The 69,813-nt window shown below is 49.0% G+C and overlaps 3 protein-coding genes and 1 non-coding gene across 8 annotated transcripts; 2 read left to right on the plus strand and 2 right to left on the minus strand.

Annotated features, from left to right (window-relative positions):
• The first annotated feature begins 8,281 nt into the window (after positions 1-8,281).
• Positions 8,282-8,353, plus strand: Trnaq-uug (transfer RNA glutamine (anticodon UUG)). The gene has a single exon. It is a non-coding gene; the product is annotated as a tRNA-Gln (tRNA).
• An 11,472-nt stretch (positions 8,354-19,825) lies between these two features.
• Gngt2 (G protein subunit gamma transducin 2) lies at positions 19,826-21,627 on the minus strand. The gene is made up of 3 exons (XM_076871014.2): positions 21,451-21,627; positions 20,407-20,512; positions 19,826-19,951 (listed from the first exon to the last, which is right to left on the minus strand). The coding sequence occupies exons 2-3, from the start codon at positions 20,488-20,490 to the stop codon at positions 19,826-19,828; spliced, it is 210 nt and encodes a 69-aa protein (XP_076727129.1). The 5' UTR covers positions 20,491-20,512; positions 21,451-21,627.
• A 2,005-nt stretch (positions 21,628-23,632) lies between these two features.
• On the plus strand, positions 23,633-33,520 carry Abi3 (ABI family member 3). Its single transcript, XM_076871341.2, has 8 exons — positions 23,633-23,825; positions 28,503-28,670; positions 29,693-29,869; positions 31,354-31,439; positions 31,650-31,745; positions 31,945-32,081; positions 32,578-32,709; positions 33,043-33,520. Exons 1-8 carry the CDS (start codon positions 23,709-23,711, stop codon positions 33,204-33,206), a joined length of 1,077 nt encoding a protein of 358 aa, XP_076727456.2. The 5' UTR covers positions 23,633-23,708; the 3' UTR covers positions 33,207-33,520.
• Positions 33,521-33,890: 370 nt separating this feature from the next.
• Phospho1 (phosphoethanolamine/phosphocholine phosphatase 1) lies at positions 33,891-41,475 on the minus strand. Of its 5 annotated transcripts, none has more exons than XM_076871337.2 (4): positions 41,245-41,474; positions 39,717-39,806; positions 37,320-37,431; positions 33,891-35,548 (listed from the first exon to the last, which is right to left on the minus strand). In XM_076871337.2, the coding sequence occupies exons 3-4, from the start codon at positions 37,362-37,364 to the stop codon at positions 34,790-34,792; spliced, it is 804 nt and encodes a 267-aa protein (XP_076727452.1). In that variant the 5' UTR covers positions 37,365-37,431; positions 39,717-39,806; positions 41,245-41,474; the 3' UTR covers positions 33,891-34,789. The 5 variants fall into 5 exon arrangements, with proteins under 5 accessions (XP_076727452.1, XP_076727451.1, XP_076727455.1 ...); XM_076871336.2 differs by having other exon boundaries at positions 41,136-41,474; XM_076871340.2 differs by lacking the exon at positions 37,320-37,431 and having other exon boundaries at positions 41,136-41,475.
• Positions 41,476-69,813: the final 28,338 nt, after the last annotated feature.

Raw genomic sequence — 69,813 nt, forward strand, 5'->3', positions numbered from 1 at the left:
ATCAATTAAACCCCCAGATATGCACAATAATAATTAAATTCTATTGCCTACTTTTGATCACCTAAACCACAGATTTAAAATATTTTCCATTTCAGCTGGGCATGGTGGGGACACCTGTAATCATAGCCACTCAGGAGACTAAGGCAGGAAGATCCCAAGTTGAAGACTGGCCACAGCAATTTATAAAGGCTCTGTCTCAAAATAAAAAATAAAAAAGGGCTGAGGAGATAGCTTAGTGATAAGAGTGCCCCTGGGTTCGATTCCCAGTACAGAACTTTTTTTCCATTTTACCACAAAGGTAAGAGGATAGAACATAAATTTTAATAGCTTCTTAGCTTCATTTTTTATAGCTTTAAATATTTAAACATAAGGGTGTGGGTTTTCATTTAACCCAAGCCTAGTTCCATAATAAATGTCTGCTTCCTGATTACTCACATTCTTGACTTAGGTGATAACCTTGTGCCCTTTATGGCAATTATAGCTTCTCTAACATCTCCCATTAGGGCCCTTCGACGTGCTGTAGTTAACGTATCAGCGTGTTCAGACACATTTTCTTCTCTATCCCAAGATCTGGTCGAGAGGAATAGTCAAAATGGAGTTGCCTATCCTGTGAGCCAATAATCCCCCCTCCAGGAAGCTACCATGAACTGTATGACTCACTCCTCAGCTCCAATGTATATGACAAGAGAGGCACAATTCTGATCCTGTGTCTGAGCAGATGGTCTTTTCTTGGAATTGGAGTTGAGTCTGAGAAACACCACATCTGGCTTGGTGGGTGGTTGCACTGCAGACATTACACCTAGGAGCTGCAGAGCACTGGGCACTGTGTGGACTGAGGGGCAGAGGTGCCATTCTGCAGCTAGAGAAGAATTCAACAGCTGTACTGAGAGCAGCAGGGATGAAGTCTGCCTACCCACTTTTTTTTTGACTTTCAAATGGAAGGATCTTTCTGCCCTAGGGTTTTGGAAGACACCATGCCATTTCATTTCTTTTTGCTTACCCTAACTTGAGTTGGCTCCTTTTGCAAATAACCAGTATCTGAAATAACACAGCTTTTCTGATGTGTGCCTGTTTTCAAAACAAAGGAACAAAAAAGATTTTCTTCTCGAGTGGTTTGGAAGCAAAAATCAGGTCATAATCACAGCCACATAAGCCTTGAATTTCAGATATAACCAACAGCTTGGACCAAACTGATGACAGAAGTGTCCTTCTACTAAACTCCAAATTCCAAGACAAATTAGGTACAAATATCCAAATGATTGTGTGGGCCTCCAAGAGAGCTCAGGCCTGCCCTCTCTGTTCCTGACCACTTTTTTTTTTTTTTTCTTTTTTTCCAGTTACTTTCATCTTCAAAGAGAGGAATCTTACCGGCTACGGGGTTATGATCTTTTTCTTTTTTTCTCCTTTATCTTTATTCCTTCTTCCCCTTTCCTTCTCTCTTCCCTCCCCTTTTTTGAAAGAGAGTTGGGGGAATCTTGCTCTGTTACCCAGGCTGATCTCTAGCTCCTGGGCTCAAGTGATCCTCCTGCCTCAGCCTCCCCAGTGCTGGAATTATAGATGCCTGTCACTATGCCCAGCTTGGAATTTTTATGGCACTAAGAATTAAACCAGGGGCACTCTACCACTAAGCTACATTCCCACCCCCCCCCCTTTTTTTTTTTTTTTAATTTGAGACCAGGTCCCACTAAGTGCCCAGGCTGGCATTCTCTTGTCTCCTGAGTTGCTGGGATTATAGGCATGTATGTGCCTCCACACCATATGGTTTTTGATTTTTTTTTTAGTATTTTATTGTTTTTATTTGTTCTTTTTAGTCATACAGGACAGTAGAATCTATTTTGATATATTTATACAAACATGATTGTTTTATTTATTTTTTTAATTTTTATTCTAATTTGTTATATATGACAGCAGAATGCATTACAATTAACATGGTTGTTTTTTTTTTATTTTGAGGAGGGGAGTTACAGGGGATTGAACTCAGGAGCATTGAACCACTGAGCCACATCCCCAGCCCTATTTTGTATTTTATTTAGAGACAGGGTCTCACTGAGTTGCTTAGCGCCTTGCTTTTCTGAAGCTGGCTTTGAACTTGCAATCCTCCTACCTCAGCTTCTGGGGTTATAGGCATGCATCACTGCGCCCTGCTGTTTTTTGATTTTTGATAGATACAAAATACAAAATGCTACCACAATAAGTTATCTTTGAGAATGTTTTCACCTTCAAGCACCAGAAACTTGGCCCAAACTGTCTTAAACTATCTCAAATAATTTGAAGCCCAGAGGTGAGGCAGACGGCAATGTGCTATGATCCACAGGGAAGGAAGGGATTTCAAGCGTTGGCAGTGGAGTGGTGGCTTGCCAGCCCACCTGGCAGCTCCAGGTTCTCCCTGGGAAGCGCTCCCTTGATCTTCACCTTCCAGGTCCACATCTGGTGGGCACTGGGCAGGTTGACCTTTCTGAGTCCTATAACCACCTATCTCCTTCCTGTTAGTGATGCTGAAGGGCCTGGAAGTGACAGAAGGAGTAAAAACTCACTGTAATTAGTCAGGTTATTGAGGAAGCTGAAGATTCCCTGTCATTTTCAGTCAATTCCGGACATTTGTGCACTTCCGAGACTGGAATATCTATCTGTTCTCATAACCACAGGCATGACCTATGCTCAGTTGAATGGCCTCTGTCTTGTACTCTTTGCCCCGTTTTTCCTCTTTGTGGACAGAAAATGTTTCAGACATTGCAATCAGCAGGCTGGTCTCTTGCTTAAATTATTCTCCTGTGAAGTCCCCTGTCTCTGCTGGTGCTAACTTTCTCTTGAAGCAGAGTCAGTTTTTGCAGTCTGCAAGACTCAGTTATAAGCCTGCCAGGAAACTGGTATTTCAGGGCACTCTGATCAGAATTAAAACCTTAAAAGAGGACACCTTCAGCATAAAGTTTGTCTCTCTTACAGGACCATTCTAAACACTGCATGAAATCACTAAAACATACAGTTATTCTGTTTTTTCCCTACTGGGCATGGGGACTTCTGCCAATCAGAGGCAGCACAAAAAGCCCTCCTTCATCCTAATTTTTGCAATCATGTCAAGAAGATTTCAGATGTCTCTCAGAGTGAAAGGCATGAGTTTCTGAGAAGGCATAAGACAGGGGCAAAGGGGACACTCTCAAGAAAGAGAGTGAGTCCTCTTGAAGTAAAAAGAGACAGTTTGCCTCTCTTACCCTCCAGTTTTTATTGGGGGTCCCAAGAAAGTTTCCAGAGTCTCACCCAGGTTCATCTCTTGACTTTTTTTTTTCTTTTTTTTTTTGGTGGGGGTTTCCAGGGATTGAACTCAGGGGCACTCAACCACTGAGCCACATCCCCAGCCCTATTTTATATTTTATTTAGAGACAGGGTCTCACTGACTTGCTTAGTGCCTTGATGGTGCTGAGGCTGCCTTTGAACGCACGATCCTACTGCCTCAGTTTCCCAAGCTGCTGGGATTACAGGCGTGTGCCACAGCACTTGACCCCATCTCTTGACTTTTGACAGACAGTAGGATGACATCAGACTTTAAAATCCCTACTACCATGACAATTCTAGGTCACTTTGGCCCATGGACTAGGGATACAACTCAATGGTATAGTGCTTGCCTAGCATGCATGAGTCCTGGGTTTAATCCCCAGGGCCCCAAAAAATAAAATAAATGAGTAATAGAACCTGTTCTTACAGATTTTTTAATGGTGAGGAAGGATTATTCCTATTTCCCTGAGTTCTGGGATCTGGTCTGTGGAAGGGTTGCAAAAGTCCCAAAGTCCCTCACTTTAGGGTAACTTGGGTTTTTCTTATCAAGAGTTTGAACTTGCATTTCCTGCTGATTACAGGTAGTTTGCTGAGGAATGTAACATATCCTGCAGGCAGGGCTGCGGTAAATTGCATTTTAAAAGTAAAAGTACATGTGAGTCAGCATAGTATACCCAGTTTATAGAATTATTCCCTTAACCTCATGCTCCTGCCAGTCACATCTCTCTGTTCCCTCTCATTACCATTTCCCACAATTCAACAGTCTTTTTAAAATATTTATTCTTTAGTTGTAGTTGGACACAATACCTTTAGTTTATTGATTTACATGTGCTGCTGAGGATCAAACCCAGGGCCCAGACAAGCGCTCTATCGCTGAGCCACAACACTTGCCCCAAATTCAACAGTCTTGATAGACTTACTGTCCGCGTTCCAGATATTAGCAACAGTTTCAGGATCATTAACATTCCAAGCGGTCCCTAACCCTCCACCCTACCTCTTCCACTTAGCCCTATTTCTGTCTAATGGCCTTCATAGAGGATTCACGTTGACACACAGCTCTTTTATTATCATTTTTTTTTTAATGTGTGTGGGGGGATACCAGGGGTTGAACTCAGGGGTACTCAACCACTGAGCCACATCCCCAGCCCTATTTTGTATTTTATTTAGAGACAGGGTCTCACTGAGTTGCTTAGTTCTCAACGTTAGACACTAATTCTAACTCTCCGGTCTTTAAATTTTGCCAAGAGATAATCAAGGTTTTCATAATGAAACTGAGTAATCTGACGAGATCGGGCGCCTTCAGGGTGGTATGGCCGTAGACTGAAACTGAGTAATCTGTATAATTGCATATGTCCCCTTGCTGTGCCTTTGTGCTTGCAAAGATCCCAGCTCTCTAGCCAAAGAGGTAGATATGCCTTTCTGCATTTTCTACTTTTACCATTATAAATGTTTCACCTATATAATCTAAAAAGATAACATAATTTTTTAAAATAATTTTTATTTTTATTTTTTTGCACCAATGGAGCACAACTTTTCATTTCTCTGGTTGTACATGGTATAGAGTTACACCATCGTGCATTCATATCCAAACATAGGGGTAATAATGTCTATCTCATTCTACCATCTCCCCCCTTTACACACTCCCCCCCTCCCCAACATGATTATTTTTAAAAGAGAAAGTGAAAACATTTAAGAAAATGAAATGTGGATTCATGCTTTGATAAAAAAAAAAAAGAGTAAGCCAGGCTGTCCAGGAAGACTCAGAGCGTCCCTTGTCACCAAGCACAAGGAGGCACTGTTGGCTTGTCTAGTTCAAACAGGGCTCTAAGAGGGAAATAGGGTGATTTGTAGCATATATCACCTAACCTGGGTGGTGAGGACATAGAGCAGGATAGGTTGAGAGTAAGTCAATAGGAATACTTTAACTATTCCAAAGTGGAATTTTATCGAGCAAGAAACTTAGTAGAATTTTGCTTTTTCCTTGGGTAGTGCTGGGAATTGAACCCAGTACCTTGTGCATACAAGGCAAGCACTCTACAACTGCACTTCATCTCCAGCCCTTAACAGAATATTTTAAAAAGTGCTAATCCCAGGAACATTCTGCCATCTCTAGGATGTCATACACTACGGATTTATGTTCAAGTAAACTAGCTATGCTAGGGAAAGAAGATTAGAGTTTGTTTTTATATTTTCCATGTTATTTAAAATTAATTAATGTGATGTAAAAGGTCTCGGAACCCCCAAACTGGAAGGCTTCTCCTTGCCCCCGGATTCTGGAGTCCCTAAGGAGTGATTCAGTGACCAAGACTGGAAAGGCACCAGCCACATTCAAAGACCAATAAACCCTAGAGCTAGCCCCTAAGAATTCACAGCCCTGCAATGTGGAGAGGGAGGAAGGTTGGCAGGGACAGCCTTGGTAGTTTACACAATTACCTGTAACTCCAGCGAGTAAAGACAAAAATCTAAGGGAGGCGATCTTTTTATGCTACCTGGGGAATGCACTATGGGGAATCTCAGTGATTATCTCACTTGAGCTGGGAAGATTTTTTTTCAAGCTGAGAAAGAAGGTGGGGGGGGGGAAGGCAAAGGAAGAACTAGGGCAAGTGAGTAGGTAAAAAAGTGAGCGTGGGGGTCATCTTTAAATATGATAAAGGAATAAATATGTCTTATATATTGTCAAAGGATATATAATCCTGGCTCTTTAGGATTTCTTTTTTTTTAATTAGTTCTTTTTAGTTATACATGACATAGAATCTATTTTGATATATTTTACAAACACAAAATATATCTTATTCTAATTAGGATCCAGTTCTGTGGATGTACACGATGTTGAGATTCACTGTGGTATATTCATACATGTACATGGGAAACTTATGTCAGATTCATTGAACTGTCTTTTATATCCCTATCCTCCACTCTTCCCTTCATTCTCCTTTATCTAATCCACTCAACTTCTATTCTTCCCCCACCCCAGGATTTCTACAGTAAGCTTCTGAGAAATTAATGGTAATGCACTCTCACTTGTACTCACAGAGGCTTTGTAAGAAAGAAGTAAACCATCAGGAAAGCTGAGCTTCAGAGAAGGTAGACATTTTTTAAAATATTTATTTTTTAGTTGGAGTTGGACACAATACCTTTATTTTATTTATTCTTATGTTGTGCTGAGGATTGAACCCAGGGCTTTGCACATGCTAGGTGAGTGCTCCACCGCTGAGCCACAACCCCAGCCCTCAACCCCAGTCTTAATAGAAGAACACTCTTTGCTATAGATTTTTTTTGGGGGGGTGGTGGTGGATGTTCCTCTAAAGGAAAAATCCTTAATGTTTATTTTGATAATATATAAATTATAAGAATGTTTTCAATCATAAAACATAAAGACCCTCATAAATTTACTCCCCAGAGATAACTATCGTCAACAGAGCTTTTCAGATTTGGGCTAACTGGGTTCTTGACTAAAGGTCATAATAAAGAATTATGCAGAAAAGGGATTTATTAGAAAGATATCAGATCACTCATAACCATCAGAGGAAGACTGAAAAAACAAATTCAGGAAAATGGGCAAGAATTCAGGGGACCCAGGCAGCCAGGAACCCCCCAGCTAAGGTCAGGATACTGGGCAGTCTCCTAAGAATGCCAACTGTGTTACCAGTGGACTTGGCATAGCTGCTCACACTGCCCTGTGGATGTTGGGTGCCACAGCCATCATCACCAGCAGAACAAGTTCTAAAATATCCCTGCTTCTAGGCATCAGGATTACAAATCCGGGTGGCTCACACTAAGGACATGCACTTCTGCTCTGAGTGCCAGAAGCCCAGAGAGTGAGTATATCTACCTTGGGGCATAGCCCTGGCTGTCACCTAGACCCACACAAAGTCAGATTCTTCCAGAAAGTGAGTCAGATGTCATACAGCAAAATAAATGGCAGGTTTTCGTTAAACATGTGAATAGCCTTTCTATTTCTACATAAGTGGGAGTTTATTATATATGCTAATTGGTAAATATATTTTTTTGTTTTGTCTGGTTTGTTTAGGCACGGATGTCTTTCATGTCAATATAATAAAATATTCCCTAAAATTCACACAGTGTTTATTGCATATATATTTTCATTATTTACCAATTGACACTACACTATAATGAACACCATAGTTGAGGAGATCCTTGAACTTATATCTTGGCACTAGTCTTACTATGCCAATAGGATCAAGTCCAAAGGTGAAATTGTTGAGTCAAATGGCGCACGAAATTCTATCCGCTGCCAGACTGATCTGCAGAAACGTGTTTACATCTCAGTCAACTTATAGGAGAGGCCAGAGGGGGAGTATCTTCTTCAACTGATCTTGTAGCCTAAGCGATTAAAGCCAGGTCGCCCATCAGGTGAGCATTTTGGGGGCCGGGGGGGCCGGGCAAGAGTCCCTCTGAGCCACTCTGAAAGCGCAAGCAAAAGTGGAGAAGGCGCATAAATGCAAATCTGGTTAACTTTAAACTGGCGTCGCGCTAGTAGCCCAGGAGCCAGACGCAGGGGCGCACTACTCAAGTCTCCGCTTGCCCATCGCAGGTGCTTCTGGGGTTTGAACCGCTGTCCCACTAACGTGCCAGTCCGCTTCCCTCCTCGCTGGGCCAAAACGTCCCGCGCACGGAGCCCGCAATGTAAATAAATAAATAAATGAATAAATAAACAAGAACGAAGACCAAACTGCGTGTGCCGCTCCTTCGGCCAGGGACTTTCTCCTGACCCAGTCCGACCCAGCGTCGCCGCCAACTCACGGCCTCCGGACTCTTGGCGCAGGGCCTGATCCCTGAAGGAATGCAGGAAGAGCAGCAGGAAAAGATGACACTCGCGGATCAGGAACGCCTGGAACTAGAGGGACGTGGAAGGTTTCCCTGCTGCGCTTCGGTTCGCCAGTCTGGCCCTGGGCCCAGCACCTAGCCGCCTAGGCGGTGGCACTTTGGAAAAGCCGCCTAGCAGGCCACGTGGCTTGAGAAGACTCCCGGCTGCCTAAAGCAGCCAGCAGGTCCCATGGTGTAATGGTTAGCACTCTGGACTTTGAATCCAGCGATCCGAGTTCAAATCTCGGTGGGACCTCAGTAAACCTTTTGGTCTTTAACAGTTTCTGTTTTGGGGACCTTAGGTGGCAGCGACTACCTCGGGCTTTGCCCTGCACTCCCAGACTTGGTGAACCTCCGTTTAGGGTCACACCCCGCCCCCTCAACACACTTTCATTTCAGGGCCATCATTGGTGTTACAGTGCGCAGGCGCGAGAATCGGGCATGAAAAATAAACGTGTTGATCGGAGACTGAACGTGACTGCCCTGGAGGGGAATAGCCGAAAGAACCCGAAAGATCCCGAAGCTGCAGCTCCGGGCGGGGCCTTGCAGCAATCAGCGCGCCTAAAGGCCCACTCTTCCGCGAGAGCCGCGGGACTCCTCCTCCTATTGGCTACTGTGCAAGTTCTATACGCGAGTGCTCTGTGAGGCGCCAATCAAGTGGCCGGATAGAGCCAGAGGCGGGGAAACGGCGCTCGCGGGACTCCAATTGGTCACAAGCAATAACCAGGCTCTGGTTCCACAAAGCTGTGTGTACGGTGGTGTGGGGAGACAGTGTTCACCTAGTTTGACCCTGCTCAGCCTGCGAGGTTGTCTGTGTCGTTCAGTTGTAACGCAGGTCCGTAGAGAATGAGCTTACCCCGCCTTACCCCGTCAGGATGTCTCTGGTGGCCGGTTTCACATCCATGGGCTGTTTCTCCCTAGCGGAGGACGGGAATCTCTAAAGGATCCCCAGCAGGGTCCGGCACACCTGTAGGCGAATCTGTCCAGGAGCGGAATTGAGGATGCGGACAGGGCGCATGTAATTTGCGGGAAAGAGCGTACCTCTAGGTCAGTGTGGAAGAGATGGAATAGAGTGTTGTCTTCTTTGGATTAGTAACTGGGTTTTGAAAAGTGTTCGTCCCTGTGGGATAAGTGACAAGGGAGCTGGTTGACGCATTTATGATCTCCCTCCAGGGTGATTGGCACTGTGGTTATATGTTCCCACCCCTTGGGAGGATACCATGGAAACAGAGGATCCTTGGTCTCCCCATCTCTCCCCTGAGCACCCCTCCTCCCCGCCCGACCCACACACTCCTTAAACGTTTGAATGGATCTGCGTGTATGAGCCATCCCAGCTTAAAAAATTTCTAAGCATGATTGGTGGGTGGATTTGTTGTGCCAGAGAGTATATCAACTGTATACCATAGGAATTAAGATAGTGTGATATTCGTGTAACATAGACAGACATACCAATGGAACAGAATAGAAGAGAATCAAGATACAGCCCCGCCTAGTTGGACAATTGATTTATTTAAAAGGTGGCACAACAGAGAAATGGGGGAAAGGACCTGGTTTTAAATAGATGGTTCTAGGACAGTTGTGCCCATATGAAATCAGATTCCTCCCTAACTTGTGCTAAACACAGCAATAAATCCCAGAAAAGTATAGATTTCAATTCCAAGAAAAAGCAAAAAGCTTTTGAAAGACAAGGTATGTGAATATCTTTATGATCTCAGGGTAAGAAAAGGCTTTATAAAAGATACAGAAGGTTCTGAAGGCTCGCTAAACTTCATCATATTAGAGTGATACTGTATGTTCTTATCAAAAGAAAGTGAAAAAAGCTGGAGATGGACGTTAGTGGTAGAGCATGCAAGCTACCGGAAACCTGGACTCAATCCCCAGTGCATGTATATACACACACAAAAAAAATTGAAAAGATAAAACACAGAATAGGGAAAGATATTTTTAATGCATAACTTATAAAGAAGTCCTTAAAATGAATAAGAAAAAAGATCTACAGAAAAATAGTAAAACTAAGAGAAAAGTAATAAAAGGTTTGAATGGGCTTCACTGTTAGAAACCCCAAATAACCAAAATACATATTAAAAGATGCAGGGCTAGGAATATAGCTCAGTTGGTAGAGTGCTTGCCTCACATGCACAAGGCCTTGGGTCCAATCCCCAACACCACAAAAAAAAAAAAAAAGAAAGAAAAAAGAAAAAGAAAAAAATGGAAAAGATCATTCATCAACACAAAAATGCAAATTAAAAGTTCAATCAGATACCACTATACACTCACCAGGTTACAACCTGAAGGTTATCAAGAACATGGAATAATTTGAATCCTCACAAGAGTATATTGGTGAGAAACACTTCAACATTTACTACTAAAGTTGGAGATGCCCATACCCTATGACCTAGAATTTCATTCCAGTCCAAATACAGAAATATGTGTACATGTCTACCTAGAGGCATGTTTAAGAATGTTATTGGCAAGATAAAAACCAAAAATTAGAAAAGAACTTAAATGTCCTTAAGTAGCAGAATGCCTATGCATAAATTGATATTATATAACAACAAAAACAAATGAACAACTACATGCAATAAAATAGATGAATCTTGGTTTGGAGTGGAAGTTTGAGGGGCAAATAGGAAGAATTTTCTAACAATTCAAGTTGTCCATCAACACATCAGTCTTGAGAAATACTGGGTTTCTAGTGATTGGAAATCTTCCGGGGAGGCTCAAAGAAACACTTTGTCAGTGTGCCTGTAGGAAAATTTCTGTTCTCAGGTGGAAATCGGGCTCTATAAAAGGTATGTTGCCTTCTTGCCAAGTTCCTTTCTGTTGTTACTTCTCACCCCCAGCTCAGGGCTTTCCTCAACATGAGCTTTTTCATCATTTCTTTCTCCCAGGACTTTCACCATTTTGTTTGTTTGTTTGTTCATTTGCACCAAAACCCTCAATAAGATCATCTATTTCATCTCACAAGCCTGTACACACGTATACACACAGAAACAAAAGTTTAAGAAAATAATATATGCCCTTACACATGTAATATTATATATATCATAGATCTCACAATTTACCAAATTGATTTTATAGCTCACAGTTTGCAAAACATTTGGGAGCTCACTATCATCCCCACTGTTCTCTTCCTCCTAGCTCCAGATTATCTGAAGCTCTCATCTCCTTTTTCTATCCCCAATAGCTGAGAGGAGAACACACCCCTCTCTCTCTCCTTCCCTCCCTCCTTCCTTCCTTCTCCCTCTCCCACTACCTTTCCCTCTCTCCCCTTTCTTTTCCTCTGTCCCTCAGACAGTCCCTTCCAAAGGAGCCCCTTCCAAAGGTTTTATTTTGGTTAGGAGCACCAGGGGTTGACATTTTCTAGAAAGTAGTACCTTCAGTACGTCGTCCCTGATCAGAGTCACCAGCAGAGGGCAGCACCTGACATCCAACCAACAGCCCAGCCAGGTCTGTGCCTAGTCTGGACTCTCCCTTCTGCTGGGTTCCCAGCGCTGTCCAGTTTTCATCTTCTTTGTTTACTCATTTGGACATGAGATAATGTGTGTACAACACTCACACTTCCTGGTGCACAGTGCCAGGGGGCAGGGTGAGTTACAGAATGCTGTTTCACGCCAGTTAGCCAAGCACCCACCAGGTTTGAGGAAATACAAAATAAAGCAAGACTTGATCCCTGCCCTCAAGGAACTTGAAATCTTTTTATTTATTTATTTTTATTTCTTTTTTTTTATGTGGTGCTGAGGATTGAACCCAGTGTCTCACACCTGGGAAACGAGTATTCTACCACTGAACCACAAGCCTAGCCCAAGGAACTTGAAATCTTGATCCAAAACAAAGACTAACATACAGTGTACAACGGTAGGTTCAGGAGTATATGTGGGCACAAATGTAGATGAAATCCAGCCAGGTGAGCTTTCAAAAAGGAAACCTCCACAAAAATCTCAGAATAGCATATAAGTGTGCCATTTGTATAGCGAGTATTTCTCTGGATTGGCTTATGTTTGCACAAAACATCTCTGGAAGGTTATGACAGAATCTGGAAACATTAGCTTCTCTAATGAAACCAGAGGGAAAGAGAAGAGAAAGGGACTGACTGCGGCACCCCCTCCAGACATTTTTTTTTTTAACTGGAAATTGAACCCAGGGTTCCATATCCCAAACCCTTTTTTATATTTTATTTAGAGACAGGGTATCACTAAGTTGCTTAGGGCCTCACTAAATTGCTGAGGCTGGCTTTGAACTTGCGATCCTCCTGTCTCAGTCTCTTGAGCCGCTGGGGTTACAGGTGTGCACCACTGTGTCTGGCTACTGCCTCCTTTTTGCACCTCTTGAATTTGGAACCATCTACCATTTGAGTTCCTCTATTCAGTCACAAAGTCTCAGGTACTCAGGGAGCCAGAGGAAGCTCACAGGATGCTTAACTTAGCTGTGACTTACTATGTGAATTAGCCAGATAAAGAAAAGTCACAGGATTAAGGGTGTTTAAGGCATGAATCTGTCAAGAAATTGAAAGGCACTCCATGTTAATGAGTGGAGGCCAGGGGTTAGGGTGAGCAGGGGCCCCACGGGGTAGGGCCTGGATGTTCTTGGTCCCTAGGAGCCTTGACTTGATCTTATAGAGTGGAGAGTCAAGAAAGGTTTCAAGCAAGGGAACCACAGAGAACACGCTAGCCACAAGGTGAAGAGCAGGCTGCAGCTGGTGGGCCAGAGGGGCGTTCTCAGGAGGCTCTGGAACTATGAGTGGGGTTGGGAGCTGGTCATGGATCTTTAAGGGCAAGGCAGAGGGAGCAAAATGATAAACAGATAAATGTGTGAGGGCTTTAGAAGGTAGAATCAACAGGAATTAGTGTGGTTTGGAATTAGCATGATTAGGTGGGGGCAGGGGCCAGGAAGAGCCAAATCCTCGTGAGGCTCTTCATTGCTCTCTGCTCTCCTGGCCTCCTGGTTCCTAATTCCCGGGCCCTGACACTGTGGAGGATGAGTCATGCACCCTTCCATTTCCCTGGTCTGTGGAGAGTCAGAAATCAGAGGGGCCCATGGGGTATCCGCCTCCCCACTCCTCCCTCTCCCAGGAACACTGTCTGGAATGCTGGAGGAGCCCAGGAGCAGGGTCATTTTCATGCTGACCAGAAGTCCCCCTTATACCCAGCCCCTGGATAAGCATCCTGCCACCTCCATCCACCCGGGGCACCTATCTCCCCTACGTAGGACCAGACATATCATATAATATATTACATTATATACTTATATACTTTATATAATATGTAAGGTCCTTATTCAAAAATTATTGAGAATTTCAAGACAGTGACAGTAGAGCATTTTCCACCCGCCTCTAGCACAGGCCCCTCTAAGCATGGGGCCCTGTGTAACCCCACAGCTGGAATACACATGAAGTTGGTCTTGTCCCAGGCATCAAGCTGAGGTAGAGAATCGGGGACGAGGAGCAGGGGGCAACAACGGACCTTCTTCAGGCCTGATGTCATGGTGGGTTAATCATCCTCTGCCCACAGCACCAAGGTGCCACACAGACACAGTCCTGTCCCACGAACAAGAAATGTTACTTCCTAACATTTTACATCTCTCCCCTTCCAGCTTCCTAGGTGAGATTGCCTCATCATGCACGAGCCGAGGCCACTCTAACCACTCCACTGTCCCTCTCCCCTCCTTGACACCGAGGGATGTGTCCTGGGAGTCCCCAGGGGGGTGTGGAAGGAAGGTAATAGGGATTTTGAAACTTGGCTCTGTATTATTTGACCAGGAACTCCAGAGTTCAAGAGCATTCCTTCCTTTTTCCTCCTTCCTCCTGGCTTGACATCATTTTACTGACTAGGATCATCTAAATGTCGATTATTGGGTCTCTGCTTTGCTCACTCACACCTCCGGCCCTCCCGGCCTTCCCTTCTTGATCCTCTTCATCTCCTTTCCCCCTCCACCCAGCCTCAGCCGCTGGGGTTCCTTCAAATTCTATTCTTGGCCCCTGTCACACACAGCCCTCTTGAGCAATCTTGGATACTCTCGCAATGCCAGCTACCACCCCTCAGTGATTCTCAACGGGGGCCCTAGGGGAGGGAGGAGAAGCCAAGGGAGGAGAAGCCAAGGGAGGCACAGAGAATCACCTGGTGGGGATCGGGGATCGGGATCCACTGGGTTTAATACCATTCACCCAGTCATCCAGGAAGAAATGATTAAGTTGGTAAAGGCGTCCTCTCTGTCTTCTATTCAGTCTCAAGGAGGTGGCCCTGGGTTCCATCCCCAATGCCACCAAAAAAAAAAAAAAGTTGAAAATGTTACTTCCTGATGATCTCTTCAGTTGTCACCTCTCCATTTTTTTTTAACTTTTTAAATCTGTTCTAATTAGTTATCACCTCTCCATTCTAACTCTACCTGCCCAATTCAGTTCCTGATCTGAGTGGCTGGATCATAATTCTTCCCATTTCTCTGGGAACTGCTGTTCTCTAAGTTGCCCTAGCGGTCAGCAGAGAAAAGAATTGCATCTTGTCTGACTCCTGGGAAGCAGCTAAGATTCTGGTTAGATGATCAAGGTCTTGGAGCATAATTGAAGGACAGAAGACAGGAGACCTGTAGAGAGCTATTGAGGCTGAACTCACTTTAAGGCGAGTCCAGAGACTGAAAGTATTTGTACTGGGGATGTTTCCCAGAAGAACCCAGCAGAGGAGGTTCTTCCTAACTCAGAGACCTGCTGACCACTGGGCTGGCTAGTTCTCATGAAACTAAACAGCTAGAGAAGAAGGAAAGGAGATTATTCGTGGGAAGAAGAGTATGGAATTTTCTTCATTATGGCCACCCTGGCTCTACCAGTACCTATTGAGCCAGCAATGGTGACAGCCATGAGCCCCTCTTACAGTACCAGACCTCAGGTCAACCAGCCAATTCCCTGGAAGGAACAGAGAATTGTCCTCATTGGAGTAGGCACTTATTCAAAAACCGGGTTTAACTGGGTACAGTGGTCCACCCCTGTAATCCCAGCAGCTTGGGTGGCTGAGGCAGGAGGATCATGAGTTCAAAGCCAGCCTCAGCAATTCAGCAAGGCCCTAAGCAACTTAGTGAGACCCTGTCTCAAAATAAAAAATAAGAAGTCCTGGGATGATGGGCTGGGGTTGTGGCTCAGTGGCAGAACACTTGCCTAGCACTTGTGAGGCACTGGGTTTGGTCCTCAGCACCACATAAAAATAAATAAATAAGAAAAAAAGGTATTATGTCCATCTACAGCTAAAAATATTTTTTTTAAATGGAGGGGGGGGGGCTGAGATATGACTTAGTAGTTAAGTGCCCCTGAGTTCAATCCCTGGTACCAAAAAAAAAAAAAAAAAAGAAAAGAAAAAGAAAAGAAATTGGGTTTGCATTTTCTGTGTTATGTTCCTGCCAACACCAACATGTACAGATTTATGGAGTGCCTTCTAAAGGCCATGGCATCTTGGGCCATGTTGTGTTTAGCCAAAAATCTCTTCCCAGCAAAAGAAGCAAAGCACTAGATGTAGTGTGAATCCTGGGGAGAAAAAAAAAAAAAAAAAGTATGACATTAGTGAAGAAGCTGGGGAAGTATAAATAAAGTCTAGATCTTAGTTAATAGCATTGGATCAGTGTTAATTTCTTAGTTTTAATGAAAGTGCCATGGTTATGTAAGAGGCTAACATTAGGGAAAACAGATGAAGGACATAGGGGAACTCTCCATGGTATCTCCGCAGCTCCTCTGTAAATCTAAAATTATTTCAAAATAAAATCACTGAAGAAAAAAAAAAAAAGGAAGGAAAGGAAGAAAGAAAGCAGGTAATATTGAAAGCATCCACTAATCTCATCATGGGTCCAGCATCTGGAAGCAGGTGGCCTACAAAGTGATAGGATGACTATCACTGGTAAAGACCCAATGTGGCCGGGCACAGTGGTGCATGCCTGTAATCCCAGCAGCTTGGGGGCTGAGGCAGGAGTATTGGGAGTTCAAAGCCAGCCTCAGCAAAAACCAAAGTGCTAAGCAACTCAGTGAGACCCTGTCTCTAAAAAAATACAAAATAGGGCTGGGGAAGTGGCTCAGTGGTCCAGTGCCCCTCAATCCTTGGTACCTGTTCCCCCCACAAAAAAGACCCAATGTGGTGCCACCAGCCTAGCTGGGAAACCCTGCTGTGCACAGATGATGACGTGCTGTCTGAAAATCTGCTGGATGTGTTCTGAATTGAACCAGTGATAAGACACAGTGCTTGCTTGCTTTCCTTTTTTTTTTTTTCCTGGTGCTGGGGACACACTAGGCAAGCACTACCAATAAGCTACACTTCCGGCCCTAAACGGTGCTCTCCTTTCACACCTAAAAAATTTAAGGATCTATGGGATCAAGGTTGGGATGGATGTCTTGGATGACAACAATGGCCCCCTCTTGCTGGGCTTGATGGCACACGCCTTTAGTCCCAGCAAGTTCAAAGTCAGCAACTCAGCAAGGCCTTAGGTAACTAAGCAAGACCCTGTTTCAAAATAAAAAGGGCTGGGGTGTTGCTCAGTGGTTAAGTGCCCCTGGATCCTGCCCCCCCACCGCCCCTTCTAAAAAAAATGGCCCACTCTTAGAATGATCACTTCCATCCTCACTCTGCCGTGTGAGGTGTGGGCATGGCAGGAAGGAATGCTGCTGTCGGACACAGCAGTGTGGTTCCTTCAAATGGAGGCTGAGATCTCTACTTGGCATTTTGAGGCTCTTGATGTCAAATAAACAAACAAATAAAAAAAAAGACAGGAAAGGAGTCAGAGTGTTGGGCTGGTGTCCTGTCTTGAGATTCCGGCTGTTACCATACCTCAGGGTGACCAGGAAAGGGATGTAGGAGCCAGAGATCATCTGGGCCACTTTGAGTGAAAGCAAGCTGAATAAACCACTTCTCTGTGCGGAGTCCCAGGAGGGCTCCAACCTCTCAGGAAGAAAGTTACAGTCACCTCTGGGACTAAGCACCCATTCGAGGAGGTTCTACCTGAAGGAAGGAGAAGGGCCAGGCCAGGTAGGCAGAAAGACGCATAGCCACGTGGCCTATGACAACATGAGGCCGGCCCCATCTCTTTCTCCTTTCTTCTTTTTTTCAACCAAGAGATTTTATTGGGGGGATGCCAATGGGGAAGAAAAGGAGAGGAAGAGAGCAGCCTCTTTCTCCTTTCTTAATGGAACCATGTGGAGTATTTCCCTTTCCCATTTTCTGAGATAAGAATTATTGCAATAAATGATGTTCTCAGTCCTCTTCTTTTCCTTCTCTTCAACTGGGTATATTGAGGCTGACTGAACTCACTCTGGGTTGCACAGTGGCGAGATGGAGCCAGGATGCTATCATGAAGTGGAGATACAGGGTTCTGACCACGACCTCACCTGAACTTACCCTTACTCTGCCTTCAGGCTGTGGGGAAGGGAGGTGACACTGCAGCTGTACCTACGATGATCATGGTGTACATTTGATTTGTTTTCAGACATTTGCTTTCAATCCTATCTAGTAAATTCTCCAAGCCAGGGGCTTGGATATCATCCTTAAAAACTCACCACTCGATAAGACATCGAGATCTGAAAACTTTATTTCCAACTCTTCAACCTACCACCCAACAACCTGCCACATGGCCACTGTCCTAATTCAGGCTTTCTCACCTCTCCCAGGATGGAATGGTCACCTCCTTAATTGCCTCTCTGCTCCTCCCTCTTTCCCCTTTCTATCGTGTCAAGAGCAAATCTCCTTCTGATACCACTAAGTCACTCCCAGCAGATAAGGCTGGGATCAGCAAGTGAGACCCTCCCCTGGTCACCTCCAGCCCCACATCTCTAGCAGCGTATCCTGAGAATCTGGGCCTCTCTCCTGATATTCCAACTCCAACCTGCTTGTTGTTTCCATTCAAACCACAATTATATTTTTTTGTCCTAACGATGCCTATGCTTATACTGCCCCTTCAGCCAGGAGTGCCATCTGGCCACTCATTTACAACCCCCCACCCCCATCACTTCCTTCTGGAGGCCTCTCCTGCCCTTCCTGCCAGAATCTAACGCACCCATTCAGCTGGATTAGGTAGCCCTCCTGCGGGCTGTGTCCTATTCCATACACAGGACATGCACACGGTTCCCTGGGTGTCTGCTTATCTGTAGACCCTTCAGATAGTCAGTTTCACCCACCATGTGTCCCCAGTCCTTGGCATGATCCAGCCTCTTCTGATAGGTGAAGCCTGTCCCTTGGTTGTTAGAGTCTGTAAACAAGTCTGGATGGCGCCTGGCAAAATGCCAGAGGGAGTGGTTCGTAAAGTAACAAAAGCGAGCCATTAAGTGTGGAGATTTCTGATTGGTTGACTGCTGTATCTAGTTTATGCTAATTAAGATAAGCTGTGCAAAATGTATAAATACCTCTGTTGTCCTACAATAAACGGCTTCCATTCCTGCTGCATCAACGTACACAAGTTATTCGTCACACCCCCCCCCCCCCCCCCCCCCCCCGGATATTTTGCTGCAGCCGGACTGCGGCACTTGGTTGCTTAAATACTTTGCTGTGCTTCTTCTTGTCCTTCAGATGAAGAAGAAAGTTCTTGGCCAGATGTGGTGATTCCAGCTGCTCACAGGTGGCTGAGGCAGGAGGATCACAGGTTCAAAGTCAGCCTCAGCAACTTAGCAAGGCTGTAAGCAACCTAGTGAGACCCTGTCTCAAAATAAAAAATAAAAAGGTCTGGGATGTGGCTCAGGAGTTTAAACACCCTTGAGTTCAACTCCTGGCCAAAAAGAAAAAAAAAAAGTTCTTAACTGAGTACTCAGGAAGGTCCTTCAAGACTTGACCCTGATCTCCCTCTCCAGTCTCGTTCTGCAGTCCCTCCAGGGGCATCCATGCTGACCTTGTTCATTGCCCTGAGTGTCCATCTACTGTTGTTCCTGCACTGCCCTTGACTTTCCCATTGTAGCATTTATTGATTTAATTGTAAATTGATTCATGTCTTCTCCACCAAATTCCATGAAGATAGGAACCATGTTCATCCTGCTCATACTTTTAACCCTAGAGCTCAGCACATAAGACCCTCAGCAATTTTAAATAAATCACGAAATCACAACTTTACAAACTCTCTGTTGGCTGGGCACAGTGGTAGACGCCTGTAATCTGGGCAACTTGGGAGTCTGAAACAGGAGGCGCTCAAGTTCCAGGCCAGCCTCAACAATTATGGAGACTCAGCAACTTAGCAAGACCCTGTCTCAAAATGAAAAATAAAAAGGGCTGGGGATGTGGCTCAGTGGTAAAGCATCCCTGGGTTCAATCCCTGGTGCCAAAAAGAAAAAAAAAATGTTCGTGTCATCAGGCCATTTGGGGGCATCTAAATGACTAGAAAGAGGATCACAGGACAGGCAGGACATGAGATGTGGTAAAGGACCCCCCAACCCCAGCTCCCAACCCAAACCATGTGGAAAAGCTTTTTCCCTAAAAGAGGGGGAAGGGAAAGCATGGAGGGGTTTGGGGAGTAGCTAATGCTTCCCAGGACTGTCCTCTGGGGCCCCAAGGTACTTCCTCAGGCAAAGCTCAGGGTGTTTCGAAAGTGGGGTCTTCAGTGACCCAGCAGGAGGACAGGGAGGAAGGTGGGGCCAGGGAATAGATTCACAACGCGTTCATTCAAGTATCTTTACTGATTCCGTGACAAGAGAAGGTGAACAATCACTAGTTTTCTGGGTTCCCAGAACACTTGGGTCCTGGCTGAGGAGGGACAGACACGCAGGGGGAGGTGCCCAGAGCCATCAGCTGATCGCGCAGGAGCCTTTCTCCCTGAAGGGATTCTTGTCCTCAGGGACGCCTTTGAGAAGAGGGTCGTTCCCTGCCTGGGCCTCCACATAATCCTTGATATCCTTTCCTGTCTTGGAAATCTGTGAGGACACAAAATATGATCATACTCCGTGTTTATTTCTCAAGATCCATGACTTGGTCAGTCCCAGGGAAACAGGCTTCTGGACAAGGTAGGGATGGAGGCCAAAAAGGAGAAAGGTGAAAGGGAGAGGTAGGTAGGAGGCCTTGACCTGGCCCTCAAACCCTGACCCGACCTTCTGGGATGCTTGGCCAGGCCCAGTTAGAGACAGACCTGGACACACACAGGGCTCCATGGTCATTTCTCCTGTGCCCAGGGGACTGTGGCACCTTTCCCACGGATCAAATCCAGCCTCCTTTCACATCCTACCCCAACCCAGAGGCACTTCCTGGTTCCTTTGCTACCCAGGAAAGACCCCACTATCCCCTTATCGTCACTTCCTCCTTCATATCACAGATCCATCCAGAACAGGAAGTAACAGAGAAAAGGAGAGGAGGGAGGGGAGAGGAGGCTCACCGGAACTCTTGTGTTCTTCACTTCTTTCTTTAGCTGTTCCACTTCCATCTTCAGTAGCTCCTTTTCACTGAGATCTTGCGCCATTTTGCCCTAAAGAGACCTGGCCCTGGAAAGGGTTCAGCAATCAGGATTATGGATCCCATCAGCTCTTCCAACTCCCTCCGTACCTCAACTTTTACCCTCTCCCCAGCAGCATCCCTCAGGTCAGGTCATTGTTAGATATGTCTTCACTCCATCCCTCCACCCACTGTCCCATCCTGAGCGTAGGGTCAGGAGGAGAGGAAGCCCTCAGTCTGATAGGGGAGGCACAGTCTTTGCTTTTGCATAAGGACCTGTCTAAGAAGGAAACAGAGAAGGAAGAAAAAAATGAGTTTCTTTCAGCAAGGAAGACTTGGGAAGCATATCTCCTGTTCCACAAAATGATTCAGGTAGACATTTTTTGTTGTCTCCAGTCCTGGCAGGGGACAGTACAGCCTAGTGTTAGGAGCAGGGGCCCAGCTCTGCTGCTTCCTCACTGCCTGCCTAAAGCAAGACATTCAATCTCCCTGAATCTTAGTTTCCCCATCTGTGAAATAGGTATTATAATAATAGTACCTACCTCACAGGATTGTTGTGAGAAGTGGGAAAATAATGCATATGGCAGGGCACAGTGGCACACGCCTTGAATCCCAGTGACTTGGGAAACTGAGGCAGGAGGATCACAAGTTTGTGTCTAGCCCTGGCAATTTAGGGTGACCCTGTCTCACAAAAAAAAAAAAAAAAGGGGGGGCTGGGATCAGGGTATACCATCCCTGGAGATTCAGTCTCAAGGAAGAAAAAGAAAAGGAGGAGAAAGAGGAGGAGAAGGAGAAGGAACTATTGCATATGCAATATTTAATACACTGGCTAGCACACAATGAACATAACACATTTCTCCTAATTATTATCACTGATAACAATGTCATTATTATCATCACTGCAGGGTAATCCAAAAGACCTGCCTGGTGCCTAACCTTGATCATACTAAGTCTAGATCCCCGCCCAGTAAGACCTCAGCCCCCTCACCTGCCGAGAAGAGCACTCCAAGTCACTTCTCCAAGACCCAGGCAAGATGGTGTTTGAGCCTCCTAGCTCTTCATCAGCTGAAAATCTTTGGATAAAGCAGATGGTCTGGAAACCCAAATCTCTGATGCCTAAGCTGATCATAGGCTCAGGTTCTAAGCCCATCCACCGCCTGAGCCTCCAAGACTGCTGCACCAGCGCAGAGAGGCTGACATTCTGCCCATAGAGTAGGGAAAAGAAGCCACCTTCAGTGTGTGCCTCTGAGCTTTGTCCTTGGCACTCTGCATCAGCCCCACCCCTCTAGTGACCCTCAGTCTTCTCCTTCCCCAGCTCCCTGCCCCCGGCCCTAGCTCTTCTTGCCTGATGTCCCCCACCTCTGAGCTGCTTCCAGGCTCTTCTTGCCCAGGGGCCAAGTCCCAGACCAGCTCCTGACTCCCCTCATCTGGAAGCCTTTGTGTCCCCCTTTGACTCCCCACAATTTCACCTTGCAGGGGCTCCTGGCTCACTCTTCATTCACTCATTCCATAAAAAATTTCTCGTTTACAATACTGTGCCGCTGGGCTGGGGATGTGGCTCAAGCAGTAGCGCACTCGCCTGCCATGCATGCGGCCTGGGTTCGATCCTCAGCACCACATACAAACAAAGATGTTGTGTCCACCGAAAACTAAAATAAATAAATAAATATTAAAATTCTCTAAAAAAAAAATTTTTAAAAACACAAAAAAAACCAATACTGTGCCGCTTAGGCCTGGGGGCGATGGCCACCCAGCTGCCCATGTCCTTGCTTCCTGGCCTGAGCCCTAGGTGTGGGTCTCCCTTATCTACTGTAGTCCTTGATAAGGGGCCCACATCCTGTCTTTCTCCTGGTATCCTCCCAGCATATGCCGCTGGTTGACACCTGTCAAATGCAAGAGACTCTCTCAAGGAGAAGGTGTTAAGGAACCAATGCATTCTCCTCTTGTTCTCTGCCTTGGGGCTGACAGACTGGGGGTGAGAGGGGCAGGTCCATGCCCACTCCAGGACCCAAGACCCAGGTGCAGCTGTGAACCCTAAGAATTTTTTTGGAGGGGTACTAGGAATTGAACCAAGGGACACTCTACCACTGAACTACATCCCTGGCAGGATCTCATTACGTTGCTTAGGACCTTGCTAAGTTGCTGAGGCTGGCTTTGAACTTGCAATCCCCCTGCCTTAGCCCCTGAATCACTGGAATTTCAGGTGTGTGCCACCACGCCCCACCAAACACTGAGAATTAGACAGAATCCCAGAATTCACCAACTTCTCCCCTCTTGTTTACTTTTTTGAGGTGTTGGGGATCAAACCCAGGGCTAGGCGAACACACTACCACTGAGCTACATCCCCAGCCCTCAGCTCCCCTGTTAAGACACGAACTGGATGGAGCCCGTGGCTCTAGAGGGAGGCTCCATGCTCTCCATCACTACTGCCCCCAACCCACAAGTTAACCTAGAACTTTAACTTCGTGTTGTCTCAAATCAAAATCCTTCCTGTTGTCTGATTTCTGAGTCCCTCACGCCAGATGTCACACTCAGTCAGTTTCATCTTGTTCAACCTCCATCAGACACAGAGCCTCTATAGCAAACCTTTATCTCACCTGACCCTTCGCAGGCTTGGTAACACTTCTCCAGGAACTTCTGCCTGTGTCTTCCTAGTGTCTAACCCTGATTTCTCTTGCTGCTGCATGGGTTGTTATTCATTGTCACTGTCCACAGTCTCCACCCCCCGAGTATGACTGATCTCCATATCGTATTCACCCTCCACTCCCCTGTCCTTTGGTGACTCATCCCAGGGCTTCCCAAGGAAGCCCCCACCCTCCGCCCTTTCCTCCCCTCTTCCATGAGTGGAAAATCCACACCCCCAGAGCAGACCAGCCCCCTTCCTCCTCAGTCTCCCACCCCATCCCCCCACCGACCAGTTTCCTCTCCAGGACCAGGGAGCAATCACAGCCTCCTGGACCTTGGCTTCCTCTTCTGGGTGGGATTGGGGGCTGGGCCCCCAAACAGGGCCCCCCTGGCTTCCCCCTTCCTCTGGACTGGGGACAGAGAGGCACAGGCTCAGGGAGCAGGGACTGACTTCCTCTTGTCCCGGAATGAGCTTGCCTGCCCTTTGCGAGCAGGTTTGGGTCTCTCACACAGAGGAAACCAAAAGCAGAAAGAGGGAGGGCAGACAGAGCGACCAATCAAGGGCAGGGCGAGGCTCAAAACCAGCGGGCTCCCTGGGGAGCCCCACCGAGGCTGGGGGCGATGGCGGAGCTGCAGCAGCTACAAGAGTTTGAGATCCCCACGGGCCGGGAGGCTCTGAGAGGCAATCACAGCGCCTTGCTGCGGGTGGCTGACTACTGCGAGGACAACTATGTGCAGGTAGGTGGTGGAGTGGGCGCAGGCCAGGACGACGGGCCCTCAGGGCCCTTGCAGCCCAGCTTCAGGGGCCGTGGCAGCCATCTGACAGGTGCTTGTTCTGGGCCTTGACTTCCACTCCAGGCTTCAGCCTTAGCCCAGGCCCCAAAGCTCAGCTACTCAAGTGACAACTGGGCCCCTTCTCCTGAGAGAGCCTCAGAGGTCTGGGACATCCTATTCTTGGGCCAGACCCCAGACTCATGTCTCTCAGAACCCCTGCTCCAGAGGCCCAAAGACCCTTTCCTTCTGGTACATTCCATTTCAGTCTGGCTCTAGATGAGATGTCAGAAGACCTTCCCGGATGCTGTAGTGAACTTAAGACAGACTAGAGAAGGGAATTTGTTCCTTGATATTTGAGAGTGGAGAAAAGTCAGAGCAGGCTCACCTAAAGAGAAGGGGGCTGATGAAGATGAAGGGGGTTACGACATGGCTGCTGGGAGCAGGTCCCAGGCAAGGCGAGGAGAGTGCCACTGTAGAAATGTCTTTTTTAAATTGCGCGGTTGTCTCAGGACAGACAAAGTAGGTTCCTGGGTCTTGAAGAGGGGCAGGGGAACCGAATGACTGAACACTTCTGTGTTTTCATTTACCCTCACAACTGCCTCTGGAGAAAAGTATTAAAATTCCTATTTTACGAATCTGAAAACAGCAGCTTGGGGAGGTGAGGTGACTTGTCCAAGGTCACCCAGCTCTGAAACTGCTGAGCAGAGCATCAGCCCTGGCCTCCCTGACTTTCCATGCCAATATCTTTCCTCTCCGTCCTTCTGCCTCCCTGTCATGTCCTCTGATTAATTTTATGGCTTTTTTTTTTTTTGTGGTGGTGGTTGTTGTTGTACAGGGAATTGAACTCAGGGGCACTCGACCACTGAGCCCCATCCCCAGCCCTATTTTGTATTTTATTTAGAGACAGGGTCTCACTGAGTTGCTTAGGGCCTTGCTAAATTGCTGGGGCTGGCTTTGAACTCATAATCCTCCTGCCTCCGCCTCCCCAGCCACTGGGATTACAGGTGGCTTTTCTCTGTTACCTTAAGACTGAATGGCTGTGCCTGTTACCTCTTGGGCAAAACTTTTCTAGAGAATTGCCCCAGGGCCTCCTGGCATAATAAGAGAGTTGGGGGTGAGGACGGAGCAAACCTGAGCTGAAAATACTCTAAGCCAAGTCTGTGTAGGTGCTGACTGATCAGCCTGTAGATGAGATGGAACATGGATCGATAAATAGCTCTGTTCTCCTGGCACTAAAAACTATGCTCATATGGACAAGGATAAAAACACTCCTTTCCATTTTCTTCAATAACTTCTACACATGTGAAGTTCTTCCAGATGGGTTCTTTCTTGTTTGCACATACAGGGCACACTCAGGATTTGAGGTCCCAAAGACCTGAGTCCAATTTCTACCTCTGCCACCTGCCAATCACAGGACCTGGGGCAAATTCCCCCTCAGGGTCTTATACCTTGACTTTTTAACTGTATTAGAGCGTTTAGCTCAGTGCCCACTCCTTAAGAAGGGCAGGAAGAATAGCAGTTATTCTCATCACTGCTATTATTGTCCTTTAGAAGGATGAAAGGTACACATGATTAAAGAAACTCCATTCTATTGAGATGACACAGCCCTTGCAAAAACACTTCAGGCCAGGCACAGTGGCACATGCCTATAATCCCAGTGATTTAGGAGGCTGAGGCAGGAGGATTATAAATTCAAAGCTAGCCTCATCAACTAAGCGAGGCCCTAAGCAATTTAGTGAGACCCTGTCTCAAAATAAAAAATAAAATAAAATAAAAATAAAAAGGGCTGGAGATGTGGCTCCGTGGTTAAGTGCCTCTGGGTTCAGTCCCTGGTACAAAAACAAAACAAAAACCACTCCAGATACTGGGAGCCCTGGCCCCTCAGAATCCCTGGACTCTTGCTTTCTTCATGCAGAGCACTAACTACTAGAGATGCAGCCAGTTACCTTTTCTGGACTCGTTCCTGGCCCCTTCTTCTCCACCTCAACCTTTCTCTCCCTACCCCAACCATGGTGACAGGAAATTCATGGGAAATGGGAGAAAGCCGACTGGGGTCAACTGCAGAGTTCTCAGTCAGGGTTGATTGACTTTACAAACAGAGTAATTTGCATGGTGAACGAGCTGGCGGCCCTGATGATGGGTTCCAGACCCTTGTTCCTCCAGCCCTAACTTTGGACTAAGACCAGAGCTGGGGGTCAGAAAGTGTCTAGGCTTAAGGCATGCAGAGCTGGGCTCACACACTTTTCCTGTTTGGGCTGACAGTTTCACATGCTAGTCTGGGGAGAGAACTGTCCAGAAGAAGAGTTAAGAAATTTGGGTGGAGACCCAGGAGTAGTTAGTTTCATTCTGGGCTTTGTTTCCTCACTTACTGAGGGAAGATCTTGAGCTTGAACAAGACCTGCTGTCCTTTCTGGTTTAACATCCTGAGTTGATTTCTTTGCCTATTCAAAGTCCTTTGGTGACATATGCTGATGAGATGTAAATTTAGATACATATGTGGATTAGATGTAAATTGGCATGCAAAGGAGCATCATTTTCCTGCTGTTGGAGCAGAAAGGCAGGGAGGAGAGAACCAGAATGAGGGCTTCCCAGAAGGTTCTGGGAGTCAGCCAGGTTTCTCTCGGGACTCTGAAAATGTCTAGGTCTGTTCCCCACTAACAGGTCCTGAGCAGCATCTGAGAGCTGAAGCAAGGAGACCCCAAGGGTGGCCTTTCCTGTCAGTGCAGGGCCCTGCCCCCCGGGGAAGGTACAGGGTAGAGTCAACAAGCTCAGGACCCCATGGGAGATGCCGAAGTTGACAGGGGAAGCAAAAGACCAGAGAAGTTTTGCCCCAGCCTGATCTGGGACTGACAAAAGATGTCTTTTGTGTTTAGCCACCTTCTGCTCATCCCTCCTCTACTGACTGGCAGTGTGACCCTCAACAGTGGCCCACACCTTGTCTGACAGGTGGCCTGCAAGCGTTTGGGCTCCTACAAATGCATATTCATTAAGTATCTGTTGCCAGGCATGATGGCAAACGCCTATAATCCCAGCAGCTTGGGAGGCTGAGGCAGGAGGATCATGAGTTCAAAGCCAGCCTCAGTGGATTAGTGAGGCCTTAAGCAACTTAGCAAGACCCTGTCTCTATATAAAATATAAAAAAGGCTGTGGATGTGGCTCAGTGGTTAATTGCCCCTGAATTCAATCCCTGGTACAAAAATAAATAAATAATAAAAACACCACACATATTAAATATCTCCTGTGTGTTGGGCACTCTTCCAGACCCAGACAAACTCCCTACACTCATAGCACTTACATTTGGGGGAGAGGAATAGATAATATAGAGGTAAATAAGCAAATTATATTTATTTATTTATTTATTTGGGAGGTACCCAGATTGAACTCAGGAGCATTCAACCACTGAGCCACATCCCCAGTTCTATTTTGTATTTTATTTAGAGACAGGGTCTCACTGAGTTGCTAAGCACCTTGCTTTTGCTGAGGCTGGCTTTGAACTCTCAATCCCCCTGCCTCAGCCTCCTAAACTGCTGGGATTACAGGTGTGCACCACCACACCCCATAACAAATAATATCTGATGCTGTGAAGAACAGGGAAAATGTGACAGTCAATAGAGAGAAAGTGTCTCTGAGGTGAAACCAATTAACGAGGATTCTACGGAGTACAGAAAATGCAACGGCCCTGAGGTAGAACTGATCTAGCTTGTCCAGCAACAGAACCCCGGTGGCCGGTTCCTGGAGCTAGATGCAAGGGAGTAAGTGAGAAGGGGAGTGATAGAGGAGAGGATGAAGAAAAAGGCAGGAGCCAGACCTGGAGGTGCTGTCTACAGGTCTTGGTCAGAAGTTTGGATTTTATTCTCAGCATATTAGGAAGCTATTAGAGGAATGAATGAATGAATGAATGAATGAATGAGGTCACTCCATTCTGGGTTACAGTTTTCTTACCTGAGTTCCCAAGCACCAAACCATAGACTGGGGCTCAACAAGGAGCATAGAGCCATCTTAGGAGGATTCAGGTACAGATTCCTTGGTCTTGCTCTTAGAGAATTTCAGTTTAAAGGTCAGGGGTGAAGGATGAGGTTGGTTGGCTTTTTTTTTTTTTTTTTTTTGTACAAGGGATTGAACCCAGGGGAGTTAACCACTGAGCCACATCCCTTGTTTGTTCATTTATTTATTTAAGACAGGGTCTCACTAAGTTGCTTAGGGCTTTACTAAAGTGCTGAGGCTGACCTCAAACCTGCAATCTTCCTGTGATTGCCTTTTAAATTTAAGGATATCTCCTCCAGCCAGTGTGCATTTCTTTTCTTTTCTACTCTTCACCTCCCAAACTCCAAGGGACATTTATCGCTGAAGTCCTCAGGGAGGCAGCAGGGTCATCTCAGCTCCATGCTCAGCTTGATTACTGGAGGAAGGCTATCTTTCTCTGCTCTCACACCCATTCCGCAAGGCTGCAGACTTTCTTTCCTGACATGCCCCAAGTCCCTCTTCCTATATCATTCTTCTAGAAGCCACCTCAACATCTAAGGGTTGCCACTTTCTCCCAATTCTGCTCCTGTCTTCTCTATATCACCTCCCACTCCATCCCACCCAACCAAAGACCCGATGGAATGTGCTGGACTCAGGCCAGGACTGTCTGTTTTTCAGGCCACAGACAAGCGGAAAGCACTAGAGGAGACCATGGCCTTCACCACCCAGGCACTGGCCAGCGTGGCCTACCAGGTGGGCAACCTGGCTGGGCACACTCTGCGTATGCTGGACCTGCAAGGGGTTGCCCTGCGGCAGGTGGAAGCCCGCGTGAGCACGCTGGGCCAGGTAAGTGTGCGGAAGACATTCCGGATCAGCCCCCAGCTCTTCAGCCCCACTCAGGCATTTTCTGCGGCAAAAGTTCCTTCCTGCCTTCCTTCATGTCCCAATGCCCAATTTGACTGCAGAAGGTTGGCACTTTCTAAGCTTTGGGAGGCTCCTTATCTCTAGCTAGGTCACAGTGGTGGGCTTTGCTGAATTCCCTGAAGGCAAAGCATTTTCTTTCTCTGGATGCTACCCTTGACATCAGAAAGCAATGCCTGCCAATCACAGTACAGGCGAGACACAAATGGACACTGTTTGTGTCTAAATACAGGCAGTAACTTAATAAATATCCTAGACTCAAGTGCTTGCTTGGCAAAGGTCATCTTTAACCCTGGAGGCACTGCCACCACTGTCAAGCCCCGAGCCTTTCCAGCATGTACACCCTCCTCCTTCCTCCCCGGGACCTTGAGCAAGGGCACTGTCCCAAACAGCTTGTGCACAAATCCAGTCGTACCTTGGACCTGGCCTTGAATCCCTCTCATGGTCAGTGCATGGGGTATGTCTTTTCCTCCCAGCCTGGCAGACCACAGTTCCCACCCTCTCAGAGATGTAGGCTTCTCTATGGAACATTCTAAGGGGAAGTTAATTCACTTATTTGTCCCCAAAGAGGAGAGCCTATCCATCCACGATTCTCTGCCAATTCCACATTATCTCCCTGTGCTCCCCGGCCAGCCCTGTCCTTCAGTCCCTTCCCAGCATCCCCAGGGATGTTGTGTTTCTCTCTTCCTCCCTTCCTGCTCAGCTAATAATAACCCTCATTCTCTTCCACCAGGAAGTTGCTCCAAAGTGACTCCATCCTCCCGTGCTACTCTTTTCCCAATTACTGTGTGGCCTTGGGCACAAAACTCACTCTTCCTCCGGGCCTCAGTGCCTCTTGGGATTCCCTACTCCCACCCCAATGTCTCTAGCCTCTTCCTCCCTTAAAGTGAAGGATGCTGGTCACGGACTGCCCCCCTCCCACTGTCACCTCAAACCCTGTCACGCAGATGGTGAACATGCATATGGAGAAGGTGGCCCGAAGGGAGATTGGCACCTTAGCCACTGTCCAGAGGCTGCCCCCTGGCCAGAAAGTCATCGCTCCTGAGAGCCTACCCCCCCTCACGCCCTACTGCAGGAGACCTCTCAACTTTGGCTGCCTGGATGACATTGGCCATGGAATCAAGGTAGAAAAGGAGCCCCCCTTCCCACAACCTGCCCTGTCCTGACTCAAGGCTCCTTTCTCTCTAGGACCCCAGTTCTTGTCCATGTTCTTGGTTTACCCTGCAATCGCTCTTTCCCCCCTCCCTGCAGCCACACCCTGAGTCCTCTCCTCTTCCCCAAATCTTGTAATTCTCCCTTGACCCTCTCCTCCCTAACTGACCTTTACCCTGTACTCAGATGATCTGCTGAGAGATCCTGATCGCCTGGCCCCTCGTTGGTCCTGGGTGTGTGTGTGTGAAGGAGAAGAGGGGGAAGGGAGGGTGTCAGAGTGTGCATGAGAACAGCTCCCTAACCACATGAGAACAGCGACTTCCTCTGTCTGGGGGTTTGAGGTTACTGAACTGAGCAGTCACCCCAGAGCTGCTGGTGGTGGAAAGGAGCAGGATGCAGCCACATAGGGGGAACATAGTGAAGAGAGGGGTGCTTTCCTTTCAGTTTATCTCTTTCTGAAAGATAGGAGAACACACACACACACACACACACACACACACACACTCACACACCTTTTGTCAATTCCTGTCTCCACACTTCATCACTCCAGACTAGATTACAAGCTCTTCTGTGTCTAAATGACCCCCACAACATCCCTAATATATAGCTCTCCCAAAAGGGGAATCCGTCACCAGTTCTTTGCACCAAAAAGTTCTTTCTGTTGTCTAAATTTCTTTTGCCCCACCCCACTCTTTTTTGGTGGTGCCAGGGATCAAACCCAGGGCCTTCTTGCACATACTAAACATGTGTTTTAACACTGAGTTACAGCCCAGCCCCTCCCTTATTCTTTATTCTTCAATTCAAGTTCCCTTTGTCTTTTTCCTAGTGAAGAACAGCAAATAGAGAACCTAGTTCCTCATGTGCTCACTCTTGACAAAATTCCAATTACAAAAGTGCCCTCTTGTAATGGTTCACACCCTGACATTTGCACACTACCTTCTAAGTGTCCCAGGTCCTGCTCCTCTGTCTTGAACTCTGAAAAGTCATTTTCATAGTTCTATGAAAATGACAGGTGAGACCCTTCTGAGAATGCCCTGTCCACTTCTCAGCTCATGTTGGGGTTGAGATCTAATCAAAGAACCACCAAGACACCCCAGCTTCCTCGGTTCTGGGATGGTTTTGGGGAAGGGTGAAGCTGAGGGGCCCACTCAGTCACTGTGGCTATGCAGAGGAAGTGGCCCTCCGACGTCTATGCTCTGCCTTTCAGTCAGAAACTCCAACTCGGTCGGTCAGTAGGGCCTGTGGCAGACTTGAGGCCCTGGGGACCGGGCAATGACAGGAGGCAAGTGGAGATGTGGGTAGGGCGGGAGAGGAGCTGGGAAGTGGAAGGGGGAACTTGCCGAGGCCCCGCTCTCCCTCCCACTTCTCGTCCGCCCCTCCACCCGCCTCCTCCGTGAGGAGGATGGGGATTGCCGCCCCACACCCCAGATGCCACCCCTACCCGCCTTCCTGGCAGGACCTGAGCACGCAGCTGTCACGGACTGGGACCCTGTCTCGAAAGAGCATCAAGGCGCCTGCAACACCTGCCTCCACCACGCTGGGGTGAGGTTCCTACCGCTTCCTAACCAGCCCGGGGCTGCAGCGCGCCATCCCGAAGCCACTCCCCCGCCCCCGCCGGCACCTGGCGCCCCGCTGCTCTCTGTGCTGTGCTTGACGCACGGCGTCCAATCACCCCTCCGCCAGCGCCCCCTCCTCCTCGAACCGAGCCCTGCGGGCCAAGAACTGTTCCCCCTTATGCTACCCCCTGCCCAGGAGACCACCCCGGATCCCGGAGCCCGTGCAGCTCCCAGTGGTGCCTGACGGCAAACTCTCGGCCGCCTCCTCCGCCTCTTCGCTGACCTCCGCCGGGTGAGCCCCACAATCGAGCCCGAGAGGGTGGTGGGTGGACTGTGGATATAAGGTCCCCCGCTCGTCATCACGGTGACCATGAGGTTGGGGGGGGGGATCACAGGCAAAGTTAGGAGGCGAGGTTTCGGATGGGAGGAGCGGGGCCTATTGGGGTCCGTCTTACAGAAAGCGTCCCAACCCGGCTTTCTCTGGGCTTCAGCAGCGCCGAAGGTGTCGGTGGGGTCCCTCAGTCCAAGGGACAGGCTCCCCCAACTCCACCTCCTCCACCCGCCGCCGCCGCCGCCGAGATGTTTCTGCCGCCCCCTCCACTCGAGGAGCTGACCCCGCCCCCACCAGGTAAGGAGCCCCGCCCTTCCCGGTGTCGCCGTCCCGAGGTCTCTGTCACACTTCGGCACCAGGTAGCTCTTGGCTCTAACCCTACCAGCCTCTGTGAGCGCTGCGTGGCTGATACACCGACCGGAGCGAAAGGCGGCAGAGCGAGTGAACTAAGTGAACTGGCACCTACTTAACACCAGGCCCCATGTTCAAAGTTTCTCTCCCATCTTCTCATTTCAACTTAACCGGAGAGAATCTCCACACTCTTATTTAACAGGCGAAAAAGCTGTGACTCCGATGTAAGGGGATCTGACTAGTGCCACCCAGTTAAATGGCAAAGTCTTACTACTCTATACTGCTCGATCTTTCAGCGTGTTCTGAGCACCATCTACATGCTATAGAAATTATGGGAGGATGGGTGCGCCCTGGAGGGAGATAGCATGAAATGGATAGATCTTGGGCCTCCTCTGGAGCAACAGCTTCCGGAGGCAGCCCTTGCTTTCCCTCCCTGCCGCAGAGCTGCCCCTGACCCTGGACCTGCCCCCTCCTCCGCCCCTGGAGGTAGAGGACCTGGGGCTGCCACCTCCACCCCCGCCAGGCTTTGGGCCGGATGAACCCAGCTGGGTCCCGGAGGCATACTTGGAAAAAGGTACCTGAGCCCTAGAACGGAGGGGCACCAGATCCTGCCGCCCTCTTTTGCCCTGACCCCCATCTCCCACCCCAAAGGCATTCTCCCCTCCCTCTGCAAAGGTGTGAACTTGTTATCCCCCGCCCCTCCCGTGATGTGATTGGATAGAAAGGAGCTGGCCTAGCATTGAATATTAACTAAGCTCGGGAGGGGGCCTGAAGCTCGGAAGGCACTCCTATTCCCTGCAGCCGTCTCCCCGAGTTGCTCCCCTAGAGTCCAGTGTTTGGCCCCTCCATCTCTATGCAGGAGGGGGCAGGAGGCACAACTCATGCACCCTTTCCTCCTGCCCTGCAGTGGTGACACTGTACCCATACACCCGCCAGAAGGACAACGAGCTCTCCTTCTCTGAGGGCACGGTCATCTGCGTCACCCGCCGCTACTCGGATGGCTGGTGCGAGGGCGTCTGCTCCGAGGGGACTGGATTCTTCCCGGGGAATTATGTGGAGCCCAGCAGCTGACAGCTCAGGGATCTCCCTGTACCCACCCAGGCTCTGCAGGGAGCAGGTGTCTTGAGCCCCAGAACAAAGCCTGCTCCAGTCAAGGCTGGACTAGGCCTGGCCACCTCTTAGTCTGCGAGCTGTGTTGTTCCTTTCCCCTTATTGTCGCGGGGGAGAGGTCCTAGGGACAGAGAGAAGATACCCAGAGACTTACTGCAAGTGAAAAAGAACTGGAAGTCAAAGAATTTGGTGATGTTGTCCAGAGGACCCCCTAATCCATGCAGAGTGGGATCTCCAGCTGCAAGTACCAACTTTGAATAAAACTGATGACCTGATGACTGCCCTGCAGGGCTAGAGGACCAGAGGGAAGGGATTGAAAGGCACTCAATTCTAAGGCTCCTGCTGTAGCCCTGCAGAATTGCCCCAGTAGCAGTGCCTTTCCACCTCCTCAGTCCTCATTAGTATTCCTTCCACCAGACCACCAAGCCTTTGGCAGTGAGTGTCTGGGTCTTTAGACCCTTGCACCTCTCTCTCTCTCTCTCTCTCTTTCTCTCTCTGTGTGTGTGTGTGTGTGTGTATGCCCGAGCGATCAGCCTTGTTTCCTCAATTTGAATAGCAGGGACAACCTCCCTCACTTAAGAGAGGCTGAGAGCAAACATCTCATTTTCAACCCTCAGACGGCGGCGCAGTAGAGATCTCAGTCACTTTGTCCCCCTTCACCTCCTTTATAGTTCTCAAACACCAGAGGGAGAAGGGGCTTGGGTTTCCCTGGCTCTGCTTAAAAACATCATGGCTTCCTGTTCCATATGGAAGGAGGGGGACGTGGAGGACGACTTTGGTGAAGTCCCTGGGCTCTTGATGCATAGGCTGGGGTGCAAGGAGACACCTCCGAACGCAGTGAAGTCCCTGGCTGGCGTTAACCTGAGGTGGACGGTGTGCTACTTCACTCCACCACTAGGAGGCGACTATCCTGCTGGCTTTTTTTTTTTTCTTTTTTCCTTTTTTCTTTTTTTACCGTGTAGAGGTGCTGACGGAGTAGGAGGGGGGCGGCAAGGTGTTGCGAGCACAGAAATAGTGAGATTTCCGGGGCTGAAGCAAGATCCAGGAGGCCTGGAGCTGTCAGCAGAGAGGATCATCTGTCTCCACGGAGAGTCCGGTGCCCCGAGGAGTTTGGAATACTGGGTCCCCCTTGAGGAAAGACTGGGGGAAGGGGAGGTTACGCAGCCCGAGGCAGCAGTTAAAGCAGTGGGAGGTGTTCCTTTTCTTATCTGTCAAGAAGCCCCCACCTCCCAGTTCAGAGCACAGGGTTTTGGAAACACTGCTGTCTTTCAAAAGCTATGCACGCCACTCTCCCAAGGACCAGACTCCAGAATTAAACGGTTTGCTGCAGAGGACAGCAGCCGATCTGGGTTAACTGCATAGTTAGGGACCATTCCGAACTCCTCTCCCGGCCCCCAAAAGAACGAAATTCCAGAAATTTCCGGAGGGACATAGCAAAGCGAAAGGGGAAAGGGAGTAGTAAAACTAGGTTTGTCTTTCCCAGTTTCCCCTCCCCGCCCTTCCTCCCCGCTCTAGCCCCGGGCGCCCCCTCTAGGCGGCAGTGCTCAGCAGGTCTTCAGCACCTGTTGCAGATGGAGGCGCACTTCGGTGGCCGTTTCCCAGGGCACCACGCTGGCACGGAAGGAGCTGGGTTCGGCCTTCTGTGCCTCCTGAATGAGGCGGTGCATGGGGTAGCCGCGGCGCGGGAAGGCCACATCACCGCCCGCCAGCAGCCCCATGGGGCAGAAATCATTCGCACCGTCGCCCACGTAGAAGAGGCGCTCGAAGTGCACACCATCGTGGGCCCGCTCGCGCAGGTAGTCGCTGAGCACCTTGTGCTTGCACATGTTGGCTGGGCAGCGCGTGCAGCTATGCGTGTGGAAGGGCCGCAGCGCCAGCAGTCCCTGAGCGTCAGGCCCAGATGGGTTGCTGAGGATGCGGCGGAACAGGCCGTGGTGGCCGGCGGCGCGCAGGGCGCTCTCCACACCGAAGGTGTTGGCATCCGAGATGAGAATAACCTCGAAGCAGGAACCCTGCTTGGCCACAAACTGCAGCAAGTCTCCCATACCCGGAGACAGGGGGATGGCCTCGTAGATAGCGCTTAGGTCCCGAGGCCGCACGCCCTGCTCACCCAGGTACTTGAAGACGCGCTGCATGTATTCGTTGTAGAACCCCTCGCGGTAGGTGGCTCGCAGGCTCTCGGGCAGCCGCTGGCCCGGCGCAGCGCGCACGATGGAGTCGTCGCTGTTTTCGTCCACAATGGTCTCGTCGAAGTCGAAGGTCAAAAGGAAGCGCGGTGTGCCTTGAGCAGCCATCCCGCTGTCCTGGGAGCAGGAGGGAGGGGAGCAGGAGGAGGAAGAAGGGACAAGCGAGAGGGGGCGCGGCGGGTGCCGGCCAGGGAGAGGCTGGTTAGCGGGCCACGGCCAAAGGCGCTGGCACGTCCAAGACCTGAGGAGGACCCAAGGCTGGTTAAGCTCTGAGTACACAAAGCTGACCCCCACCTAGCCTTCCCCCGCCCACCCTCCTGCACCTTAATTAGCCATATTAGAATTCACACCCAGGGGACCATCCTAGCCCTGAAGGGTTTCTTTGGTTCCTGTTTCTGCTAATCTCACCCAGGGTCACTGGATGAGGTTTGCAAGGGTCAATTTAGAAAAGTAGCTTCCTAGGGATTGTCCCTTTGGGAGGTTCCTGGACAAGAATGATTTAGAGACTTCCAGTGGCCCTTGTGGTTGGTATGGAAAAAAAAGGGGGTGAAAGGAATAGATCCTCCTTTCTCAACACAAGCAGAGTTGGGGGACAGGGGGACTACCCATGCACCCTGCTGGAGTAACCTCCTTATTTTCCTTTTGGTCCTTGTAGGATCAATGGCTTTATGGGACTGTGATGGACAATAAGGAGCCAGGCTCCAGGAAAGATTCTAGGCAGGTAGATATTGAGTGTCAGGCCTCAGGGTTAGGTGCCTGGGCCTCTGCACTGGCCAGAGAACTGGATTGGGCCCTTGGAATTACCAAGTAGGTAGACTGACCACATAAGACCCAGGGGGGTTCTCTGGGAGCTGCTTCCAGACAGATGGCTCTGGATAGGGGTCCAGGGATGAGATAGAGCTTCTCCAGGGATTTTAGAGCCCTGTGCTGACAGCTGATCACTAATCACTTGCCAATTCCCTGGGAGGAACGTGTCAGCAGGTGGGGTTTCTGCCAGAGTCCGAAGCAAGCGGGCAGCAGGAGAAGCAGTGGGGCTTGGGAAGGTAGAAGCCTCCCTCGCCAGGCCACGGCATACCTGGGAGACAGGTAAGGGAGAGGAAAGAGAGCAGCAGTGGCTGAAAAGGCAGAGGAGGAGGGGGCAGGCAGTGGGCACGTGAGGGGAGGACTAGGAGGAAGTCATGCTAGTGGAATGTGGAGACAGACTGCTGAACAGGAAGACAGAGAGGGGTGTCCAGGAAGTGAGACCTTGGGTCACAGTCATGTTAAGGAGGGATGGTGGTGGTGGTGATGGGTGTGTGGACAGCATGGGAAAGGATGGGGGCAAAGGGGAAGTGTCAGGGCACAAAGAAAGGCAAGCAAATGAAGACAACGAGAGCCCTCAGCAGCATGTCGCTGCCACCTTGTTTGCCAGCAGCAGCTAAGAGTGAGGGACAGCATGAAGGGATCCTGTACAGCTGCAGAATACCCACCACATTGCCTTCCCCCACCCCACCTCCCACCCCAATTCATTTTTGATGGAGTCTGATTTCTTCCTTCCCCTCTCTCTAATCTGCCTGGTATGTTGATGGCCTGGCAGACCTTGTAGAACAAAAGCCTCAACTCCTCATTTTAAAGATTTGAACCTGGTTACTCGCCTCCCTGACTGAATGGTCCCTTTGACCTCATCCTTAGAGTCATCCTCTGCTCTCACCAACATCCATCTGGGAGTCTCAGCCCAGGATCCCTGGAACTGAGGATGTAAGGTATCCCACACCTGGGATAGAAGCTTCCAGGGATTAGTGGAGCCCAGAAGGACGTGAGGCAAGCCTGAAAGGGGCTGGATAGGGCTCCTCCCACTCCATAGTGGGAAAATGTGGGCTGAAGCCCCATCCCAGAGGGATCCACTTACCCTAGTCAGGCATCGGAGGCCAGCAACTGGAAGACACCCACTCATCGTCAGTGTATCACCCTGAGCACCACCTCTAGGGACTCTGTTGGACTCCAGCTGTTCTGCAGAGCTCCTGACAATCAAAAAGTCCATTTACTGGGCCCAGTCAGCTGGCTTTGCTTCCACCACTTCTGCCCACTTGGCCCTTTTCTCTTGCTGAGCCCCAGTAGCCACTCCCAGGTTCTCAGCAAAGCAAGCCCTTAAATGGGCACAGCATTTACAGATGTACCTTGGTAGCAATCCTCTTACAGTCCCCTAGCATGCCAGAGAGGTCACAGATGGCGTTATATTAGAGACCAACACAACTGATTTGCCACTGTTGAGTGGCAGTGGCATCTCAAAACCATATTTCAGAGTCCAGAGTCCAGTTCTCCAGTGTGATCACTGCCCTCTACACATGTAGGGTCATATATCATAGTTTACAAACCACTTTTACTCATTCTCTCACTACTCAGTCTGGTGAGATCAGCAGAAAAAGGTTCAGAGGTTGACTTACTTGCCCAAGGCCATGCTGTTTACATGGGGTAGAGTCTGGTTCATGAACCCTTGGCCATAGCTTTGTCTTCCCTGTGCCCTCAAAAGGTAAGGGGCCTCCAGACACCATGGCACATGCCTGTAATCCCAGCAACTTGGGAGGCTGAGGCAAGAGGACCACAAGTTCAAGACAAGCCTGGGAAATTTAGCGAGACCCTGTCTCAAAATAAATAAGGACTGGAGATTTACTTCAATAGAATAGTACTTGCCCAGCATATGCCAAAACCTGGGTTCAATCTCAGTACCACACACACACACAAAAGTCGATTATAAAAATAGAAAAGGATGGGGAAATAGCTCAGTGTAAAGCGCCCCTGGATTCAATCCCCAGTACCACACCAAAATAATACAATAATGTGGAAGGTCCAGTGATCAGCATTTATCGTATCAAAACTGGGGGCACTGAGACCCCTGGGTTCTACAAGTGATCTAGGAATGGCCTCTCTAGCGCTCTCAGAGGTCTGGGATCCAGCAAATAGGACAGGAGTCAGGTTGAAATCTCTGCTGGATTTTGCTGAATGCCTTTGGGGACCAGCTTTGGCCTCTTTGAGTCCTACACCGATGCAGCTACAAAGAACACCACATAGAGCTGCTAGTTCCTCCCTGCTCCCATAACCCTTTCCATCTAAGGGTTGAGTGAGACCAGAAAGAGGCACGTGGAACAACTGGAAAGCTACTAAGAGCCAAGAGACTAGACCAGGAGCAAAGATCTGACTGCTTGCTGCCCTCTGCTGGTGACAATGGATGACACTGTAAATGCCTCTGACTTTGTCAAGGTGACACTCTCCCCTGACCATCCCAGGGGAGCAGGGAGAAGCTGCTGGCCTCTACAGAGACTGGGTCATACCAGGGACAGAACATAGGCTCTATGACTTTCCATCTCATAGCATGCCCTGCCCACCCATCCCCTGACCACGCGTGCATCACCATTTCAGTGAGGAGAGGATATGGGTTTAAATTTTCCCCCAACAACTTTTAATTGGGAATAGGGAGAGGGCTCAAAGCTGAATGGTGCAGTTGGCAAAGAGTGTGATAGGTTGAGAAAGGAGACACAGGTTAAGAAGAAAGTGAGAGGAAGAAAGACATGGGGGGCAAGGGAATGGCAGGCTGGTGGGAGAGTGTCCCCAGTCAGAATCCTGGGTGATATTATAAGTCTGCTGGGTCTAGATGAGTCAAGGAGAAAGGTCAGAGGATGCCACTCCCACTGCAAAAGCAAACATGGATAGGCACGTGTCAGGCACGCAGAGAAGCAAAGGAAAGATAGGAAGACGATGGGGTGGCCAGAGAGAGTGACAGAGACCAACTTCCATTCCACAGAAAAGGGTCCCATCACTTTGTCCTTGTATATTTTTTTTTGGAATATTCTGATTCCTTTTTTAAACCAGGGATTGAACCCAAGTGTGCTCTACCACTGAGCTACATCCTTTACCCCTTTTTCTTTTGAGACAGGGGTCTAGTTAAGTTGCCCAGGCTGGCCTTGAACTTGTGATCCTCCAGGCAGCCTTTTGAGTTGCTGGGATTACAAATATGCACCACCACGCCTGGCTTGGTATATCCTTCTGATCTTTAATTATGTTCAAAACTTCTCATTTCTCATAATAAAAGGCATAGCTACATTTTTTCATCTAATAGTATTTAGGGAAATCAGTTAAACACTTGTTTGGTAGATTGCCCTTGATTCTTTTCATCTTCAAAGCAGAAAGCCAAGCATCTTCCCTGGAGACTGAATAGTCCATGCTGTGACACCCCCACCCCACCCAAAGCAATTAGAGGGGCCTTCCCCAGTTATAATCTGGCTCCTGTAAATTCCAAAAGCTCACTCACCTCTGGCAGCTTTGTCCTGAGTGATCAAATCCTTGTGGTCACCAAGAGGGTCTCCAAAAGATGTCAGGATCTCTAAGTTTCTCTCTCAGGCTAGAGCAGGGAGAAGAGAGTAGGGTTTCTGGGAGTGGCAGGGAGTCCATTTCTAGTCCCATGTAAGATTAGTGCCTGACTCCTTGATTTATCTGGGATCATAGGTTCCTGCCAGCTTCCTCCTATCTTTGACTCAAAGATTAAATCTATGTGAAGAGAGTGGAAGAGTTCCTGGGAATGGGGAAGAAAAAGGACCGTTTTTGAAATTGGTCCCTAAACTTGAAATTCCCCCTTCTAGTGGGTAGATGAAGCCCCCAGGAAAAGTTTTGGGGAGCCTGGCACTGTGTGTGGCACAGGCCTGTAATCCCCTCAGCTTGGGAAGCTGAGGCAGGAGGATTGGGAGTTCAAAGCCAGCCTCAGTAACAGCGAGTTGCCAAGCAACTCATTGAGACCCTGTCTCTAAATAAATATAAAATAGGGCTGGGGATCTGGCTCAGAGGTGGAGTGCCTCTGAGTTCAATCCCTGGAACCAAAAAAAAGTTTTGGGGCAGTTTTGCAAAGGGCAAACACAGGATGGGAATGGGGTTGAAGACTCCTGAAATCCCACTGTACCAAGCCCTCTCTGTCCCAAAACAAGTCTCATATCACTAGAAATCAGTTAACATTTTAAATCTGGAATTCCCTCCCTCCCCCCCCACAGCACCCCCAACTTCACCACCTTTCTTGTTCACCAACCCCCAACAGCAACTAGGAAAAACAGGTCCAGAGAGGTTAAGCTAACATCACACATGGGGAGGGGGCGATCACACACATCAGAATCAGGATTAGAACTCAGGGGTCTGAGCCTCTTGGGAAAACTGCAGCTGGAGCTTCTCCTATGGCCCTGGAGGCTCCCTTAGGCTCGGAGTTCCCCGTCCTGATAGTTTCGGGGCAATGATCGTGCATTGGTGCCAGTGAGAATCTGAGACTAGGAGTCACCTCTGGGCTCTCTCCCCGCCTGGGTGGACAAGCTGAGAGGAGATCCTCACTGGGTAGGGGTAGAGAGGTGGCAGCTGCGGTGGGGTGGGGGGAGATATTTTTAGAGGTGACTGGAAAGCAGGCACTCTGGCACACCCCCAGCTGGCGGGCGCTTCGCTTTAATGCGGGCGGGGGGTGCGCGGCTTGGGGAGAGGGCGACAGGGAGCAAGAAGGCACCTATTCCATGGCTTTGCCAGAGCTGGAAAGAAGGGACACGGGGCACCATGTTCTTGGGGGCGTAAGAGGACTCTTTCCTCTGCTCCAGGGACTCCCCCACCGCCACGGGCGTGAGCGAGCGCCCTGAAACTCCACACAGCCCCCACCCTACACTGGGACCCCAGCCCTCCCCAACTCGCGGAGCCCAGGACTCACGTGGGAACAGTGGCGGCAGAGCTCTGTCCCGGCAGAGTTTGAAGTGTAAGGAGAGGGGAGGGGGTCTAGGTAAGGTATTTAGGCGCAGGATGGAGTAAGCGGTGCTTACGGGAATTGGAAGGGGACGCGGTGTCTTATCCACCCCCGGATTTCTTGGCTTCGGCTCACGAGTCCCTCCAGTCCCGAGGGACCGTGGATGATGTGCGTCTGAGCCGTCCCCTCCACTTGACCCCCATCCCCCCGGGCCGCCGCCGCGTCCCCTTTAAATGCCCGGGAGCGGGAGCCCGAGCCGCGGCCGGCGCTGCGGCTGCTGCAGCACCGGGACCCACCGCAGTCCCCGCACGTCACAAGCGATTGTCCAATCACAGTGGTGCCGGCGCACATCAAAGGGGCGGGCCGCCCGCAGACCACGCCTCCTGGCTCTCCCGGAGGCTGTGCGGAGCGCCGGCGAAGGTGGGATTGGGCCCAGGGGCAAGGGTGGAAGGTTGGAGATGGGGCGCGTCCCATCTGAGGCTCACGGGTGGGGGACACCCTCCTTAGAGTGGCCGCGGGCCTACGCCAAAGTCCAGATCCACGCGCTTAGCAGTGGGCTTTCTCCGCCTCCGCCTCCAGGGCTCTGCTTTCTGGGATTTTCAGAAATTCACCTCCCCCTCCAGCCTATTCCTGTTCCACACTGTCCCTAAACCTGGCCGGAGGCCCCGCTTGACCCTGACTGGGAAAGCAGTTCCCCTTCCACGTGCGCCTGGCTTGGTGTCATCTGCCCTCTAGGCGGAGTCGCGATGCCGGGCTTCGCCCCTGGGGACCCTCTTCCCAGGTTATGGGTTCCGAGGGATTACCGCGGGTGGGACTCTGTCACTCCCCTACCTCGTAAACACTGATTTAGGGACTGAACAGTTTGTCCCTTTGCAAATGGTACTGAACATTTTAAAAATGCAGTTTCTCCTCAGCTTCCTCGGAGTCCGCTCCCAGCCACACCCCTCCTCCTCCAGTTTTGACCACCCCACCTTCTGGTGAAGGGACGGAGAGGAGATGAGGATTAGAGAGGAAAGAGGTGCAAGTTGTATTTCCCGAGAACATGATATGAACCAGGCTAGATGGCGGGTATGTCACTGAATATTCACAACACCCAGGAGAAATGATTTGCCCAAGAGTTCAAACCCAGGGACACCTGACTCCATTGGGTCCCAAAAGGAGTGTGGGCCTGAGCATGTAGGCATCCCAGGTCCGGATTCTAACTTCAGTCCTTCCTAAATCTTTCCCTGCCTGCTTCACTCTTGGAAAAACCAGATGTAAAAGCTGATGAATCTGGAAGTCCTAGCGGGAATCAGAGTCAGCAAGGAATCGCCCCGTCTCAGTACTCAGGCCTGGGGCTTCATTAATAAATGAAGAGACAGATTGTCCTGGTTCCTCATGTGCTAAGTGGAAGGAACACTTTAAAGCTTTCAAACTGATCTTGCCACTCTTTCCCTTCAAACCCGGACCGGCTTCGGTGCCCCAGCTCCTTAAACCATCTTGCTGTTCCTCTTTACCTTCACCCCCTTCCTCCTCTTCCTGCTCCCCAGCATCCTCAGCAATGCCCCCGCTTTTCCATGCCCGGCATGTTTCTGAGCCTTGGCATCATCTCACTCTCTGCCTATTACAATCCTGCAGCCCATGATGGTCCTATGTGTACAACTTGGTGCTGGGAATAGTTTTACATGTCAGCTCATGTAGCCCTTGCCCCTCTGTGAAGTGGGTGTTGTTCAGGTTCATTTTACTGCAGGTAAATCAAAGTCTAAAGCCTTGTGCTTGCTTACTTCACCCAGTTAGTGAATGAATGGTAGGGCTGGGATTCCAACCCGGTTGCTTAACCATTCAAGGTGTGTCACCCCTCCTCTCCTGTAAGTAATAGGTGGAGACCATGTTTATCCTGTCTATTAATGTGGCCCCCAGCCCCTGTTATAGAGACCCTGGCACACAGTAGATCTTAGATGTTTGCTGTTGAGGGGAAACAAGTCCCCTGATGTGTTCCAGGTCCTACACTCTATTTGTGTTTCCTCATTTAATTTTCATAATAAACAGGCTGCTCTGGTATTATCCCCATCTTACAACAAGGAAATTGAGACTCAAAAGATCAAGCCACTTGCCAAGTGTCACACAAGTGTTGGGGAAGTTTTTGAGTCGAATCCTGACCCTCTGATGCAATTTCAACCTTGTTCCCAAATGATAGGATTGGGGGAGGGGGAGGCAGATGACTTCCTGTTGGCCTCAGTGCCCAAATTTTCTGCCCAATTCTGCCTTCCAGGTGCCACCTGCAAGATGCCTTTGTGAAATAAGTGTAGAAACTCCTGTTTCTCCCTGCTCTAATTTCAGGACACAAAACTGTTTCTCCTTCCACTGTGTTTACTTTCTCTTCTTACTGTCAATCAGTAAGCAAGCCAGATGACCAGCCAGCCATGTACCTAAGATGGGACAGAAATGGAATGGGAAGTCCACCTCCCAACTGGTAGAGGCCTCTGCCCAGCACACAGACAGTGGATCTTGCTTTCCCTTTCTCTTTCACCTTAGGACTTTACTCAGTTGACATGGCATAGAGCTTGTGAGAACAGGAGTCATCTGAGGTGACAGGGCTTGCTCAAGTCTCTGGTGAACCCTGACTCAGGCAGCCAGGGATGAGCTCTCCACCTGCTCTTTCCAGAGGGTGAGTCACTTGCCCAGTGTCTCGGGGTTAGAGTCAAAGGAGGCCAATAATCCAAGAATATTGCGCCCACTCTCCAGGTGTCTTTCAGTGGGAGGAGCAAGGAGGAGAGGGAGGGACAGGACAGTTCAGTCTGCACACTTCACCTGCAGGCAAAGAAATGTGTCTGGAAATCATTGGGGTGCTGGTCATATACTCCCCACAACCACCCCTCACAACAAGGCAGATTAGTATTCCCATTTTTGCAAATGAAAAAGCCGGAGCACAGGAACATTTGAAAAGCACCTTGAGCCAGGCGTGGTAGTACACACCTGTAATCCCAATGACTCAGGAGTCTGAGGCCAGAAGATTCCAAGTTCAGGCCAACCTTAGCAATTTAGCATTACCCGAAGAACTTAGTGAGACCCTTAAATAAATTTTTTATCTCAAAATAAAGACTAAAGAGGGCTGGGGCTGGGCTCAGTGGTAAAGCACACGGGATTCAATCCACACAATAAGTGGGGATGGCGAGGGTGGGAAAATACAAGGCTCAACTCTTCATTCTTATATTGCTCTCTACCTTACTAGTTTCTCCATTTTACAGTTGAGAAAAATGAGACACAGGGTGGTATGAACTTGCCCAAAGTCACAGGGCTAGGAAATGGCAGAAGGAAGACTTAAACCCAAGTGGCCTACATTCCCATCCCAAATGCATATCCTATCCAAAAGAAAGTGTCCCCCTGGGGGACAAGGATTACCAACCTGTAATCCCAGAAGCTCAGGAGGCTGAGGCAGGAGGATCACAATTTCAAAGCCAGCCTCAGCAATGGCGAGGCACTAAGCAACTCAGTGAGACCCTGCCTCTAAATAAAATACAAAATAGGGCTGGGGTGTGGCTCAGTGGTGAAGTGCCCCTGAATTCAGTCCCTGGTACCCCTCCCCTACAAAAATAAAGGTACCAGTCCTGAAGAAGGGAATCAGAGGGAGACTTGTGTTCTTAGGTATTTTTATTACTGATCACAGTCTTTGGCCTACCCATTGCTGTCTATTAACGTGGAAAGTTGATGCTCTGGCTTCCATAGCAGTCTGACTTGGAATCAGGATACCGGTGTGAACTTGCATAACTTCAGGCAGGTGGCTGTCCTTGGAACCTCATTTCCCTACTTGGGTGGAACTCAGGAATTTTGAGGATGGTCTTCTATAATGGAAACCAGAGAAGGAGACTTGGGGCTCCTCAATGACCCAAAGGCCAAACAGCGCCTCCAAGAACCCTCATTTCCAAACCAGAGCCAGGAATGCTTCAAGGAGCAGGGGTGGGGACAGGAGCAGGGAGCAGGCTTGAGGCTTTGAGCTAGCACAGAAGACGCTGGGGAGGGGAATATCTCTGCTCCCTTCTCTGCCCAGGCAGCAGCCAGCCCAGCCACCTGGGTCCACAACCCCAGGAGGGCAAGGTGAGAAGCATTTTTGAAATATTCTGGCTGGAGTCCCTGGACTCACCCAAGCCTGCAGAAGCCTGTGTGCTTCCCCTGTGGCACTTGGGGCATTTCCTCAAGTCTGCCCCCTGCCCGCTGCCCCCACGGGAGAAGGATCTTACTTTCATTTTCCAACCCTGGGCTGTGAATTGACCCTCCAGGTTCTAGCCCTGGCTCACACACTGTGTGATTCTGGCTAATTTGCTAGACCTCTCTGAGTTTTGCTCTTGTGGGATCCAAGTAGGTTGCCCCACCCTTATCTGGCCCTTGGAAGAATCTGATGATAACATAAATCTGGGCTCAGAAGTTTAGAGCTTGATCCCATCACTAGCTGTGTAGGGTCTACACCCTGTGGCTCTTCTAGGCGTCACTAGCAGGCTGCATTCATGTTTGTGTTCCCATTGATTCAACAAAAGTGAACTGCTTCAGGCCCTGAGAGATAAGATATTGAACAAGACATAAACCCTGACCTAGGGGAGCTTGCTTGCAGTCTTTCTACAGGGAACTTGAACAAGAAAAGGAGCTTCCCAAAAGAATGTTTAGGCCTGTTGCAGTGGTGCACGTTTATAATCCCAGCGGCTCCTGAGGCTGAGGCAGGAGGATCCCAAGTTCAAAGCCAACCCCAGCAATTTAGCAAGGCCCTAGGCAACTTAGCAAGAACTTGTCTCAAAATGGAAAAAAAAAAAAAAAAAAGGCTGGGGATGTGGCTCAGTGGCTAAGTGTTCCTGGGTTTAATCCCTATTTTTTTTTTTAAGTGTCCTACATATTTTCATGGTGCAGTGTGGCTAAGGGACGGCCTCCAGGTTCCAGTGTTGCTTATACACTAACAGACTTTCAAGACCCTTCTGGAGTCTGGCAAGTGGAGATTCCTGCTCAAGGGTTTGCCTTCCCTGGACTGACCTACAGGAGGATCCAGAGAAGTGGAGGAGGGGGGAACTGGCTTCCCCAAAAACCAGTGTTTCAGAGAATCTTCTAAGAGGATATTTGCTGTGACAGGTGACATCAGATGCCAATCAAATCGGCTTTGCTTTGCAAAATAGAAACTAACCACCCTCCTGCTCGCCCCTCAATAGCCTCCTACTGCTGTTGGGATCCAGTACAGACACCAGCTCACTTCCCATAAGGCTGCATGCGGCTACTAGGTCCAACTCCTGCCAATCTCTCAGGCCTTACCCAGTGTCCTCTTTCAGTTCCTTGAACACAAGCACACCAACTCTTTCTGGCCTCAGAGCCTTTGCACACACTGTTCTCAGCTTTGAGTGTGCTTCTTCCTGCTATGATGCCCTGGTTCCTTCACATGAGAGATGTGTTCACTGATAACTATCATCTCCTGGGTAGGTCCCACGGTTACCACTCATTGTGTTCTTTACCTTTACAGGGCTTGTGACAATTTGTAATTCTATATGTAAGTGGAATGTATCATCAGCTTTCTTCCAGTTTTCAAATGTGTTGCCACAGGCCCTTTGCACTTCATATAGCCTCTGCCCAGAAGACTTCCCACCCCATTCATGGCTCCTCACTGATTCAGGACTCAGCTCCAATGTCACTTCCACAAAGAAGCTTGTCCTGCTCACCCCCGAGATCAGGATCCCTTGTTAGATGTCTCCACAGCCCCTGTATTTCTCCCAGGTGATTAATTAACTGATTGATGACTGCCAACTCCGGGGCTGGGGCTGTAGCTCAGTGGCAGAGCGCTTGCCTGGCATGTGTGGGTCACTGGGTTCGATCCTTGGCACCCCGTAAAAATAAAGGCATTCTGTTCATCTACAACTACCAAAAAAATAAAAATAATAAAAAATTAAGAAAAGATTTCTAGCTCCAAGAAGACAGGGACCTTAGTGTTGTGCACAAACCTTGGTCCAGAGTAGCTGCTAAATAAATATGTGTTGCCTGAATGACTATAGAATTCTCTACCTAGTCACATTGCAGAGGGTGTTGTCTTGGGCTTGGAATGGGACCAAAGCCAGCTGTCCCCACCTCAGTCATGTTGTAATCCAACCATCTGACTATGATATGCTAGCAAAGGATAGGCCTGGTGGAAAGCATTTTCACACCTTCCCCTGAGCAAACTGCACTTCTAGGAATCTTCCCATTCCCAAGGCAGGTCTATGTTGACGGGAGCAAGGGGCTGTCAGGACAAGCTGATCCCAACATTCAGTGCCTTTTGCCTCACTCTAGATGTACCCGCCAAAATTAGAGTTCATCCAAAATAAGAGTCCCTCATGTTTTCAGTGGGCTCTGAAGCCTACAAAACAGTCTCCTTAATTCACATTATTTTCCTGATGAGGAAAAACAAGGCTGAGAGGTCAGGTGTCAAATCCAAGGTCATGTAGTTAGTTAGGTGGCCAAGGCAAAGCTTGAAGGCAGATCTTTTGAAATTCAGCCAATTTTCTGGAAGCAATTATTATGAGGGGAAAGGCTGTGCCAACCAGAAAAGATTCTAAGACTCTGGTCCTTTGGGTAATTGTTTGATTCATTTATTAATTCATTCAGGAGATACAAGTCCTGGTGGGGGCCAGAATTTTGTGCTGGCATTTTCAATCTAGGGACTGCGAATGGCTTGAGTTTATTTTATATATATATATATATATATATATATATATATATATTTTTTTTTTTTTTTTCTCTTCTTTCTGTACCACTGAGCTACACCCCAGCCCCATCCGAGTCCCCTGCCTGGTTGGGTGATTAAAGCCCCCACGTGAGAGCATCTCTGGCTCTGGGTATCTGGGCCAGCACTACTGCCCTGGGACAGCTCCTCTGGGAAGATCAAAAATAGAAACAACACACACTGCCACTCACTGATGCCCCCAGCTCTGCAACTACTCCTGACCCCCGGGAGAGATTTGATTTTCCCCTCTAGCATTAGTAGCCCCCCACACTGGTCATGTGTGGCTGTGTGTGGAGGGCTTGCCTGCATCAGGCGCCCTGATGCCGACCTGCTCCTGTCTGCATCCCCACAGAATGGCTGGGAAGAGGTGAGGTGAGTTCTAAGAGGGCCTATGGGTGGTGGTGGGAGGAAAACTGGATTAAGATCCTTCAGGGCTGGGGCAGTGGTCATGGCTGTTCAATCCCCATGAGAACTGAGATCTAGAGGACTCATGCTAAAATCATTCCTGTCTTCATTCTTTTTTCCGACAACTATTTTTTGAGCATCTTCTATGTGCCACGTAAGTGTTGGGGATCATGGTAGCCTCCCAAGGTGGCCTTGATCAAACCTATATCCAAGGGTCTACACTTCAGCAAATCTCCTGCCCCCCACAAAATACTGGACCAGGGAGTCAAGAGACATTCCTTCCTTTTTTTGGGGGGAGGGCTACTGAACCCAGGGGTGCTTTGCCCCCAGCCCTTTTTACTTTTTATTTTGAGGCAGAGTCTCCTTAAGTTGCTGAGGGTTTTGCTAAGTTGCCAAGGCTGGCCTCGAACTTGTGATCCTTCTGTCTCAGCCTCCTGATTGGCTGGGATTACAGGCGAGCACCCCCACACCTGGCAAAGGACATCACTTCCAATATTAAAGACTGTGGTTCTGTCCTAGATGTTCTCTCCTTCTTCCTCTCCTTTGGATCATTTGCTCTGGGGGAAGCAGGTGGCCATGTGTGGAGCAGCCTACCAAGAGGCCCCAAAGTTTCTGGCTAGTGGAAAAATTGGGGCTGTCAATCACCACATGAGTGAGCTTGGACACAGACCCCCAGCCCTGGTCTGACCCTGAGAAGGCTGTGACCCGAGAGGAAGGCGGCTCACAGAAACAAGAAATGCTTGTTGTGGGGCTGGGGATGTGGCTCAAGCGGTAGCGCGCTCGTCTGGCATGCGTGCAGCCCGGGTTCGATCCTCAGCACCACATACAAACAAAGATGTTGTGTCCACCGAGAACTAAAAAATAAAACATTAAAAAATTCTCTCTCTCTTTAAAAAAAATAAAGAAAGAAAATAAAGAAAAGAAATGCTTGTTGTAAGTGGCTAAATTGGGGGGGTAATTTGTTACACAATAATAGAAAACTCAATCAGGGAGACCTCAGTAAACAAAACCGACAGTGCTCTTGCATTCCATGGAAAAGAGGCAGACAGTAAACACGATGAATAGGTTAAAGACCCCGGTGTGTCAGACAGCAGTGAGCGTTAGAGAAAAATAAAGCAGGGAAGTGGGATGGGAGCGGGGGAAGTTCGATTTAAGCAGTGTGATCAGGGAGGAGCCAAGTGACAAGGGGGCATTCAAGCAAAGAGGAAACAGATGAGCCACATAGAAATCAGAGGGGAAGCTGGGTGCAGTGGCCCACGCCTGTAATCCCCGCAGCTCTGGAGGCTGAGGCAGGAGGATCTCAAATTCAAAGCCAGCCTCAGCAACTTAGTGAGGCCCTAAGCAACTTAGTGAGACACGGTCTCGAAATTAAAAATAAAAGGGGGCTGAGGATGTGGGTCAGTGGCTAAGCGGCCCTGGGTTTAATTCCTAGTACAATAAATAAATAAATAAATAAATAAATAAATAAATAAATTCCCTTGAGCCCAGGATGAGCCTGAGAAATATGGCAAGACCCTTCCCCTACTTTTGTGTTAGGTACTGGCAATTGAATCCTGGACCTTAAGCATGGTGAGTAAGCACTCTACCACTGAGCCACATCAAGAGCCATTGAAACCCCATCTTAAAAAAGAAGATCAGAGGGGAAGAGCATGCAGGCAGAGGAAATGACGGCAAAAAGAGAGGGACATGGGACACGGCTAAATCATGGGACTCGTCTTTGTGGGTATGTGTGTGTGTGTGTGGGGGGTGTTTGTGCATGTGGCACTGGGAATTCCAGCCTGAGTCACTGGGATTACAGGGGTGCACCCACCACACCTGGCTAGACCTTATGTATTTTGCCACTAGATTTATTGTCCTTGCCAAACTTGGCTATGGTCACTCACTATGCTGTTTCTGGAAGAGGGATGGTGGGGTGCTGGGTCCCCCACTTCTCATGTTCTCTCCCTGAAGGCCCAGACCCTCCACCTTGGCTCCCTGGCTCCATTCTGGGGAGTGAGTCTGAAGGTGACAGCAAGTCCGGTGGCCGTATTTTCCCAGTCCACACTTGGAGCAGGCCTAAGATGAATTCAAAGTTAGCTTTAGGATGAGAGGTTAGGAGGGAGATGCAATCTGGATGCAGAGATACTGACATTTCACAGGTCCTCCAATTATTTATGGAAGCAACAGAATAATCCAGCTGGGGCCCAGCTGTTGATCTTTGTCATTTCCCTCTTTGGGGCAAACCTATACAGAGTGCATCTCTATTTCAGCAAAAAGTTCAAAATAGGAACCTGACTTGGTGCACACCCATCTCCCTCCCAGTAGCAGAGTCCTTCTTGTAAGTGACTCAGGGCCTGGGGACTTCCCCTTCCACACCCTCCTCCCTCTCAACCCAAGGGTGCCTGCCTTGTCCAACAACATCCTCAGAGCCTCCAGGGAGGGAAGAGGGGAGCTCCTGGGCCTCCTATCAGTAGGCCCATGACCAAGGCAACCAGATTTAACAGATCAGGATGGACAGACTGTGCAGTTGTACTTAGAGAACCAGGGAGGCCTGGGCTTTCCTGGAAAATACAATCAAGTAGCCAAATAACATCTAAGAGACCAGACATCCTAGAGGGGCAGAGGAATGAATCATTTCCTGATTCATTCATACCTTTCTTCAAAAATATTTCTTGAGCCAGGCGCGGTAGTGCACGCCTGTAATCCCAGCGACTTGGGAGGCTGAGGCAGGAGGAATGTGTGTTCAAAGCCAGCCTCAGCAGCCGCGAGGCACTAAGCAACTCAGTGAGACCCTGTCTCTAAATAAGATACAAGATAGGGCTGGGGATGTGGCTCAGTGGTCAAGTGCCCCTGAGTTCAATCACCAGTACCACCCCCACCACCCCCCCCAAAAAAAAATCAGAAAAAAAGAAAAAATATTTCTTGAACACCTACTATATTCCAGGTACTAGGAAGGGCTACTCTGGGAGCACTTGTAGTTGGCTAGGGAGATAGACAAGTGCACAGGCAAGAACACGGTGCCTCTGGTAAAGTCAGGAGAGCCATCCATCCTGGGCCAGGGGGAGGACCAGGGAAGCTGATGTATGTGTTGTGATGTCAGGGGAGGAGTCCATGAGAAATGGCTTATAGCTGAGATCCGCAGGATAAATAGGAGTTAGGTGAGGAGAACGGTGTTGAGGAGAGAAAGAGCTTGTGCAAAAGTCCTGAGGTGTGAAGGGAGATATAAAAGGCAGACAGTAAAGGGTCTTTTGAGTTTCATCCCTAGAGGTTGTGGGGAGCCACAATTTTTTTTTTTTTATTACTGATGCTTTGGTATTATTAACACACAAATGCATGCACAAACACAGACACACACTTTTGATGACTCTCCGGCTGAGCACACCTAGCACTTGGAGAGAACACAACCCAGACTGACCCAGTCCCCAGGGTGTTGTGGGGATAATGACAAGCTCTCTGTACCCCACCGCAAGCAGCAGGCTTCAGGATCAGGTTCAAGGACTGCTATACTGGGCTCTGGTGGGTGAGGCCTCCATCCCACCTCTGCCTACACTGAACCAGTCTGTCTCTAGGATGAGGTGTTCATTTGTATCTCCAAGGTGGCAGGGCCTCCTCCCCAAGCCAGGGTGCCCAAGATAACAGGGCAGCCTGGGAGCTGTTTATGAAAAGGCTGCGGAGCGGGTGGGCAGGCCCTGGGGAATCATGACTGCTACCCCAGATAGCAACTGGGGCGGGGAAGTCTGTCTAAATTACAGCTCCTAGAATAGAGGGGCCCAGAGGGTGTGGCGGGGCGTCCTCCCAAGGAAGCCCTGGCAGCCTGCCAGGCTCCTCCAGGCTCCAGGCCCTGCCGCAGGCCGAGGCTGGGTGACCACATGATAGGCGGGGCGGTGGGGGATCCATTCCCTCTTGGCCACAGCAGCCCTGCAGCTCTGGGAGGGAACCAAGCAGTGGCCACGAGTTCCTTGGGGTTAGGGGAGCCCAGCCTGGGGTGACCTTCTAGAAGGGGTGAGGGTAGCAGGAGAGAGTAGGGACAGGATGGGGGAGGAATGACATCTGGCCTGTCCCTGGGGGAGACGCTCCATCACAGGTCCCTGTGAATATTTCATACATAAAAAAAAAAAAAGTGTGAGATACTCTAAAAATAAAAGAGTGACAGGCTAAGGGCAGCCATGTGTCAGGCTGCTCTGACAGTGACACACACTGCCTCGGTTCACCACACAGCCCCACATGTGTCACTATCCTAATTTTACAGATGTGGAAACTAAGGCCCCAGAGGTCCAGAGCCTGCCACGTAGAGCTGGGGAGTGGCCAACATGACCCCAGTTTTGTTGGACTGCAGAGCCGGGCCCACAGTCATCTGTTTGGAGTCTTTTCTGGGTCTCAGTTTTGCTCATCTGTCAGGTAGGATCACAGTCTCTTGCCCTGTTCTGGATGGACTTCTAGAGCTGTAGTCAGAACCACATGGCACAGTGGTAGGATGTGCTGGGAAAAGCATCAGGTTCATGGCCTAGCTAAGTACACTGTGTGACATATCCCTGTCCCTTCCTTCTGTTCTCCTTTTTGTAGTGGGATTGAACCCAGGGGCACTTTACCACTGAGCCACATCCCCAGGGTCTCACTAAGTTGTGGAGGTTGGCCTTGAACTCGCAATCCTCCTGCCTCAGCCTCCTGAATCACTGGGCACCACTGCTCCTGCCCCGTTCTTCATTCAATTTTCCTAGAAGGGGTGACTTAGAGCAAGGCACATCTGCTTTCCTTCTCTCTGAGGATTTTCTGCCTTGAAACCATCTTGGCAACTGTTTGTAGCCAAATCTGCTGATTTTCAGCTGAGGCTGGGGAACCCTACTCCTCCCCAGGTTCCCAGCATCAGCTCTCTCTTTGGCTGGAGGCTCCAGACAGACACAGCCTCAGCTCTAGATGACCTTGACCTCAGGCTGCTGCTGGTCTCTGAACCTCCTGCTCTCCCACATGTATTACTTAATGTCAGGCAAGATCTTCTAATATGCCCCAGGGGATGTACTGCAATGAACCCCAGAGTCTGGAATTTGCTGATTCATCTGGGAAGCCAAGGACAGGTTAAGGGCACCCAGTCTGGGGACAGGAGGGGACAACCTGGCCTGCAGTTTCATGGGCACTCTGATCCTGAGGATGGCTTCCTCTCTGCCTCTCTAGGTTCTGACCTTGCTGTCGTCAGTGACTAAGCGCCATGCAGGGAGCTGGGAACCACACCCTCCACCTGCTCCTGCCAGTCCCTGAGGGGCTCCCTTTCCAAGGCCAGGCCTTGTCTCCCCCCTGCCCCCAGGTTCCTCATTGGTCACCTCAAGGAGCTGTTTCAACCTGGCACCTGGCACCTTGGGGTGTTATTCATAATTGCGTTGTTACAACTGCCCGCAGCATGGTAAAACTGGCCCGGGACTCTGCCAAGCGAGAGACCATGCTCCTGCCCAAGGCGAGTACCCCCTCCTCCCAGGAAGGAGAAGCGCTCAGGTCTCTCCATGCCTGCTTCTGTGTCCAGTGCTGCCCTGGGCACCAGAGGCACAGACAAGGGTGCCCTCAGGGAGCTCACATTCAATAGAAGGACGCGAGAAACAAGGAAATTCACGGATGCCAGAAGATGATGTGTCCCTTGGAGAACACGAGGCATGAGGGGCACATTCCCTTCTCACCAACGCCCTGTGAGAGAACACTTGGTGACCAGGTGTTGAGTGCCGTGAGGGCAAACAGCAAGGGATCCAGTCCTGCAGGAAAGCAGGGACTCAGGTGTGTCCTGATGGTGGTGTGTTCCAGAGCAGTGGGGACTCGGTGTGTGACCAGAGCAGGAAGCCCGTGGAGTTACCGGCTGGACAGAGTTATGACTCAGGCTGAAGCAGGTTGAGAGATGGAAGTTTCCACCGTGAAGATCCTCCTCAGCTCCAACCCACGTGCCTCAAGCCGGTTAGTTCTTTAAGCTGGGATAAAGCTCAGCCCCAATCTGCTGTTCCTAGGCTCCCAAGGGAGAGTGGCCAGGCTTCCCCTGCAAGGAAGTGTCACCTCGATTCCTTTCTGCCCTGCTCTGCTCTCCTCCCCAATCCTTCTGCTCCCCTGCATGCCCAGCCAAGAGACCACTCATCCGTTCACCCACCTCACTTTACCCTCCCTTGGCAGCTGCCATAATGTCATTATCACTTCCTTTTACATCTCTCTCCAGCTAAACTGAGAGCCATTGGAGGGCGGGGACTAGGACTAGCTTAAAACTTCTTGGAATTTATTGCACTGGGTACCCTAAGGTCTTAATAAATATGCTGAAGTCGATTGGGATGGTGGATGCTCACCAGAGGCCACCTCTCTTCTTGGGGACCCATGACCACAAGCTGCCTTCTTCCTGTGACAGCCTTTCATGGGCTTGTGGCACCAGAGCAGGACTGGTGGGCATCGAAAGTGCTGGGAATTCCAGGGTTCACATAAAAAGAGTTGAGCAGGAGATGCCCATTTCTATTTTCTGTCCTTGAATTTGACCTTGTGAATACTAAATTCATATCACCTCTAGAACATCACCTAAGGGGAGTCTGTGATCTTACTACCCCTGGGTTCCAAGGAGGGCTTCAATAGGGCAGCGGGAGAGGAAGCTTAGTGAGGACCTTCCGCCCACACCACCCCACCCCACATCAACAAGAGGAGGAACTCTACTTTCATTATTCCACAACACGTACACATACAGGGCTTGCAAAACGCTGGTGTAGCTGAACGTGTTGGAAACTCTGGTTCTAGACTGCTATGAATTTGACCAGGTTTGGCCTGGTCAGTCTCCTTATCTAGAAATAAGGACATCTGGAAATACCTTCCACACCACAGCAAGATAGCTGGCTGGGGACTGAACCCGGGGCCTTCTGCATGCAAGGCAAGCTCTCTACCTGAGCTGTATCCCCAGCCCCACTGGCAAATTCTTCAAAACCAGTTTCCCCACTTTAATGATTGTAATCTGGGTGATTCTGATCCAGGTGGTCCACAGACCACGTCGTGGTAAATCTTACTTTAGGAAAATCCCTAGAAGAGAACATTTGACTTCTGGAAGGACATATAAGAAAGGAATAAAAGTGGTTCCTCTGGGGAGGAAGAAGGGGGTTGAGGGTGGGGGGGCGAGAGGAAGATTTCCTTTTCACTGAATTCTTTCTTTATACCTTTTGAAATTTGTACCACATGTTTGCATGATTGTTAGTTTATTTCAGAAATAAATTTAAAACATTTAGAGCCTTGTTCAAAGACGAGGCAAACACCCAACACCCGAGTATGAAGGCCTGCTGTGATCTCCCTGTACAGGTGGAAACTGAAGCAGTCAGAAGCTGGAGAGCACATTTCTGAGGAAGTGTGTCCACTGCCACCTGACCAAGTCACTCAGCGTCATCCTGAGAGCCAAGGAGAAGGGGTCCAGGGAGCTGACCAACTGACCTCTCTCTCACATGCGGCACCCAAGCTGGGTGAAGGGAGCAGGAGCTGCTCAAGATGGCAGAGAGGTTAAAACTAAACAAACCCGCAAATCCACCCAGCACCCAGGGAGGTGCCTGAGTTAGAACACTGGCAGCTCACTTTAATAAAAAAAAAAAAAAAAAAAACCTGCCTGGAGGGATTGTACTGATCTGTGTATTCAGCTGCCCCCTCCCACATACTGTCAGTGCCTCCAAGGCAGAGAGATAGTATCTTGTTCATCCTGTGTGTCCAAGGGCCAGTGCCCAGCCCAGTTTAAGACCTGGATGTAAATGTCTGAGGAAGGAGGGCTTTTCATAGTTCCATGCCAGGCCTCTGAGTTACTGCTGCAGCCACTGTGCCCAACAACTAGCAGCTGACCCCTTACAAACTGATCTCTTTTGTTTTGCAGACAAGCATCTGGCAATCCCATAAAGCGGGTTTTGCCATTACTACTATTATCTCCATTGAACAAATGAGGAAAGTGATCTTGCATCTACCATTTCTTATTTTGTGGTGTGTATGTGGCCGAATCATGTCATTTCTTTGGGTTTGTCACTGGAAAAATGGGAGCCATGGTTTCTGATACATCCACAAGCCAGGCAACAAGGAAGAATCAGGATTCCCGGAGGCCACATGTTCTGAAGCACCCAAGGAGGGCTAGCTTCTGTACTGAGATTTTGTTGTTGTTGTTCTGGGGATTGAAGCAGGGGCACTTTACCACTGAACCACATCTCCAGCTCTTTCTTTTTTTTTTTTTTTTTAAATATTTATTTATTTATTTTTAGTTTTCGGTGGACACAACATCTTTGTATGTATGTGGTGCTGAGGATCGAACCCGGGCCGCACGCATGCCAGGCAAGCACGCTACCGCTTGAGCCACATCCCCAGCCCTCTCCAGCTTTTTTTAAATTTTTATTTTGAGACAGGACCTTGCTAAGTTGCTGAAGCTGGCTTTGAATTTGTGATCCTCAGACCTCAGCCTCCCAACTCACTAAGATTACAGTTCACAGCACATGGCTGGTCTATGACATTTCTGCTGCCCCACAAGCCTCAGGAACTGGGAGTCACCATCCCATTCTGGATGTTCAGGTTCTATCTTTGATCAAGTTGATAAACCTGCTAAACCTTTCTTTTTTTTTCTTTTCTTTCTTTTTCTTTCTTTTTTTTTTTTTTTTTTTTTTTGTACAGAGGATTGAGATTGAACTGAGGGGCGCTTAACCACTGAGCCACATCCCCATTCCTTTGTATTCTCTGAGACAGGGTCTCATTAAGTTGCTTAGGGCCTTGCTAAATTGCTGAGGCTGGCTTTGAATTTGAATCCTCCTGCCTCACCTCAGTCTCCTGAGTCCCTGGGATTACAGGGATGCATCACCATGTCACTTTTCTGGTCTTTCTTTTGGTCATCATTAGGAGTTTGTTGACTGAGAGGGGACAGGCAAAAAGATCTTTATATTTCACTAACAACCTTTTTGACTACCTACTAAATGCACAGTTGTTGGGGAGGCAAATATAATTAGTTAAATTCTTATGACAGGCTGTTGCCTGCAGATAAAGAATGTGAATGTGAACCTTGGAATATTAGTGCTGGAAGGCAGGTTTAATTTTTGTAATTGTAGATGGACAGAATGCCTTTATTTTATTTATTTTTATGTGGTGCTGAGGATTGAACCCAGTGCCTCACGCATGCTAGGCAAGCACTTTGCCACTAAGCTACAGCCCCAGCCCCCAATCCTTAAATAGATGGGAAAACCGAGGTCCAGAGTGGGAAGGGACTTGCTCAAGTTACACAAACGGAAACACTTGAGTCGTTTGTAATTCTATTTATTAATGAGAAAGCCGGAGTATTAGTCCTTAGCCTTTAATCCTGATGGATTGAAGCAGGGAAACTAAAGCCAAAATCCCGCGATAGACGCAGGCGCGGTGGCGCACACCTGTAGTTCCAGCAACTCGGGAGGTTGAGGCAGGAGGATCACAAGTTCCAAGTCAGCCTCAACAACTTAATGAGGCCCTGTCTCTAAATAAAGTACTAAAAACGCTGGAGATGTGGCCCAGTGGTTAAGCACCCCTGGATGCAAATCCTAGTTCCCATGGTAAACTATGGCCCAGCTAGAACCAAAGCCCACATTTTTCTCACCCAGTCCTGAGGGCTGTGTGGAGAAGTCATGAGGGGAGGGTGGATTCATCCCTCAAAAGGAAGCACAGAGCCCCAAACGGGAACCCAAACCTTTGTGGTCTCTCCCCTAGAGTTTGGAGATCCCTGAAGCCCCCTTTTCCCTCTCCAGAGGCTGCAGCTAGAAAAAGGGAGATGAGCCTGTCAAATTGTGATCCCAGCAACAGGGCCTTCCAGGGCCTGGCAATGGACGGGTGGAGATTCTCTCCTTTCTGCTAGGTTGCTGTCCCCGCCTCTGTGCCATCGGGGATTTGGGGCGCCTTCCCCACCTCGCGCAAGGGCTGGCGTGGCTTTAGGGATGGAGAAAGAGGGGCAGGTTGTCTGCCCGACCCTTCCTGAAAACAGATCTCTTCTCCTCTCCCAGGACCAAAGAGATGTCTGGACACTCAGCCGAGCGAGCTGGTCTTGGAGCTCAGAGCTCCGCAACCCCGACGCGGGGGCGGCGCGGGGACCTGGGCGCGGCGAGTGCCGGGCGGCGTGTCGCGCGGGCTCGGGGTTGCCATGGCAGCCCCTCCTGGCGCGGCTCTGGCACACGCGGCACCCGGCCTCGCACCGGCCCCGGCGCCCGCCGGGCGTTCCCGGGCTTCCTTGTTTGTGGGCCAGCGAGCGCGGAGCCGGACACGTCCGGGAAGGACGAGTTGGTCGGCGGCTGGGACCCGGCGCCCCGCAGGCAGCGGTCCCCGCCCAGCTCCGGCCACGCCTTGGCAGGCGCCACGTCCCGGTGCCGGCTCTGGCGCGCCCTGGGCCCGACGCCCTCCCAGGGCTCGGGGACGCGTGTGGCGGACCGGGAGCCCCGAGCCCCGAGAGCTCCGCCGCGGCCCCCTCCCGCCAGGCCCGGGGCTTCCCCCGAGCGTCGGCCGCAGCTCGCGGTGGGAGGGCGCGTTGTCTTTCACCAACGACCCCTTTTATGGCTCCGGACACTCACTCAGCCGAGAGTTGGCAACTGGGGGGGCCTAAGCCAGCTGGGGAAGGGGCTGCGACAGTTTCAGCCGGGGGGGGGGGGGGGGGCCTCCGCTGCCCCGGTTTGCGTCTCCAGCGTTCCCAGGCCTGGGGCAACAAACCCCTGTCCCTTAGGGCTAACTGTGGCATCCGATGGGGAAGCCGTGTCCTGAGCCTAGGGATCAACCCTTCCGTTTCCACTGATGAGGACACTAAGGTCCCTAGAGGGGGCTGATTTTTGAGGCCCCACCGTAAGTTATAGCCCTGCCAGGACTGGAATTTGCCCCCCCCCCACTTTTGACACCCAGCCCCCGGCCCTTTTTCCAACACTCCACTACCCACCTCAAATTAAATCAAATCTACCCTTAGGTTAAGGACACCCAGAGTTTTTGCCAAGAGTGGTTTGGCTCAATTAGGAAAATGCCAGAAAAATGAAAGGTTTCTAATAAAAGACGTCTCCACCGGCCGGTGGTGTAATGAAGCTCATCCACCGGGTCCACACATCACCTGCACAACCTTGCCTGACATCGCTGCTGCAGATTCCCCTCGACGCCGGCCACATAGACACCAGGGCATTTTCTTTTCTGGCATCTGGAAGGAGCAGAAATGCCCAGAGACCTGGTTTGACTTCACTTCTCTTGGACCCTTCTGTATTCCTGTTTCTAAAATTGCTCACGGTAGTGCTTGGAAGGCTCCTGTGGTTTCCTGTATGTAGATTCGGTGTCTCCACAGGATCCAGTCCTGGAGTCACCCATCAGTGCCATGTTGCCTAGGATCTTTCAGGTGGCTGTGTGCTCCAGAGAACTTTTGTAAGGGGTCAGGGCTGTCTACAACAGGATCACCCTCTACACTCATGAAACTTTTTCTCTCTTTATTTTAGTTTATTTATTTATTTATTATACTGGGGATTGAACTCAGGGATACTTAACCACTGAGCCACATCCCCAGCTCCCGCTATTTTTTTTTTTTTTTTTTTTTTTTGGAGACAGGGTCTTGAGAAAGTTGCTTAGGGCCTTGCTAAGTTGCGAGGCTGGCTTTGAACTTGAAATCCTCCTGCCTCAGCTTCCCAAGTTGCTGGGATTACAGTTGTGCACCACTGGACTCATCTTTTTTTTTTTTTTTTTTTCTCTTTCAAGATGTGCTTTCTGGTTCATCATCTTTTCATTTTTATAATCCTGTGATGCAGAATGGGAGGGGACAGCCATCTCCATCCTGGGAGGCAGAATGTAAGCTCTGCCTGCTGCTTATCAGCTGTGTGTCCTTGGGCCAGCACTCTGACCTCTTTGATCTCATCTGTAAATAGTGCTCTCTCCCTGCAGTGTGGTAGAGGATGCTGAAAATGAGACAGGCTGTGGCTAGCCTCCAGTCTGCAGTAGCACGTACCCCCAAAACATTAACTCTTTTTTCACATGGGGATTAGTTGAGGCCTAAAACACCTACCGCAGCCAAGAGAACACTACCCAACTTATGGTCTTTTTTTTTCTTTACCTGTAGCAGATGCTCAGAAAACTGCTCCTTATGGTTGGTATTGATGACTGCTACACCTTGGCCAGGGACTGTACTGCCATCTGGGCAACTTGGTAAAGGACACCTTCTTTGATGACATCTCAAAAACCTAGATACCTAACCCCTGACCTCTGGAAAGGAACCATGGTCACCAAGTCTCAATATCAGGAATTCATCTACCATCTTGTAAAAATCCACACTGGAGACCCAGGCTGTGGCTATGACCTAGGTTTTTTTTTTTGTTGTTGTTGTTTTTGTTTTTGGTTCTGAACCCAGGGGTGCTCTACCCACTGGCTACATCCCCAACCGCTCACCTTTTTTTTTTTTTTTTTTTAGTATGAGGGATTTAACCCAGGAGCACTTAACCACTGAGTACATTCCCCAGCCCCTCCCCCAGCTTTTAAAATTTTTATTTAGAGACAGGGTCTTGCTAAGTTGCTGAGGCTGGCTTTAAACTCATGATCCTCCTGCCTCAGCCTTCCCAGCCACTGTGAGTACAGGGATGCACCATCTTTCTGGGCATCCCAGCCCTTTTTCATTTTTTTTATTTTGAGAAGGGCCTCACTAAGTTGCCCAGGCTGACCTCAAACTTATGATCCTCCTGTCTCAGCCTCTTAAGTCGCTGAGATTAAAGGTATGCACCACTGTACCCAGTCAACATAGGATTTTTACAAATGAAAAATAAAGTGAATGAAGCCTGTTTAAAAACAAATGCCCAGGGCTGGGATTGTGGCTCAGTGGTAGAGCGCTTGCCTAGCACGTGTGAGGCTCTGGGTTCAATCCTCAGTACCACATGAAAATAAATTAATAATAAAGATTTTTTTTAAATGCCCAAAGTTGGAAGGTGGAGATAAGTGGATTTGATTTTATTACTGTCTCAAACCTCTAAATGGAGTTCTTTTATTCTACTCACAGTCCTTAAACTCTGTCCCACAGTCAGGTTCGTTTATTATTATTATTTTGTACAACATAAAGGCTCACTTCTTGCTGTGCGATTATCTGTCCGTCATGTGTGGTGGCTCTACACTGTCTTCCTCCCAGGACCATAGCTGCAGACTCACACCCCATCTGCCACAGACTCCTCCCCCTCACCAGAATCATTCCTGAACATGATGGTTTGTGCAAAACAGGGTGTGGCTTCTGTGTTTTCTTTGGCAAAATCAGCCCATACTGCCTGCCCAGAATTGCCATCTTGCTCCGGTCTTGCTGAACGTGTCCTCTATGGTTATATTTAGACATCACTTCATTTCCAGTCTTTATGGAGGGATAATGTAGCCAGTATCCAAACACATCTCGGCATTGTTTCAGACCACACCAAGGAGTGTCCTTTGCTTAAAAGTCCCACATCAAAACTAGCTCTTTCTAGATCTTGCTCTGCCCCAAACAGTGCGGAGAGGAAACAGCCAGTTACCCTGCTGTGGTTGATCACAAATCCTAGACTGCCGCAGTCTCTCGGCTGGGCACAAATCACGAGTCTCCACACAGCTTGTAGATTCAAACAGCAATTCTTTATTCCCGAACTCACACCGGCCGTCTACAAACACGTTCTGGGGGAATCCACGTTCTCTTTCCAAATCCACTCCTGCCTAAATCCACCGCATGGGCTTCTGTCTCTCAAAAAATACTGTCTGACCTAAGCACTCAAGAGGAACTCAGCAGCAGGATACGCCCTATTCTAAAGGGGGAACACCCTACTCTCCTATTATGCTAAACTTTCCTATTCTAAAGGGGGAACACCCTACTCTCCTATTATGCTAAACTTCCCTATTCTAAAGGGGGAACACCCTAAACACGGATCCTGCCCTGGTCCTTGAGCAAGGTCACCTTTCAGAAGTCCTTCCACAGACAGCATGGAAGTAAGCTGGCAAGGAGATTGTCATACCTACTTGGCTGATGGCTCCCAGCATCTCCCCCCTTCTGATTAATTAAACAACAAGTAATGTGGCTTAAGGACCGTGCCTGGTAGGTTGTCCAGTTCAACATATGGCTCTTACCCGTCATTGGAAAACTGACCTTTAGGCGTCAGCCTCCTGTCTTAGGTTGATACCAATGCAACTGGATCATACCCGTCACTGACTACCGGTCCAGCATACAGCCATACTTGTGGATAGGTCTATGCACCAGTGGGGGGGTGAGGTTCTTTGCCTCACCTCTGTTGGCCCCCAAATTTGGCCTTGGTGCCAGTGGGGGAGTGAGGTTAATGTGGCTTAAGGACCGCGCCTGGTAGGTTGTCCAATTCAACATATGGCTCTTACCCGTCATCGGAAAACTGACCTTTAGGTAACTGACCTTTAGGCGTCAGCCTCCTGTCTTAGGTTGATACCATTGCAATTGGATCATACCCGTCACTGACTGCCGGTCCAGCATATAGCCATTGGCCCCCAAATTTAGACCATCACTAGCAGAAGGGAGGAGGATACAGAAATGCCACGACACCAAGCCAATTGACAGTTCCTTTGGAAAAATTGCATCATTGGTGACACCATCAGCAAAGATCACTGGTGACACCATCAGCAAAGATATGCCAGCATTACCACAATTTGCTGCACTAAACGTAGTTACATAGTCCAGGCAAGTTCTGTAAGCAGTTCAAAGGGGAGGAATCTATCAATCTGTCCGTCTCCTCCCAAAGTCCGTTTCCTCCCAAAGTAAGTTGACTCCTTGATTGAGCATACCACAGACAGCATGGAAGTAAGCTGGCAAGGAGATTGTCATACCTACTTGGCTGATGGCTCCCAGCACTAGACTGATCAGGGTGACCCAGAGAGGGGACTGGAACACCAGCTGAGAAACTGGGTCCCTCTTCAGCCTGTGTGACTGAGCAGATCAATGCACTTAGCCTTCATCTCCTTACCTATTGAGAAGTACCCATCTCATTTGGGACACTGTGTGACAGACCTCAAAATGCCTTCAGTTGACTGATCTATACTCACAGTAGGAAGAGAGGTGGATTTAACCCCCAAATCTGTCTGTTGAACAGTCATATATCCATGAACATATCCATGTACATACATACTTAATGTCCTGGAGACCAAGGTTGGGGCACTTGGATTGAGCATATTTGATTTGAGGATTTAAGAATTCTGGATCTTTCATTTCTCTGTGTCTCTCAGACATTAGGGTCCAATCCTGGAAGTGAGAGCAGGGACATCCCAGACTCTTTTTTTTTTGGTGATGGTGGGGTTGTTTTGGGTACCAGGATTGAACCCAGGGGCTTTTGACCACGGAGCCATATCTCCAGGCCTTTTATGTATTTTATTTAGAGACAGGCTCTTGTTGAGTTGCTTAGAACCTAGATAATTTTCTGAGGCTGGCTTTGAACTCACAATCCTCCTGCCTCAGCCTACCAAGCTGCTGGTGTTACAGGTGTGTGCCACAGAGCCCGGCTTATCACAGAGTCTTAAGTAAGGGAGTTACCTTCATTGATCATCTAGCCCCACCCTCTCATTTTAGAGAGATTCCATAATTATTTATTTGCATATTGAGTACCCTGTGTAACATCTAGAACCATGAGATGATCTAGACCATTTTCTTCGGTTGAGGAACTCATAGGACAAAAGACAAGTTCAATGCTAATTCTAAATGATGGGATAAGAACTGTGGCAGGTACCATCTCTGCTTGGGGAAGAATCGTACACAGAGGAGGTGACGCTTGAGCTGGGTGTTGGGGGAATCAACAGTTGGCCCAGAAAGGTGAGCTGGGAGAGAGGACAAGAACTCACTTTTCTAGACTGGTGCTCTTTCCATACATGGTCACTTTCTATCACCTTGAGATGACTTGCTGGGGAAGCTGCCTGAAGGTGGAGGGGTGGGGGAATCAGGCCTCCATGCAGAAGCCTGGGAAAGGCCATTACGTTCAGCCTAGCCCCAGCACCCATGGCAGGGCCAGACCTGCCTGGGCAGTAGGGAAAGGAGGTGAGAAACCACCTCCCATGCAGACAGACTGTGGGAGGCAGCAGAAGTAAAGGTCTGAGTGCTTCCGACCTTGGCATACCCCGGTGGAAACCAGGGTCTAGGTGGTCTGGTTAGCTGTTCCATTTGTCCTGGGCAAGGAAGGAGAGGCAGTTTCCATTTCTGTCTGTTCCTAGGCACCAGAAGTCGATCCTGGTGAATCAGAACATCTGCTTCTTGACTCTGTGTGTGGTTTACCCACTGGTGGAGGAACTGCTTCCCAGAGTCCCTTCTCTCTGCCATCTGGCATGGGAAGCCTGGAGGAAGCAAATGTCATAGCACAAGACAAACCTAACTCAGAAGGGAAACTTGCTGTGTTCCCTGGAATTACAGAATGACTATCCAATGAAAATGAATTTTGGGGGGTGGTGTTGGGGGTTGAATCCAGGGGTACTTTACCTCTGAGCTGCATCCCCAGGGCCTGCCCTCCCCTTTTGAGAGACAGGGTCCAAGCTGCCGAGGTTGGCCTCAAATGTGTGACCCTCCTGCCTCAAGGAGTTGCTGGGATTACAGAAACACACCACCACGCCCAGCTACAATAAAAATGAGTTTGGAACCTATTGCTCTCTTTGGGGTCAATCCCCATGATGCTTCACTCCTTTAACATATGAACACATCAGAATTTTCGAGTCGTTTTGAAGGAGAGGAGCAAGAGAGATACTAGCACACAAGGGAAAGGATGAGCACCTCAACTCTGCCACAAATTTGCAATGGGGCCAGCAGTGGTCGTTTCTCTCCAGGGATAGGGAAGGAGACGTGAGACACCAAGGCATGTATGACATGGGGTTTTGACTTGGGGCTCTGACCTAAAGCCTGCCTGATTTTATAAACAGTAGAAAGCAGCTTCTCCTGGTGATTGTTCTGCAGATGGTCTAGAACCCAGGGTGGTGGCACACGCCTATAATTCCAGAGCCTTGGGAGGCTGAGGCTGGAGAATCACAAGCTAAAAACCAGGTCACTTAGAGAGCCCCTGTCTGAGGGTGTGACTCAGTGATTGAGTGCCCCTAAGTTCAATCCCCTGTACCAAAAAATAAAAGCAGAGGGAGAAAGAGGAGGAGAGAAAGACCAAGCTTGGATCCAGGCCTGGTGAGCATGTGGACAGGCCCTTGGGTGGCATGGGCTCAGAGCAGTAGAGGGGAGGCATCTGGTGGTGATAGGGCTGGTCTGGGGCAGGCAGAAGAGGAGAAGGCCCTGAGGAGGGTTTTGCCATTCTTTGCACTTGATAGTGCCCCTGTCAATCCTACAACCTGTGGTTCAACTTTTTTTTTTTTTAGTTGTAGAGGGACACAACACCCTGATTTTATTTATTTATATGTGGTGCTGAGGATCAAGCCAGGACCTCACACATGCCAGGCAAGTGCTCTACCACTGAGCTACAGCCCCAGACCATGGTTCAACTTTGGGGACATTTTACTAAAGTAGGACCCCAAGTTTGGTGGGGTTTTCAGACTCTCAGCAATTAGTCCCCTCAGCTCAAGTTTGCAGTTCTCCCCTTGACCTTCCCTGGGGCTGGGAAACTTGGATCACCAAGAGATGGAAAAAGCCACCTCCTTTGAAAAGGCCCTTAGTTGTCTCACTCAACACAGTGGGTGTGGTTGTTACCAGGCCCAACCCAAACACATCGCATCCTCCCAACAGGCCTAATTCTATTCATTCTCCTTGCCATAGTGACCTGGGCAGAAAGATGTGGTCCCCTGCGGGCTAGGAAGGTAAATAAAGGAGTCCTAATTTGTAACTAGCTGGTATTTGAAGTTCTAATTTTGCAGATCTCCAGGGTGAGCACTGCTCTGTGGTCTCAGATTGTCTGGGATGTTATTTGCTAACCCAGGCCACCATCATTCACCCCCGCCTCCTACATTCCTGCTCTGGAGAAGTCCCACTGCTCCAGGCCTGCCCTGGACTGGCACTGCAGCGACTTGGCTGGGTGTTCATCCGCCACGATGCTGGCCTCCACTAATGAATACCCTCTCACCTGGAGCCCAGGTGTGAGAAAAACCCAGCTGTGACCTTAATGCATCAGTCAAAGCAGCTGTGTGGTTTCCTAAACTGATTGTCACAGAGTCACAACCAGAAAGCCAGAGAAGTAGTTCTCACATGCTGAATACCGACTGTTCTCATTTTTTTTTGTTCAATATTCCTGACTCCAGGGCAGCGTCCCTCATTACCCTGACTGATCAATCTATCATTCCTCCACTTCTGATCCCTTTCAGGGCTTGACCTGGTCATTTTACACATGTGGGACCTATGGACAGGGGCCTGTGCTTCTGTACTGAATTTCCAGGGACCTCCCATCCCCACGCCATATATCATCTGTTCATCTACTCAAGGGAAAGACTTCTCGGCCAAAGTCTTTTTTGGATTCATCTGTTACCTGTACCCCGCAGCCTGGCCACACTCTGTGATTACTGTTCCTGTCATCAACTGACAACATTACAAACAGTGACTTATTGCCGTCTGTGGCTCTTGATGCTCACTGGACATCAGTGGGCAGCATAGATTACCAGCTCAGAGTTCTGACTCCAAATATGGTTTTCTTCTTCATGGGTCTTGTCCTTGAACGACAAGTCTGGGTTAAAGGATGTCCCATGATAAGACCTCAGTACCAAGGTCAGGCTCCTGGAAACAAGTGATTTGGGAGTGGGGGATTATTGCCACTACTCTTCCTCTTCTATAAGCTTTCAGATGGTGACTCGGCTTGGGTGGCTCTAATGAAACACCTTAGAGGGGGCCATTTATACAGGACAGACATTTCCCATGGTTCTGGAGGCCTGGAGGTGTGCAGCCTTGGTGGCTGGTAAGGGCTGCTCTTTGCTTCCAAGATGGGGTTTCCCTGCTGCATCCTCAAGTGGGAATGAATGCTTAGTCCTCACCCAGAGCAGGAAGAAAGACCACAGGTGCTGGGGCCCTCTCTTCAGTCCCTTTTATAAGGGCACTAATTCATTAACGAGGCTGGAGTCCTCATGACTTAATCATTTCACAAAAGACTCCACCTCCTAATGACATCATCTGGGGGTTTAGGTTCTCACAGAAGGACCCTGGAGGGACACATGCATTCAAACTATAGCAGATAGTGATGCTGACATCCAATGTAATCACTGCATGATCCCTTTGAGGAATGATGGTCCCTTATCAGGTGTGTGACATTCGCCTCTTATAGGCTAGTTGGTTGGCAGGATCAAGGTGAGTCTAGGTGAGTGAAAGCCCATGCCGTTGGGCCCAGTTACAGCTTTATGTTTTAATGGGTATTAAACTGGGGAGTTTCAGCCGTGCGAACCATATTCTACCGTTGCAAGTAGCCATGGTGGAAGTACCAAGTTGAACAATGTAATCACCTGTCATCACCTGTGCTAGTTGATCTCTTTGAGGAATGATGGTCATCAGGATGGAGCCCCATGGTTGAATACTGGTGGTGATCTTCAGAGGCTGGCTAATGTCCCCTGACCTAGATATTCTGTCTACTTAGTTATGGGTGCATCTTCTATGGTGGCTGCTCTTGGATGGACCGTAGTGTGTGGTGCAAAGACCTTCACCCTCCACACCCCCTCTCATCCACATCCACTTGTCTCTTTGCCAGACTTCCTTATCTCTGACATTCCCATCTTTCTTTCTCAAGTCTATGACCCACCAATCAAGACATATCCTGTACCTCGGGACAATCTGAGCAGGAGCATTGAGCAGCAGGGTCTGTTCCCAGCTGGCATCCACTGGGCCGGCCCACCTGTGAACCATGCTCTGCTTTTTTTCTTCTTTCAGGTGACCATTCCTCTATGTGGGCACCCTACATGCAAGCTATAGGAGAGGTACCAGAGCTATGTGGTTGGAGGCATGGGGTCTGCGTGCTTGTGTAATTTACTTGTGCTGGTGTCTTCATTCTTGCTCAGGTTCAGTCCCAGTTATGTTCCTTGCCTCTTGGAGAGCTGCAGGGATCACCTGATTTTGTAAGTTAGCAAGTCTGCCAGAACTGAGCTCAGGGTGGGCAGTTCTGGCTGCATCAACTTTGATAACCATGGTCAGCTGTTCCATATCTCCTAGAGACCAGTGGCATTTCAGAAACCCTTTTGCAAAAAGTTTATAATAATCTTATGTGGGTGACATGGACCCACATAAGAACCCTATTTATCTACAAAATCCTATTTTCCACAAAATGCACATAATTTCTTCAAAGGCATCTTTAATACCACAGTTGTATGCCCATATCAGCCTACGGTAGTGTTTGTACCATGGTGAACCTGCTTTCCTACTTTCCTATTATGGAGTAGTTTTTTTTTTTTTTTTCTTTTGCTTGTGGTACTGAAGATTGAACCCAGGGGCATTTTACCACTGAATGACATCCATTATCCTTATTTATTTGTTTGTTTATTTATTTATTTTTGCTGCCAGAGATTGAACCCAGAGGCATTCAACCACTGAGGCATATCCCCAGGCCTTTTAATTTAATTTAATTTAGGTACCAGGGATTGAACTCAGAGGGCACTGAGCCACATCTCCAGTCCTTTTTTTTTTTTTTTTTTTGTATTTTATTGAGAGACAGGGTCTCAATGAGTTGCTTAGCGCCTCACCATTGCTGAGATGGCTTTGAACTCATGATCCCCCTGCCTCAGCCCCTGAGATTACAGCTGGGATTATAGGCATATGCCACCACTCTGGGTCTGCATTGTTCTTCAGGATATTCCAACAGAGCCTTTTGGACTACATTATATCAGAGGAAAGGAGAGACAACATAGGCAGGGGTAGGTGTTGGCAGTCACAGAATATGATCATAATTGTATACTTTTTCCCTAAAAAAAAAAAAAAAAGTGAATGAAGTTTTTTCCTGATTCTCCTTGATAGAGAAGGAAAAGAAAGCATTCACTAGATCCATGACCACAAACCATGGATCTGAGTCTGCGTTAATCAGCTTTAGCAAAGATACCACACCTGGCACAGCAGTTTCAAGCAGAGGCTACTGCTTATTAGGTTTGCAGTAGTCCATTTTAATCCTTTGGGGTCTGTTTGATGTTTGCAGGGACCAGATGGGTAAATCTAATAAAGATATAAAGGAGACCACTATTCCTGCTGTGTTCTGTTTACCACCTCCATAGCTGAGAATCAGCCACCCTGCATGGTTATCCATTGGGATAATTGAACCGGTCTTGCTTCTAATGTTTAGGGGGTGCCTTTTGGCCTTTATTATGTAAGGATCCTAGCATTCTCATTGCTTTCAGGGAGTCTAGTTCTACAACACCAGCTCTGGTCTACAGAAGACTGCAAGCCACATTGAGCCTCTCAATGATGGTGGTGTCCCTCTCACCAGAGATTTCTTTCTTTCTTTAAAAATTCATATATATATATATATATATATATATATATATATATATATATATATATATATGCTGTAACTGGACACAATATCTTTATTTTATTTATTTATCTTCATGTAATATTGAGGATTGAACCCAGGGCCTTGCACATGCTGGATGAGTGCTCTACCGCTAAGCCCCAACCCCAGCCCCAACCAGAGATTTCTTATCCCTTTAATAAAAGGATTTGTCCTTCAGATCCTCCTATGA

This window comes from Callospermophilus lateralis, chromosome 11 (genome assembly GCF_048772815.1).
Source record: "Callospermophilus lateralis isolate mCalLat2 chromosome 11, mCalLat2.hap1, whole genome shotgun sequence".
Lineage (NCBI taxonomy): Eukaryota > Metazoa > Chordata > Mammalia > Rodentia > Sciuridae > Callospermophilus > Callospermophilus lateralis.

What these genes read in the sequence shown, in the direction of transcription:
- Gngt2 (XM_076871014.2), bottom strand. Translation starts at nt 20,490, where the DNA reads ATGGCGCAAGATCTCAGTGAAAAGGAGCTACTGAAGATGGAAGTGGAA. An exon ending in TGAAGAACACAAGAGTTCCG is followed by an intron (nt 19,952 to 20,406) that starts GTGAGCCTCCTC and finishes GTGTCCTCACAG; the next exon opens with ATTTCCAAGACAGGAAAGGA.
- Abi3 (XM_076871341.2), top strand. Translation starts at nt 23,709, where the DNA reads ATGGCGGAGCTGCAGCAGCTACAAGAGTTTGAGATCCCCACGGGCCGG. An exon ending in CCTGCCTCCACCACGCTGGG is followed by an intron (nt 31,440 to 31,649) that starts GTGAGGTTCCTA and finishes CCCCCTGCCCAG; the next exon opens with GAGACCACCCCGGATCCCGG. An exon ending in GGAGGCATACTTGGAAAAAG is followed by an intron (nt 32,710 to 33,042) that starts GTACCTGAGCCC and finishes CCTGCCCTGCAG; the next exon opens with TGGTGACACTGTACCCATAC.
- Phospho1 (XM_076871337.2), bottom strand. Translation starts at nt 37,364, where the DNA reads ATGAGTGGGTGTCTTCCAGTTGCTGGCCTCCGATGCCTGACTAGG. An exon ending in GCCTCCGATGCCTGACTAGG is followed by an intron (nt 35,549 to 37,319) that starts GTAAGTGGATCC and finishes TCCTGCTCCCAG; the next exon opens with GACAGCGGGATGGCTGCTCA.